At 44.6% G+C, this 60,422-nt stretch overlaps 4 protein-coding genes across 5 annotated transcripts; 3 read left to right on the forward strand and 1 right to left on the reverse strand.

The window, feature by feature from the left end:
- Window positions 1–3,491: 3,491 nt before the first annotated feature.
- On the forward strand, window positions 3,492–20,149 carry slc4a5a (solute carrier family 4 member 5a). Its single transcript, XM_018762482.2, has 24 exons — window positions 3,492–3,544; window positions 6,949–7,078; window positions 7,580–7,740; window positions 8,071–8,224; window positions 8,631–8,725; window positions 9,701–9,756; window positions 10,703–10,860; window positions 10,956–11,043; window positions 11,130–11,284; window positions 11,395–11,523; window positions 11,877–12,051; window positions 12,233–12,366; window positions 12,684–12,955; window positions 13,579–13,643; window positions 14,044–14,235; window positions 15,240–15,353; window positions 15,451–15,612; window positions 15,738–15,916; window positions 16,062–16,134; window positions 16,960–17,028; window positions 17,831–18,004; window positions 18,127–18,288; window positions 19,072–19,127; window positions 19,911–20,149. Coding segments are annotated over exons 1-24 (3,120 nt in total). The 5' UTR covers window positions 3,492–3,543; the 3' UTR covers window positions 20,077–20,149.
- Window positions 20,150–21,858: 1,709 nt separating this feature from the next.
- Window positions 21,859–25,603, reverse strand: ogfod2 (2-oxoglutarate and iron-dependent oxygenase domain containing 2). Of its 2 annotated transcripts, none has more exons than XM_018762435.2 (7): window positions 25,419–25,603; window positions 24,174–24,230; window positions 23,977–24,087; window positions 23,803–23,902; window positions 23,525–23,649; window positions 23,181–23,369; window positions 21,859–22,711 (listed from the first exon to the last, which is right to left on the reverse strand). In XM_018762435.2, exons 1-7 carry the CDS (start codon window positions 25,554–25,556, stop codon window positions 22,439–22,441), a joined length of 993 nt encoding a protein of 330 aa, XP_018617951.1. In that variant the 5' UTR covers window positions 25,557–25,603; the 3' UTR covers window positions 21,859–22,438. The 2 variants fall into 2 exon arrangements, with proteins under 2 accessions (XP_018617951.1, XP_018617950.1); XM_018762434.2 differs by having other exon boundaries at window positions 23,112–23,369.
- Window positions 25,604–33,071: 7,468 nt separating this feature from the next.
- On the forward strand, window positions 33,072–43,414 carry abcb9 (ATP-binding cassette, sub-family B (MDR/TAP), member 9). The gene is made up of 11 exons (XM_018762396.2): window positions 33,072–34,442; window positions 35,205–35,319; window positions 35,601–35,731; window positions 36,274–36,479; window positions 36,797–36,994; window positions 37,236–37,364; window positions 38,203–38,391; window positions 40,417–40,590; window positions 41,110–41,269; window positions 41,718–41,854; window positions 42,939–43,414. Exons 1-11 carry the CDS (start codon window positions 33,785–33,787, stop codon window positions 43,245–43,247), a joined length of 2,406 nt encoding a protein of 801 aa, XP_018617912.1. The 5' UTR covers window positions 33,072–33,784; the 3' UTR covers window positions 43,248–43,414.
- A 1,074-nt stretch (window positions 43,415–44,488) lies between these two features.
- vps37ba (VPS37B subunit of ESCRT-I a) lies at window positions 44,489–59,370 on the forward strand. The gene is made up of 4 exons (XM_018762450.2): window positions 44,489–44,676; window positions 50,894–51,065; window positions 54,953–55,035; window positions 55,987–59,370. The coding sequence occupies exons 1-4, from the start codon at window positions 44,572–44,574 to the stop codon at window positions 56,455–56,457; spliced, it is 831 nt and encodes a 276-aa protein (XP_018617966.1). The 5' UTR covers window positions 44,489–44,571; the 3' UTR covers window positions 56,458–59,370.
- The last annotated feature ends 1,052 nt before the right edge of the window (window positions 59,371–60,422 follow it).

Consider the following 60,422-nt stretch of genomic DNA (forward strand, 5'->3'; position numbering starts at 1 on the left):
AGTTAGTTTCTGAATGATGAACCGGTGGAGACGCGTTCTCCGGTCCCAGGCCGTTTTGGGTCTGGACATCCCAGCCACGGGCCGATAAAACGGCACAAGAATGATGGAGCCCCGCGGTCACAGCTGTGGGAAAGACCTGCTCGTCGTTGCCGGGCCTCTGTGTCCCCTTTGGTGAAGAGACATGGCTGTGTGAGGTGGGTCATCACGTTTCGCCCAACTACACCCCCCCTCCCCTGCACCTCTGCCAAACCGAGTCCCTGTGTCCAATGACTGAGTCGCTCACAGATTCGATACCCAGTGCACAGCGAGGTGGGACTGGACTGGGCTGGGCTGCTCACTGAGAGCCCGGTGACTCGGCTCTCGCCCATCCTGGAGTCAGGGTGGCTCCGGTGTTGGTCGACGAGCGCTCGCAGACAGCCGAGTGCCTCTCTCCTACCGGGGTCAGCTAGCGTGGGGCTCTGAAAAGGTAAGGTTGACGCTCATCCCAGAATTCCCCCTCTCCGCATCGCCTCCTCATCTCAGGTTTCTGCTCCGCTCCCGCCTCACCGACTGGGATGTGGGCTTCGCATTTTTGGAAAGTGTCCTACTGAGCTCTTTAAACATGTATTTTGAATGGGTGGCAGCGGAAAAGGGTCCCGCAGAGCTTCTTTTATAGAGCATCTTTGAGTTGATTTACGGACGCAGACAATGTACAGGGCCTGTTAAATAAACAGTCTTAAAATTACACATCTGTTTTATGTACATCATCATCATTATTCTATTATTTCTCTCTGTTATTTCGGCTGTTTCTAAGTATTTTTATCGATTTGGGTTTGATAATCCAATTGTTTAAAGCCAACTCAAGTGAAATATGAACCCACTCTCATTGGCGGAAACATTTGTGACGTACTGTATATTAAAATAATAATTAACAAGAGCAGTCATTTTCAAAGATGTGTGATCTGTGGGTTTATGTTGTTTTATATTTCCTTTTAACTTTCATTCTTCTTGTGGCACAGAGGGGTGGAGAGTGTCAATTGCTGTGTGATGGAGGGAAATCTGCTCTTCGTTCGTGTGTCTGAGTCTCATTTGAAATGGATGGGGGAAAATGTGTGTGTGTGTGTGTGTGTGTGTGTGTGTGTGTGTGTGTGTTTTGGGGGGTGTATACTCTCATCAGCAGGCTTGCTGTCAGTCAAAGTGCCTGTACAAGTCCATCGATCTGACTGCGGTTCACGATGGCCCGCAGCTCCCCACACACACTGCCCACTGGGTGTGAAGGACACCAATGTGACAGGAGTAATTACACACAGGAAACGCGCTAATAAAAGTAAGAGCAGCTCAGAACATGTCACGCTGTCCTCAGTACAACACGCAGCAAACTCTTCTCTCAGGTGTCACTGGTCGGCAATCTGTGACTCACACCCCGGTCTGTCGCCGCCTGCGGCGGAACAGAGCAGATAGAAGAGCAGCTTTGATCGGCAGCGGCCACTGCTCATAGGCTCTGAATCAGAATCCACAGAGAAGATCTCGATCTGATGGCAGTTTCCATAATGACATAATGGAGCGACAGTGAAAGGACAGCTGCCGACCTCCACGACTTGCGTGTTTTCATGATGCGCTGCTGTAACACAGTAAATGACGTGCTTTACAATGTATGCCTCTCAGGGTGTGCGTACGGTGTGCCTGTACTCTGCGTTGGCCATGTAAAGGAAGAGACCCGAGATGCCCTTCAGCACTATGGTTGCTGGGAGCTGGTCGTGGGGAGAGGTGGCGGGTGGGTAACGGATCAGCTGGGGTGCGTCATGCAGCATAACCAACATCCCCTGCTGTTTCAGCGATGCTTATTTCCACTGAGGCCATTTCTGTCTAATTATCTTACTATTGACCCATGGCAGGAGCCATGTGTGTGGTTCTCCCCGCACATCATACCGGAGTCACGTGGCTTTCAGGTTCACGGTCAACATGGCAGCATCGTCATGGTGTCGGGCTCAATAACGGTGACCGTCCTTATTCCGGCACATGCATCACCCCCAAGAGAGATGTGAAAAAGCCATAGAGGGTCTTCTCAGTGTGGGCCAAGAGGTCGGAAGGAGTAGATGAGTACCTGCTACTTTGTGAGCGGGGTGGAAAGAAGATGAAAAGCTGACCGAAAGAGCACATCCTCACCAGAGACTGGCCTGCTTGTTCACAAAGGGATTGTCAACTACTGCCTGTTCTTCTTCTCCTCCTCTCTGTCCAGGATGGACCATGATGAGCTGGGAGACAGGGGGGTGGGGAGTGGCCGCCAGCGCTATGAGGACGATGAGGGTGAGTAAGAGTCTCAAGTTCAGCAGGGCTGTTGGGTTCTCAGGAGGGGGTGGCCAGGGATGTGCTTCAGACTGTGGAACCGGTCGTGGTGGTGATCACGTGTTCGACTAAGTTCTTGTCCTGAATGAGCTTATGGTGCCTAATTGATTTCCCACTAGGGGATGGGGGGGGGTCACACAGGCAGAGTCTCCATTATCTATTCGTAGGCAGCGAGATGGGTTTCCAGCAAATTCTTTCTGATCCATTATGAGCAGATGAGGAAACAGATGACTGCTCGTTGAATCCAGTAGAAGTTCATGGTCTGCACAAGCCCATGACGTGCAATGACAGCTCATACCTTTATGTCCATCATCAGCGCTTATGTTTGTCCCACCCAACTGTAGAGACTTTAAAATCTTTAACATAACTTGCGCACTCAAGATGACCAATGACATATTATAACACAGGCTGTTTTTGTCTCAAAATGATTTCACATTTCCAGCTTTTTAATTGCTCTTATTGAATTAGTGTTTTCCTAATACAGCATGCGGCACGTAATTGTTTTGTCAGCAAGCTGAGAAAAAGAGCTGTGTTAAAATGTAAGCGCAAATGTTCAGAGATGCCTTGAGTCTCCAGCGATGACTATGAAGCGACGTGCCGGTTGGAGACGCACAGATTCACAACGAACGCTCCTGTGAATATGGGTTCAGTCTGGGGAAAAAGAAGTATAATTATGGGAATTATTACAGTGGAAATTAACATTGTCAGCAATGACTGTAGAAAATGAGCAGTCAAGAGAAGTCAAAGATTCAAGACTCAAACTCAACATTCAAGAGGACCAAACTGCCTGAGGCTGTTGGGTCCATTAGGACGTCAGATCACGCTGGAGCTGTGTTTAGTAAAAAAGTTGGGAATAAAAGTTAGGTTTGGAGGGAATTGTATTATGACATTAAAGTAAATCTTTGCGGTAAGGCCTGGTGATGCAGTGTGCGTCTGTGTGTTGGATCTCCTCCCAAAGAGCACCAGTCCATCTACATCGGTGTCCCTGTGCCACGGGGGTACAGGCGCAAGCGGAGACGCCGGCGCTCCACGTCCAGCAGAGACGTGGGGGACCGAGACCACAGAGACCGCGAACGAGATCGCGACCGGGACCGGGCCCGAGAGATCCGCCACGATCATCACCGGCATGACCACAGGGATGAGAGGGACCGGTTCGACTTGGAGGAGGGCAGTTTGGATCTGCAGGAGCACAGCTTCCCTCCAGATGTCAGCCGTACGAGTGAGCCCCCTCTTCACGCTCTCGCACACGTACAAATGCGCACGGGCATCACACGTTTTCCCGCACGCCACTTCCTTTCCTGGCGCAGGACCGCACCCCGTGCAACGCGCATCCACTGAATCTTTCCTCCTACTCTTCTTACAAACACATACAACATCACCGATGCTGAAGACTCACGTGCTTGTGGAGGTCTGCTCATCACTCACAGTGCTGTCGGGTGATAGGTGGCCCCTGCCTCCTCTGCAGCTCCTTTCCCTCTCTCAGCCATTGATAGACTGGAGCAGCAGGTAACCCGTATCTCTGTCATTGCGCACCTGAGCGTTCCCTTTTCCAACCACCGCTGTGTGCGCTTTCACGCACTCGGGAGGCAGCGATCGGTGTGTGGAAGTGTAAAAATGCTCAGTGGTTCAGATTCAGCGGTAGGTGACAATAAAACTTTTTTGGAAAAGTAAACTATGTGTTCATTACATTAGGAGAAAAAGACACTTAGATGTAGGGGCATGATTCTAAAGTGCAGTTAATTTCTTTCCGCTATATGAACCAATGTTCATCAGGTGAGTAACTGCATAAAGCTCAGAATATCCATGATTCCTGATCACGTTCCTACGATTTTTTTTTTTTTGAGATACACAAACATTTACCTTACGTTACAGGGGTAGCTGTGCAAAGGTTTATCCGGGCATGATCTGAAAGTTATGGCGCATGAACATTTACGCATTACATGAGCTTAAGAGATCATGGGCGAAGTGAGTCTGGAAGAGGTGAGTTTTCGGACCCTTTTTAAATGTGGACAGAGATTCAGCAGTTCTGAGTGAGAGGGGGAGGTCCTTCCACCACAGCGGAGCCAGAACCGAGAACCTCCGTGCTTTACCTTTCGTACGTGGGACCACCAAGCGGGCAGATGTGGAAGAGTGTAGCAGTCTGGGTGGTGTCTAGCAAATGATCAAGTCTTGTAGATAGCTGGGAGCAGTTCTATTGATGCATTTCTAGGCCATAACCAGGGTCTTAAATTTGATCTGGACAGACAGGGCAATAATCACTTTTGTTAAGGACATGTTTCTCTCCAAGCTGTTTTTGTGCTGTGGTACTCTGGATATGTCCCCTTCTTTTCATAGCTCCCTAAAGTCTTCATCGCTCCCCATTGTGTAAAAGCACCTTGTAAAAAGACGGAGAACAAGTTAAAAATTATCTTGAGGCTTAACCTGAAACATTATTGCAGACACTTCTTGACTAATCTCCATATTTTAAATCACTGGAGTTTTTAATTGGGGGGTGCGATGGCGCAGGGGGTTGAACCAGGTTCCGCTCTCCAGTGGGTCTGGGGTTCGAGTCCTGCTTTGGGTGCCTTGCAACAGACTGGCGTCCCGTCCTGGGTGTGTCCAATCTCCCTCCAGCCTCGTGCCCTCTATTACCGGGATAGGCTCCGGCTCCCCGCGACCCCGTATGGGACAAGCGGTTTCAGATGATGTGAATTCTTAATGGCAACAGCATTCAGCTGTGAACACAAAGTGGAGGAAAGTCAAGGGGAAATACTTGGGACCGTTGTAACTTTTTGTGAGTTACCGCATCTCCCCCCCACGTTAATGCTGAGAGCCTACATTACATAAACTCCTGTTCATAAGCGCTGCTCTCATTTATGAATTCAGCTGCCAGCTTATATTCACCCAGCCTTTCATAGACAATGAATACAAACTCCACCCTGTTGTTCCAAACTGATGTTGAAGATCGATGGCATTGATCACTCATGCCCTTTCTGATCGACGCAGGGGGACGGCGGTGGCTCCGTGACCCACTGTTCGGTTCCTCTGTGGACGGCGGAAAAGCGAGAGCGGTCATGAATGAAACAGCATTTCATCGTCGTTAACTGAGTCGAGGGATGAATCTTCATGCGAGAAAGACATTTTGATATGGTGCCAAGTTGAAATCATATTGTGGCGCGCAGTGCCGTGGGTTTGGATGGGGCGAAGAAGGATGCGGAGGCGAATCGTTCATGATGAACGATTTAGTGAAACACCGACACAAGGGAAATGATGCTCTCGGTCCGAGGACCCCGTTTCCTCTCGGACCTGCGCTCACAGCCAGCCTTCCCAGCCTGCCTAGCACCCCCAGACTTTCTTCCAACTTACTTGGAGACACGGTCACCCCATAATTCTCCCCCAGTGGTTACACTCGTATTTAACATTATTTCCCATAATGCAACAATTTACATTAAACCAGTAATGTGGGTCATTACAATATTATTTGCATGGAGGCATCGATCAGCCACTTCTGAGTGCCAAATTGTGTTGTACCTTGCTGGGGCGCATGGCAAAAAGGGCTAAACGACTTTCGGCGGTCTGTCACCCACCAATAAACACACACTTTTACTGGCACGCTCCCACTTACAGCACACTGTGTGGTTTGTACCAGTAAGGTGAAGTCCACTGGTTTAGCGAGTGCGTGTGACCCAGGTGTGCTTGTAGTTCTGCGCAATTTCTGCCACCAGAGGTGTTTGGGATCTCAGAAAAACAACATGTTCTTTTCGCTCCCTCGCCGGTACAGGGAAGGCTAATAAAGCAAATTTCACAAATAACCAGGGAGCAAATGCACCCGTCGTAGAGGTTTGTCGGCGATATTTTCTCGTGTTTTTTTTTTTCCAAAATAGACCAATTTGTATTCATGGTGGCAAGATGGGAGAAAACACAAATTTTCCATCTTATCCTCGAATCTGTTACGTTTTCTAAGCACCCTCTGCCCGTCTTGTTCGGTGCCGTACCTGCTGCGCATTAATAAGAAGGCGGTGCTGGACCCACATAGTACCACAGCCGCTATAAACTTGGGCGAGAGCAAGGGACGGTAGGAGGGAAACCTGTACAAATATTTAATGTGCACACAGGGAGCCGGCAGGGTAAGAACACAGTACAAGTCCCAAGAGTCCCTGTTGTTGTACCTTTGTGAAAGGTACTTTAACCTCAGTTGCAATGGTAAAACATCCAGCTCCAATAATGTAGGCTCCTCCAAATAAGCCAAAATAACACATTGTCTAATCCGCTTGTCCCATACGGGGGTCGCGGGGAGCCGGAGCCTGAGCCGGAGCCTGAGCCTGAGCCGGAGCCTGAGCCGGAGCCTAACCCGGCAACACAGGGCGTAAGGCCGGAGGGGGAGGGGACACACCCAGGACGTGACGCCAGTCCATCACAAGGCACCCCAAGCGGGACTCGAACCCCAGACCCACCGGAGAGCAGGCCCTGGCCAAACCTGCTGCACCACCACGCCCCCCACACTGTCAATCTAATTCTTGTGTAAAACATAGCACATCATTCTGATTATGTAATAGTACAGTTGCAGTGTGTGCTTGATCCCACACACCTTTGTGCTGAAGGTGTTCTGAGTAACGGTCCTGGGTTTGTGTCTCTGTACCCCAGTGTCCCCGGCGGCAGAAAGACTGCGCTACATCTTGGGCGAGGAAGACGATATTCCCACTCCCACCCTCTTCACCGAGATGGACACACTGCAGCACGAGGGTGATGAGTTGGAATGGAAGGAGTCTGCCAGGTATCTACCTCCCACCCAGTAAAACGATATTTCCACATTTACATGACTTCATTTCGCAGCTGTTTTTATCCAAAATCACTTACAATGATAATTGATGAGTGTTTATGTATAGGCGGTGGGTGGCCAATATAACAGAAACACCACATGAAAAAGGAGTTTAACTTAACAGACACACACACACACACACATTGTCTGAAACCGCTTGTCCCAAGTGGGGTCGTGGCGAACCGGAGCCTAACCTGGCAACAGAGGGCGCAAGGCTGGAGGGGGAGGGGACACACCCAGGACGTGACGCCAGTCCATCACAAGGCACCCCAAGTGGGACTCGAACCCCAGACCCACCAGAGAGCGGGACCTGGCCGAACCCACTGCGCCACCGCCCCCCCTTTTTAATTAAGATATGAATTAGTTTTTATTGAATTTATTTTAAATTATAAATTCAATATGCTCAGCGCACAGTCCCTCATCTCTTGCATCATGCTCTCGGTGTTCTCGCTGCAGGTGGGTGAAGTTTGAGGAGAAGGTGGAGGAGGGTGGGGAGAGGTGGAGCAAGCCCCACGTGTCCACGCTGTCCCTGCACAGCCTGTTCGAGCTGCGCACGTGTCTGCAGGCAGGCACCGTGCTGCTGGACCTGGACGGATACTCCCTGCCCCAGATTGTGGGTGAGTCCACGGAGCGGGACGTTGTGGGGTCCGATATCGGCAGGGAGGATGGCAGTGTGATGTCAGTAACAGGCAGGCAAAGAACTGTGGTATTTATTGCTGCTTGTCCATACAAAAAACTGTGTTTTACTTTGGCCAATATGCATAATGATGTGGGTAGAAACTTGTGATGAATTGTCTACCTAAGAGTTGTATGAGTTAGATCTTACATGGTGTTGGACACCCCATGGCGAGTCATCACTGAGCAATACGCTGACCCCAAGCTCCACCCAACACCATGCACATGGGCCAATGCCAAACTCTCCACTCACAACCCTGTCCCCCCACAAGACGACATCATCGAGCGGCAGTTGGAAGAGGGCCTGATAAGCCCTGAACTGAGAGAGAGGATCGCCTTTGTTCTGCTCAGAAAGCACCGGCACCAGACCAAGAAGCCCATCCACCGTTCCCTGGCCGATATCGGCAAGACGACCTCCACGAGTGAGTCCGCCGCGATCCCCCTTCCGCTGCCGGCCTCCCGTCGGCCGCAGACGACACTGAACGCTGGGGACTCAGCCAGCTGATTCCTGCACATGTTTTTTTGTCAATGCTGATATATTTTTAACTTTGCAAATGACATTTTCAAGCATCTCACATTTTTCTCTTTTCCACATTTATCCGGAGACACCTCCTCGCCACCCGTCTGCGCAGTTGTGCTACTTGCCTGGAAAAAGCAGATCTCATGTTAAACTCCTTTCTGTGTCCCTCCCTCTGCCTTTCCTTCCTGCTCATGTCTTCTTCACCTTCTCGGCTTCCTACTCTTTGTCCGCATCCCCATGCTGCATGTTGTCTTCTTCTGATGCTTTCACTCGTAATCCTTTGGCGCCCCCCCACCCAGCCCGCAGTCCGAGCCGCAGCCCGAGCCGCAGCCCCAGCGCAGGGCCTGCCTACAATCGCTCCACTGAGGACCTGCGTATGAAGCAGGGGAGCAGCTACGGGCGTCTGCGTGAGTCAGCGTCTCTCCGGCTTTCTTTTTCTCATTCCCAGGTGCGAACCAGGATACCTGTGTGTTCAGAGCCAAAGCATCATAGGACAGCATAAAACCCCCAGAACTTCTTCAAGGATCTCAGACCTTTACAGGGTTGTCTCCCATTATATCGCTGTCATTTCCATTTATTTATTTAGCTGAATCTTTTCTCCAAAGCAACTTCCAAAGAACTCTGTGTAGTGTCATCAGCCCACACACCTTATTCACCAGGGTGATTTACACTGGGTCACTCATCCATACATCAGTGGAATGCACACACTCTCTCTATCCGTCACTCATACATTATGGGTGAACCTGAACAGCATGTCTTTGGAGTGTGGGAGGAAACCAGAGCACCTGGAGGAAACCCATGCAGACACAGGCAGAACATACAAACTCCACACAGACGGGGATCGAACCCAAATCCTCTCGCACCACCCAGGTGCAGTGAGACAGCAACGCTACTCGCTGTGCCACCGTGCTGCGTTTCAAAGCCTCGTGTGATGTGGCATTATGCAAAGTACGAAGCTGTGCTCTACCCATGCGCCTGTGTGCTTTGAGCGCCTATGTGCATGCGAGCTTCTCCGGCACGTTTTCTCTTCACACAGATCACACAAAATAATCACCCTGAACCAAAACAGCAGAGTGTAACAACAGAGTCCGTATGGCTGGGGTTATTAATCAGGAGCAACTGTCAGTTCCCTTGCAGGTTAAATACTAAGAAAAGTTGTGTTGCCTTTGGAATCATTTGAATCTTCAGTTGCGCATCCTAACTCTCACGTGGCGGGTGATGAGTAAATCCATACACAGACACATAGGTGCAGTAGAGGAACCGTGTCAAGAGTCTTGAACGAAGGGACTGAAACAAACCCCGCAGCGGTGGTGCTACTGCCGCCCACATAGGCTACGCAGTGTGTTTTGCTGTAGTGTACAGTGTACGGTGTTGTGTTTCAGGTCACGCTCAGAGTCGCAGCATGAATGACATCGCAGACACACCCAGCACTGACCAGGTAACCCGCTTACGCTGTACCCCGTGCCTTGCTGATCAGGAATGTTTTACATCAGCCGTGAAAGCCCATAACCTAATCGGCTACAGCACGTGTTGTGGGGACACATGGATCGAGCACAGAGATATATACACACTCCCACAATCACACACACCATAGTGCAGACACAAGGAAACTGCCCTGTTATAATCAGATGTGCTTCACTTATTATTATGTTAATAGAGATCTTACATAGGTTGAGGCTGAAAACTCTTTCTCCACCTCTCTTTCCTCCATGCACATGTAGACCAGTGACGAATAGCTCTTATTTCTCGTTACGATATAGGTATGGGTATGGGGGGGGCGTAGTCTTCAACTGCAGGTAAAGACAGCCCACGAAACAGTTTAAAAGAGATTGACACTCATAACGGAGCGTGGAAAGAGAATGCGTTCGAGGAAGCCAGGAGGAAAGCACGACTGCTGGGTAAGGCAGGAGCGCAGCGTTAATTGGGTTACGTATTGCCTTCGAAAGCACGCAGTTGTTTGATGCTGCGCTCCATCGCTGCAGTGCGGATGAGACGGGAGCGGTGCGGGAAAATTGCTGGCTCTAGCTTCAGGTCGGAATGAAGCGCCACGTCTCAGTTCTCATTTGTTAGAGAGAGCGTAATCGATCACGTGCTGGTCGGAAGCTCGATATGCGGCGTCATTTGTTCACGTCTGTTTTTCCTGTTCTCTGTTAAATAGGCATTAACTGCATTACTTTCCCCAGGGTGTCCACCTTTCTACCTTCATCGATGCAATTACATGATTGTTGGGTCTTCTCCTCTTGGCTGTAGTTGAATGTTGCTGAATGGTGAAGGGCAGCGTGGAGGGACTTGCTTTACTAAATGTGTTTTTTATTCCCTTCCTTCCTCCATGTGCCTACTGTACTTCTGCCCCATTGTACAATTCTGATCCATCGACTGCTCAGCTCAAGAATAAGTTCATGAAGAAGATCCCGCGGGATGCGGAAGCCTCCAACGTGCTGGTGGGGGAGGTGGACTTCCTGGAGAAGCCCTTTGTGGCCTTTGTGCGCCTAGCTCAGGCCACTACGCTGGGGGGCCTGACTGAGGTCCCCGTTCCCACCAGGTCAGGGCTGTCTCCTGCTGTCTCAGCGGCAATGTTTTTAAAACATGTGCTTTGTTCATATCTCTAAAGAACAGACTCTTCTGCCTCCACTTTAGGTTCTTGTTTATACTACTAGGCCCTCCTGGCAAAGCCAAGTCTTACAACGAGATCGGCCGTGCCATCGCCACTCTCATGGTGGATGACGTGAGTGTTTCTGTAGACCTTGTTGTCCGTTGGTATTGTCTTCCAGAGCTTGTTTTTTTTAAACGGTTTCTCCTCCATCCCCCCAGCTCTTCAGCGATGTGGCCTACAAGGCCCGGGATCGCGAGGATCTGATTGCTGGTATTGACGAGTTCCTGGATGAGGTTATTGTGTTACCCCCTGGAGAGTGGGACCCCAAAATCCGCATCGAGCCCCCCAAAAAACTGCCCTCAGCAGACAAGAGGTAACAGGGAGACTGTGGCAGGTATCTGATGGCTCAAGGCCTGTTTATGGACAGATGGCGTCTACGGTTGAGTGAAACATTGTCCCCACTTTCCCTTGGTTTCCTTGAAGGAAGTCAGTGTACTCTTTAAATGAGCTGGGCCAGATGAATGGGACAGTAGGAGGAGCCAGTGCTGTCAGTGAGGATGAAGAAATGCCTGCTGCACATGAACTGGGAGAGGAGCTGATGTTTACTGGGAGGTGGGTTGCTGGAGCAGATAAGAAAACTTATCGTTGAGTGGAATACGGTGCAAAGGCTTTGTGTCTACAAAGGTATTGCAGGAATTGATTGCACATCTCCTGCTTTGCTTTCTAAAAGGAGGTCCTTGTAATGTTTCCGTATTGGATCGCTTTAAGGAATTGGAGCTGACCTCAGGCAAGTGACGTCAGATAATTTAAAGAGCAATAGACATAAGTGAGAAATTCACAGGGCAACAGAAGAATGCAGGAGTTTATTTGCCATAAAAGCCACAAATTTCAGAGGCCACTGTCTCTGATGTAGGACAGCTAGGTGGAAAACCCTCTCCCATGATGTGCTGTACTTTGGGTGTCAGATTTTGTGGTGGTCTTCTGCTGGACATCAAGCGAAAGCTGCCCTGGCTGGCCAGTGACTTCTATGAGGGCTTCCACATCCAGTCAATTTCAGCAGTTCTCTTCATCTATCTGGGTTGTATCACCAATGCCATCACCTTTGGCGGCTTGCTGGGGGATGCCACTGACAACTACCAGGTGATCCTACCCCATACATCATCTCATATCCCAACTGCGTTTAGACGGTTTTCTCATCTCCTGTGTTTTCTCGAGTGTTTAAAGTGAATTGCAAGAAAAAAATTAAAGTGCTCTGCATAGTTTCCTTATTTACAAGAAGGTCCCGTATGAATGAAGACCTTTGTCAACTCTCTTTCATCAGGGTGTGATGGAGAGCTTTCTTGGAACGTCCCTGGCTGGGACAGTGTTCTGCCTCTTTAGTGGCCAGCCACTCATCATTCTCAGCTCTACAGGACCCATCCTCATCTTTGAGAAACTCCTTTTTGAATTCAGCAAGTGAGCTACCTGGACCGAGGGGCACACACGCATTGAGCTGTGAGGCCACCCTGGCAGTCATCTAGAGGCACATATCTGCAGTTTCAAAACCACCAGTACACAATCACAGATGTATTGATACACGCTTGTAGGATCATAGATGCACAATGTAAGAACAATAGTAGAAGACATAGCCAGTTGTGGTCATGGAAAAGGAATAAGGTTGGATACTGAACTGCTAGAGTGAAATCTTGGATTGTGAAGTTCTACACTTCGAGAGTCAGTAAGGGTCTTTGATGTGTGTTCTCCTCACACATCTCTCTTTCTACCTTTCTCAGGAGCAACAGCATTGATTACATGGAACTGCGTTTGTGGATTGGGATCCACTCCTGTCTCCAGTGCTTTCTGCTGGTCGCCACGGACGCCAGCTACATCATCAAGTACATCACCCGTTTCACCGAGGAAGGCTTCTCTAGCCTCATCTCCTTCATCTTCATCTCTGACGCCATCAAGAAGATGGTGGGCTCCTTCAAATACTACCCCATAAACACAGACTTCAAACCTGACTATGTCACCACGTACAGATGCGAATGCCTGGCCCCTGACCAAGGTGAGCCCATCCAACAATGGGCAGGGCAGACTGGATGGCTTCAAAGTGATGTTGGGATTGATTTCTTAGCCCACCTAAGAAGGACACCACTAGGCTGTGTCAACACACATCTTTAAATAAGCTGTGGGCTGACTGGGCGGGTGGGGCAGGTGCTAGATCACATAAGATGTTCTGCTTAGTTCATAGTGGAGAGTAGTGGGATGTGTTAAACATGACCGCTGTCCATTCCATGGTGGATAAGCCTTCAAACGTAGCTGGCTTGCCCAATAAATGCCTTTTTGAGGCTTAAGGAGCTAGTTTAAGAATCTCAAAGGGAAAACGGAATATGTTTGGGATGGGGAATGCAGTTATTTGACTATTGTAACTGATTTGTATTATGTTTGTTTTTGCTCCACAAACACCAATGGGCTGCTGACTGGTCTGAGTGAGTATCCTTTACCGTGCCTGCATGACATCTACCGACTTCTTTTCATTCTCTCTTTAACGTTACTTACTATACCTGGTGTCAAATTAGACACTCGATGTTTTGCAGAGATGCTGAAATTGATTTGAAATTATTTTTTTCTCTCTCTTCTTCCTCGTCCTGCTTGTCCTTTCTTCTTCCGGGCTCCTTGTGCGGACAGTGGCATGGATGATGTTCAATGTTTTAGCGCTGCTAGCCCCAGACAACAGCACTAATCTCTCTTTGGTAAGTAATGGCTCTGTGAGGGTTTGCAAGGCTCCCCAAAATAGTTTCTCAACAAGTGGCAAATGACACACTTGCAAATCACTGCATCGTCATTACTTATGTTCATTTGCAGCAGAGATGTCAGTCCTCAGCACCACGTGCATCAGATAAACACTTGAAATGTGCTTCAATAGGTGTTGAGAGGGTTCCCTATTTTGTGTCTCAATCAGCGTCTGATGTTTTAGGCTCAATTATGCTGTTTGCTCCCATTCTCTCTCTTTCTCTCTCTCTCTGTCTTTTTTCTCTCTCTATTTTTTCTCTCCCTTTTTTCTCTTTTTCTCTTTCAATACCTTCCCCCCGGTCATCTTTCCGCCATGTCTCTTTCTGCCTTCCCCATTCGACCCCCTTCCCCACCCCTTAGCTCAATATGACAGCACTGGACTGGAGTCAACTGAGCAAGAAGGAGTGCCTCAAGTACGGGGGTACCCTGGTGGGCAAGTCCTGCAAGTTTGTCCCTGACCTGGCACTCATGTCCTTCATACTCTTCTTTGGCACCTACTCCATGACAGTCTCACTGAAGAAGTTCAAGTTCAGCCGTTACTTCCCCACAAAGGTAAAAAAAAAAAAAAGAAAAAAAAAGTAATTGGATGTGCTTTTCTAAATTGAAACACATCGCATATGGACACCTGGGGTAAAACTACCCCTACGGTTTAGAATGACACACGGTGAAGTGGATATTCCTTGAACAACATTTACATCTACCTGATGCTTTCTTCCAAAGCAACTTACAATGTTAGCGCACCTACACTTATATACCCAATTATACAGATGGGTAATTTAGGGTAAGTACCTTGCTCAAAGGAACTACAGCTGGAGGTGGCATTCGAACCTGCGGCCTTCGAGTCCAAAGGCAGCGCTTTTAATCACTGTGTTACCAGCTGTCCCACACAGCAGAAAAGTAAACTATGAACACTGGAAAAAAAATTGCAATAAAAACTACACAAATGTTAGTACACTGTTAAAGGCACTGATAAAATAATAATAAAACTGAACGTTATGTTGTTATTAATGAGTAAAAATAGTCTTTCTTTAGCTATACATTACATCCTTCATAGCTCTTTTCCTATCGAAACCACTTCTTCCAGTCCATTTCTCCCCGATCCTAGATTCTGCCACTATTTCTGTCCTTGGCTGCTGAGTGTTTTGTTTTCCTACTGACCTCTGATACATCCAAGCTGTATGGTCCCATGGACATAAAGGTCATGGACACTCATTTTGATTTTCATGACCTGTTACTTGGTGTCATAGGTAACAGTATATGTAAGAACGTCTATATCAAAAGAATGTGGTGTTTCCGTTTCTAAACACAGCCTGGTTAAAGGGTTATTTTATTCTATTTCAGCTACCGTTATTGGGAATAAATGAAATTATTTGCTGTGTTTTCTTTTTTAATCTTTAGTTTTTTTCTTTCTCTGGTCTTTATTATTTGCTTGTGTTGGGCTTTGATCTCTCTGTTTACTTCTGCTGTCTCTCACTATATCTGCTTCCGCTTGTCAATTTTTCCATCGTTTCTGTGTGTTTGTTTTCATGCGATTCCCGTTATGCTTGTGTGCTCAGCTTCGGAAGCTCATCAGCGATTTTGCCATCTTCATGTCAATCCTGACATTTGTTGGCCTTGATATGCTGATGGGCCTCAAAACTCCAAAACTTATTGTTCCGACAGAGTTTAAGGTACTTTACCTGATTTGTTCGATTGTCACGTTCTGTTTATTCATGCATGAGCATCCGTCCATGCCACCGTCTCGCTGACCTCTCGCTCCGCTCTCAGCCAACCCGTCCTGATCGTGGCTGGATGGTGATGCCATTTGGGAAGAACCCCTGGTGGATGTATCTGGCCAGCTCTGTCCCTGCCCTTCTTGTCACTATTCTCATCTTCATGGACCAGCAGATAAGTGCTGTCATCGTCAACCGCAAGGAAAACAAGTTAAAGGTAGACCAGCTTTTACTTCAGACCTTAGATATATTAAGCATAACCTGTGAACAGTAGATGCATGTTTCATTATAGTATCATCCAGCTCAATGTTTGTCTGTGTGCATGTGTGTGTCTCGGAATAGAAAGGATGCGGGTACCACCTGGACCTCTTCTGGGTGGGCGTTCTGATGGCAGCCTGCTCCTTCGTGGGGCTGCCATGGTATGTGGCAGCCACTGTCATCTCCATCGCCCACATCGACTCTCTGAAGATGGAAAGCGAGAGCAGCGCACCTGGGGAGCAGCCACAGTTCCTGGGAGTACGGTGAGAGAGCACAGAGATTGCGAGGAAACAGCACAGATGGACAGAAGGGTGCGGAGAGGGCGGCACTGTGATTTAGACACAGACATGCTATGCTGTACCCACTCTCGTTTTCTCTTCGTGCGTACCTGCGTGTGCATGTGTGTAGGGAGCAGAGATTGACGGGGATCCTGGTATTTGTGCTCACTGGCGTCTCCATCTTCCTTGCTCCCGTACTGCAGGTAAGGTGTTGAAACAATGATGGGGTGATGGAAATGCAGCGATATTCCGAAAGCGCACTCTGTTAGGTACAAGAGCAAGTACTGGTGTGGCACTGCAAGTAATGCTCGTACTGTGAGGTGCCTGACCTGAGCATTCAGATGTACGTCTGTATGCATGCATGTATGTATGTCTGGATGTCTCACAGCCCTGGGTGGTGTGAGAGGATGTGGGTTCGATCCCCGCTCGGTCTGTGTGGAGTTAGCATGTTCTCCCTGTGTCTGTGTGGGTTTCCTCTGGGTGCTCTGGTTTCCTCCCACAGTCCAAAGACATGCTGTTCAGGTTCACCCATAGTGTGTGAGTGAGTGACAGAGAGAGTGTGTGTGTTCCACTGATGTATGGATGAGTGACCCAGTGTAAGTAGTGTATTTAGCAGTGTAAGTCACCCACTGTGGTGAATAAGGTGTGTGGGCTGATAACACTACACAGAGTTCATTGGAAGTCGCTTTGGAGAAAAGCATCTGCTAAATAAATAAATGCAAATGTAGAATCCAGCTCAGCGTGTGCAGAGATTGCATGTTTTCTCTGTGCTTTCAATACAAAGACCAGCATGAACAAATGAAATGATAAATCATACCCTCCCTTAGCATAAAAACCTTGTAACTGGCTGTGATGAGTTAAATTCACCTCTATGACGTGTTCGAGCACTGATGGTTATGCTGTATCCCTTAAATCAGCCAGGGTTCCATTATTTAGATCAGATACTCAAATAATGGCAATGGCAGTGATCTGTCCTGATGCGGTTTTCTGTGTTGTACGCTAACATGTTTCTCTCAATGTTTCCACAGTTCATCCCTATGCCAGTGCTGTACGGTGTATTTCTCTACATGGGTGTAGCTTCTCTCAGCGGCATCCAGGTGTGTGTCCGCATGCCATTGTCATAGATGCGTATCGCAGGTTAAAGGCTGAAGGAACTATGTGGCCTCATCTGGATATAAACTGAAATATTCGGGTATATTTTAAACAATGGCACCATTTCTATATAGCTGGATGTGTACGCTCACCACTCTGTATTTGTTCTATAAAATTACAAATTTTAACCTTTACAACACTTGGAAAAGGTAAGAAATGCAGGACAGGTTGGACAGGTCATCGGTCATATAGACGGGACATGCTAGTCATTCAATCTCTAGCAAAGGAGAAGCCTGAGAAGACCTTGAGTAATCCTGCCATTAAAATAATAGAATTATAAAAACTGAACCGTAACAGTCTATCAACATGAAGCACAGGAGCTATAAACATTGTTGCTCTGCAAGTTTTTCATGGTCCAGTGCGTACAGTAAACTAAAATATCATTGATTGTCAATAAGGATTTGCTGGGACGAAGAGACAGAATGGGGGCATTCCTGTGTAGCTCATTTGGTAGTGCGACGCAGTACAGCATTTCTGCCTAGAAACCATTAACCAGGCATTCGTGAGAGATTCATCAGGGATTGAAGTGTCTGGGAAACCTGCAGTTCCAGATTTAATTAGCTCATGAGCAGAACGGGCCATCGCCAAGGTCAGTATGCAGTTAGCACCATGTGATCAGGCAGCTGTTCCAGCTCATGACTGAGGAACCATCAGGTGCTTGCATTATATCGAATACTCAACACTGGTTTGATTCTTGAGTGAAAGAGTGGTGGAACAAACCTGAAGTTTTTCTGTCTGTTCCTCCAGTTCTGGGAAAGGATCAAGCTGTACCTGATGCCCCCCAAGCATCAACCTGACCTATCATTCCTACGCCATGTTCCCTTGCGTCGGGTACACCTCTTCACCTTGGTGCAGATAATCTGCCTGGCTGTGCTCTGGATCCTGAAGTCCACCGTGTTGGCCATAATTTTCCCAGTCATGGTATAGGCTGCTCCTACAGTCTCCACTAGGGTCACATAAAGACTACCAAGGGTAACTCTTGATGGTGAAGCATTTTCGTGTTTCTTTTCTATCCCTCTCTCTCTTTGCTCTCCCTTTCCAAGATTTTGGGGCTGATGGTGGTGCGGAAGATGCTGGATATGGTATTCTCTCAGCATGACCTAGCCTGGCTCGATGACCTTCTGCCTGAAAAGGAGAAGAAGGTGGATGAGAAGAAGAAGAAAGACAAGAAGAAACAAAGAGGAGAAGACGACAGTGAAGACGAAGTGAGAGATTAACTGACACGTAGAGGTCTTCGTACACTCATGGAGGCTGACTGGTGCTGCTCTCCCTAAGGGTCTCTTTAAGGCAATGTATTTCCAGCCCATGCTCTATGTAATCAAAAGCGTAACCTTATTTTTATACCAGGTCTGCTCCTTCTCAAGGTAACTCAGGTTAGTCCTGATTGCTGGGTCATTGAATCCAGCTACTCTTTTGTGTATATTAGCCTGGGATTTCACTCGCTGTTATGTTTTTTCATCAATATCTTCTGTTGCATTCATAACATGAGTGATATTGCAGTGTTATTGTACAAGTAAAGTCCATGTTTATTAGGGCACCATGGTATCGGTGTATGGATATCTCTGTCCTCTGCACCAGTATACCTCCCAGGAAAGGTTCCCATTGGACACACCGATTCCTCCACAGACAAAGATGAGCATATCTATATTCTTATAGCACAGACATTAATTTCACTTCAGTTACAGTGGACACTTTGCACCTTTGGTGAACTCTTGTACAGAGTCATTTATACCCAAAAGATATACTGCTTGGTTCTATGTGATGTTGCTGCAGACACAAGCTGAGTTTTTAAAAACTATTTTTGTTTTTCCTTCTGATTGTCTTCCATCACCCTGTCTTCCTGCATTCCTCTGCCTTATGCTATTTTAATTCCTCCTTTTACCCCTGTGCCTATCGTTTGTCCTCTCTCTTTTTGACACTTTCTTTACCATTCTCCCTCATGTATCCCAATGCTGACCCTCACGACTCTTGCAAACTCATGTGAACAGGAGAAGTACCATCCTTATTCCAACTGCTCCCCTTCTGGGTCAGATCTGGACCGCAGGTACTGTGTGAATCAGATACGTGGGCCTTCGGACTGTGGTAGAATTCATCAGCTCACCTACACCTTCTCCATACTTCCTTCATACACTCAGTAGAATAACTCTTAGATCCCATAGCTTCTATTCCACTTAAACTACATTTATTTGACAGGTACATTAGTCCAGGCTGACTTGTAGAATTTAGATATAACAACCCTAAATATACCACTATATATGTGTATATAATGTCAAGGTATGAAGGCATAAAAACTTTTTTTTAAAACTTTGTAGAGACAGTAGTAAATAATAAATGTGAGCATTATGGTTTATACGCAGTACAAGCAGATCCTCTTGTATTGTGTGGATGGATGGATGGATGGATGGATGGATAGATAGATAGATAGATAATGTGTACTCTATATATCTATATATGTACAGTATAGAGTACACAGTATCTATCTATAGACATAGATATCTATCTAGATAGATAGATGTAATGCATAAATTGTACTTTTGCTGAGATGTACATCACTTTGGACAAAAGCATCTGCTAAATGAATGTAAATGCTAAATGAATAAAAGTAAATGTAAATAGATAGATAGATAGATAGATAACACTGTGTGAGTACATTGCAATGACTTGCTGTTGATGTGAACTGCCTTGTGTTTCCTGAGATTGGTCCCAGATGCTTACCTAACTGGATCAGCTGTAATGAAACATTTTGGTGTATCTCCTTTGACATATCTATTTTATGTCTCTTGCACCACGTTTGATCTCTCCCTTGTTCACTGCATGCGCCCCACAGCATTACCCTGCACCTGAAGATCTCGTGCCCTCCATCACCCGCTGGGCCCCTGGCTCGAGGCATGACCTGCGCCGTCCCCCAGGTCAAGATTGAGATGGAATCGGACTACGAAGACACTGACGCCGACCACCGCCATCGGGACATGAGCAGTGAGACCACACTGTAGATGATGGCCACTGTGAGGAAGTGCTGGAGAGAAAACATACGTGCGCATAGTGTGGGTGCTAACAGAGCTCCCACTCGGAGACTGTGACCCTTACAGGAAATGTCCTTGACTGCTTTGTGAGTGACAAGAAACCCTTTTTCCGGAACTTACAGACATTCGTGAAGAACTACAGGAAAGCACAGCCGTGCACACACTGAGACAATGAAACGCATTCCCAGTCTAGGACTTCATTCATTTGCTCTTTCACATTCACATTTCCTTTTATCTCCTGTTTCAGCCTTGCTAGAGTTTATATTAATATTCCAGGAAAACAAACACACACACACACACACACACACACACACACACACACACACACACACATTTTCTGAACCGCTCATCCCATACGGGGTCGCGGGGAACCGGAGCCTACCCAGCAACACAGGGCGTAAGGCCGGAGGGGGAGGGGACACACCCAGGACGGGATGCCAGTCCGTCGCAAGGCACCCCAAGCAGGACTGGAACCCCAGACCCACTAGAGAGCAGGACCCGGTCCAACCCACTGCACCACTGCACCCCCTATATACAATAGTATTGACAGATAAATGGTCCTCCTTTCAAATTTGTGTACACACACACACACTGTGCTTCCTGAAAGTATGTGAACACTACAGGGATCGTTTGTTATTTCTCTATAAAATACGAAAGGAAACATAAAATCTAAATCTTAGTCTTATAAAATTAGTAAATGACTATGATTTACACAAGTGATTCTTTTTACCTACTTGGTTTAACCAATGCAACATGGGGTTCACTTATTTTTTCACCTGCACTACTTTCATGTTTCTACAACACACACACACTTTCCGCTAGAGAAACATATGGAACTAGTCATTACACACATGTAATGTCACACGAGAAAGACTGTTTCTTATTAAATGATCATTTTGTGGTCAAACCAAGGAGACACATGGGTTCACCTACTTTCACGCATGGTGTGTGTATATATGTACATATATTCCTTCCTGTGTACATTTTATGTACAAATATAAATACAGACAATTATTGACTTTATTAGCAGTCTGTTTGAAAGATAATGGAACAGTATAAATGACCTCTGACATTCAATTAACCAAAACATTCAAAAATTCCATCCTGGGGATTATTAAAAATACGCATTATTTGTTTGAGTGTTAAGACAGTCATTACCTTTATTGAATGGCTGTATCAGGTTGGCTGCTCCATTGTTGCAAACTCTTCTTACCAGCAAGCGGATCACAGCACCTTCACCTCCTGTTCACTACATCTCACTCCAAATGGAAGTCATTAATGAGAGCAGGTTAAGAACAATTGGGGTTCAGGCCCTAGTTTTTTGTTTATTGCACTTAAAGTGGAAAATGATATTATTACCGTTCATTCAGATCTGTTTATTTTTACTATGCTTTATTATTCTTGGATGTATGAGTGAAATGTGTGCTTCTGAGAGACCTTCTTGAAGGACAGTCAGTAACAGATTTGTTACTATAACTACGATTGAATGGGATTGTTAAAGACAACTGATCTGTGAAGAGTTTGGTCTGTATATACAATATAAATAAAATGCAGTATAAATATACGTTTGTGCAGCTGCTATACTACAATGCATAATTTGTAGGAGTCTATAGATCTGGCAATTTCAAGTTCTTTTTATCAATAAAACAGTTGCATGAGTCAGTTCTGTTTTTTTATCTGACTTTCCATGTTCCAAAATAGTAACAGAGATGCAGCCATTAATTACTTCACTGACCAGTGTAAAAACACCCTTTATTATTTTTTATTCCTTTTTTCAGAGAGCCAGTTCAAAAATACCACACCAGATGTATATAATACAAAACATCGCTTCTTCTATAAGTCCTTATTTAACTCAACATAGTTTTCAAACATCAGCTTTCCAAATATCTGTTTCGGGTAGCGACTGGGTGTTGAAAGAGATGTTAAGATTCTGTGAACCAATAGCTTCTTGCTTCAAAAACTGGGTACAGTCAACATTGCCCAACATATTTTACAGGTGTCACTTTTAATCCAACTGAAAATTTCTTACACAAGCTATAATGATGCGTTCAGTAAAGACATGAATTTGTAACACAGTAATGTTCCTATGAAATATTTGCCAAAGAAACAGCTTTTCTGGCTCTGAAGAAGAAAGCAGACACTTCAAAACAAGAAGATCCAGTATTAGAGCACACACATTTCATATTATAATGAACTACTCCTGGCAGCCTCCACCAAATCTTCTGCTCTATGGCATTAGGAGGCTTTTCCAAGCACTCTGTGCTGTATTTAGATTAAAAGTGTCATTTTTTCTTTCTTGTTGGTGAAGCATGTTCAGTTAATTTCTCCAGAACTAATGTAAAACACAAGAGGCTTTTTGAGCATCATCAGTTGATGAGCTATCAGTGAAGCCATCTGCAAAACCCTCTGCGTGGACAAGACGTGGTCTCTGTCCGCACATGGGGCACAGCTTGTTGCGCTCCTGAGACGCCCGCATCCACATTATGAGGTTCCAGCGCTGGCCAGAGGAGATGCGCAGGGCACCGTGCATCTGTTGACCTCGGTGCAGCAGTCCTTCCGCCACATGGTGCTCCACTTCCACGCATTCTGACTCACTCAGAGGAACCTGCAGGGTCCAGGGGGTTGCGGAACACATATTTTAATCCATGCATCATAATTTTTTGTTATAATGGCAGGATAGTGGTTAAGTAAGTGGACCAACGGACTGAACTGTAAATTTGCAACAGAGGAGTTTTTAATACCTGAACAAGATACTAATGATAACAGCTAATAGCTCTCATTTTAAATGAAATTTCTATTTTCCAGGTCTTGAGAAATAAACGTTGTGTTTCAGGAATGCCGTCAAGGAATTAGATTCAATCATTTACTAAGACATTTTATGCTAAAGAAAATGTGCTCATTATGCAAGCATAAGATGAACTGCAGTCACTAGAGTGATGGGACAAGTATAATCTCTGACTGATCAAAGAAGAAGGCATTGGGTCATTGTCTTATTCTTCAGGTACCTCTCTCATGTCTCCAAAGTAAAGATTTCCTTCAGTGAATTCTTTGCCCAAAGAGACGTTGAGTGTCACCTCAGCATTGTCATAGTGGTAGCTGAGGTCCAGGTCCTCTTGCATGGCATACTTCACCACAAAAGCCTTGTGACTATCCAGACAATGTCCTCCGCAATCAGGAAAAAGGAGCTGTGAGATAGGCTGGAGGTACTTTTCACGGAGAGGAGTCAAGAATTGCTCATCAAATCCAAGTTCATTCAGTAGGACCTTTCCATGGAAAAGAACAAAATGTAACAAACAGAACAGATAACCATGAGTGAACAGTGGATATATTTAGTCCTCTTCAGGAAATGCTCGAATTTAGACATGCTCCACCATGCCAGTAGTATTCCTTCCATGATAAAGGTGCCCAGTTTTCATACCCCATAGTTGTTCATAGTGTTGGGTCTGCCTTTGGGTGCCTCAGACTGCTCGAAATGCTCCAATTCTTCAATCAGTTCTCTGCAGAATTCCTTACGGAATACCGGGAAGCGATACACTCTTTGTGCTCCAAATAATAAAAGAAACCATTATTTTTATATACACAAAGGCACATAAAATGTCAAAAACATTATCAGCATTTCATACAATTTCATGGGTGTTATTGACTTAACGACACTAATGAATGCATATGCAAATTCACTACTTTGATGAAACTTACCTGCAAGTGGCTCAATGTAATCAAAGAGGCCCTCTTTGGTAGCCCCATCTGAACAAGAGTATTTCACAATTTCCAGAAATTCAGGGGCCAAGAAAGATTCCTAAAGATAAGGCAAAGTTTAAAACCTCCTCTTATTTTCAAGAGAATTCTCTGTGATGAAGTTGTTAGGTTTACCTGTAAGGAGTACACATGACTGTGAAGCGGTTTATAAAGTTCCTTTATCCAGGCAGCTCTTTCAGCCGATTTCACGCAAAGTTGTCGACGCCTTCCGACTTCTGCTTCAATCTGAAAAAGTGCTGCTGAATTAGACGGGCAACGAATCCACCGATGAACCACAGCATGCACCACAAGCTTGAAATGCTCTAGCCAACCTTGTTCAGTACATTCCCAAGTTGCACATCAGTTGTACAGCCAAGTGTTCTCAGTATCTGAAATTATTCAAAGTTGATAATGTTAAAAATACATTGTCAGCACAGTCATTTCACATATATAGTTTTATACATTGGATTGATGTACAGTATACAGATAAACAAACTTACATATATAGTAGGTCCTTAAGTTACAAACACATTTATTTAATAATAAAACATCTCTCGATAGGTTAGCTTCTGTAAAAACCTCTGAAAAACTATAATAACATAACATTTTCATTTTTTATTCCATTTTAATTGACCTCTCACCTTATGCAATGTTACTGTGCTCTAAAGCCCATGCTGAAAACTTAACATACGAGGCAACAAAAACGGGATGGGGCACCAGGCCACGGCAGAACTTTACTTTTATTATCTTTTATTAAGTAATAGTAAGTGCTATAAAGGTCTTGGTTGTAGCTATAATTTAAAAATACTGTAAGGCTTTTAATAGGTTTATTAACTTCAAGCTAAAAAAACATTCAAAATGATTGAAAATAAAAACAGGCTGTCGCCATAAACTCCTATTCGGTGCAGACTGTTGACCGATTGATCCTAAAAACATGTTCAACATCCATCATCTTGGTACTGCTCACCACTCCAGGACATCATCCAGCAATGGAAAAGCTGTGGAAAGAAGCTGTACAAATTCGGTCCCGCATTCATACGCAGTTTGGCTGCTTTTCACTGCCAGTTATCTAAAGTTGATCCATTATATTTATTCATTTAGCTGATGCTTTTCTCCAAAGCAACTTACAGTGTTAAAGTTACACCTATTTAACCATTTATACAGCTTGGTAATCTTACTAGACCAATTTAGGGTAAGTACCTTGCTCAAGGATACTACAGCCAGAGGTGGGGATCAAACCTGCAACCTTTGGATCCAAAGGCAGTAGCGCTAACCACTACATTACCAGCTGTCCCTGCACTACACTACAAGCTGCTCCACCACAAAGACATGAGCGAAAACTGGAGGCTGGAGAGCAAGGAAACACAAGAAACTGAAAAATAATCCTATTTGAAAATTCATAACATGAACACCTAACCAAAGGCTGCAGGTTCGATTCCCACCTCCAGATGTACTACCCTGCTCTAGATTTGCACCAGCAGTAAAATCACCCAGCAGCTAAGGGTAAACAATTGTAAGTGCCTAGATGGAAAAAAGGAGTCACCTAATGCAGTTGTACAGTACGGCCAGCTACTAACCGATTGATAATCTTGCCTGAACTGAATCTCTGAAGTGAATCGGACGTGCAGCTTGTATTCTTCCAGGAAAATATTGTCTGTGTAAAAGCAACCGCAGGTGTAAAATGTCCTCCTCTTGCGCTCCTCGTTACTCTGCATGTCCAGCAGGTTAAGTGATAGTATGTCGTGAAAAAGAGCGGATTTCGCAGTTTGTGTCGCTCCAGCTCAAAAATCAATCAAGGCAAGTCGAGTTTGTATTTTCACATTTCATTTGCGTCCTCTGCACTGTGGCTCAATCAATTCAAACCATTACAGCGAAAATTCTTTCCTTTTACGTATTTTCCAGAATAACTCATGTGTACTCAGCTATAACAGCCCGTTCCCAGCTCTTAACCACGACAGACTGAACGTTAAGGCTGTTCTCGACCCAGCTACTCCTGTACCCACGCTGCTTTGTTTTGGTCCGACCGTAAACGTGCCCGAAGGGAACACTTCCTCCCATCGCACAAATAAGTCTATTTTGTGCGCGTCGCCTCAGTGCTACTAGCAAAGTAAAGTACCAATTTAAAATTTAGACAAACTTGATCCTTCCAAAGTTTATATGCCAAGATTGGGTGAACATCCACGACATATATATTCGCATGTCATTAAAGGTTGTAAATAAAGTTTAGATTTTCGACTTATCAGGTATACAACACCATCTTTTACGGAAATAATGGGGGAAATGCCCATGCTGTAGGTAATAACAAAACCACTGGACCATTCTTAGTGGAAAGTTTAATGTTTCAAGTGTAAATCTCTACTACTTCCTGGTCCGTCGACAAATGCCTTCCGGCCGCCTCATTGGTTCACACCGGACGTCCAGATATTTACTCTATTTAGCCCTTCACCGTTTCTGCTAGCATTTGTACATGCATATTTATGCAGATCGTTAAGTGTTTCGGAGGTTTTTGATTACTAATTTAAAACAAATTCAGCCTGTGTCAGTGGGTCGCCGGCGCCTGCACCGATGCGATGTTGAGCATGGACTCCCTGCAAGTTGCTGAGGAGGAGGTGGTGGAGTCCACATCGAGCCGCCTGGAGGACATCTACACCTTCCTGGCCGAGGGATGTTACCCGCAGAGCATGAGCCCGATACGGAGGAAGAACCTGAAGCGATACGCCCTCAAGTTTATCATTGAAGGTAATGGCTCCGTCGGGGGAGTCGCGCGCCGCAGCCGCCAGTCACTCAGCACTGGTTCTGGGCGCGCGCGCGCGACAAGCCGTGCGCGGGAAACAGACGGAGATCCGTTGAAAAAAAAAGGAAGAAAACCAGCAAAACTGTGGCGTTTTCCCCTCTCACTTAGTTTCACACATAACCTTTCGCTGCTCAAGAAATGTGCAGGAAAAAGTACCTGCTCTGAAACGCTTCGTTAAAGCATGATTTATTATAAAAACTATTCGTCGTTGGTGTAAACAAAACTCTTAAGTTTAGAATCAGGTACATGTCATGTTTATTGTGTCAGTCAAAATTATGCTGCATACCAGTCGAAATGGAAATATTTTCACCTGTACATATGAATGTTCTTTCCTTTTTCAGGGGGTTTTACTCACTGTGTCACATCAATAATCCCATAGCATTCTCATTTACATTTTTCAGAGCAGCTATTTATTTATGTTTGCACCTTTACATTTATTTGTAAAGTCCAAAGAGACTTACAGTTTTAAGCAACTTAAAATAATTGTACAATGTATTGCTCATTTATGCAGCTAGGTGATCTTTTTTTTTTTTTTTTTTACTGGAGCAGTTCAGAGTAAGTACCTTGTTCAAGGATACTACTGGTGGAGGTGGGATTTGAACCTGGGTCCTTCTGGTCTAAAGGTGGCTCTAACCACTACGCCACCTGCTGTGTGTAGGACGTTTACCAACGAGGTTCTTTGCCTTATCAGAGGAGCGCCTGTACTACGTGGGGCCAAAGAAGGAGGAGAAAAGAGAAGTTGTGATTGACGCCGAGCGCAAAAGGCAGATCTTCCTCGAGTGCCATTTCAATGACATTGGGCATCACCTGGGCCAAAAGAAGACAGTGAGCAGGATCCAGAACAAGTACTACTGGCTGGGCATTGTGAAGGATGTTGTGGACTGGGTATGCCTGTTTGCCAGCTTTCTTCTGATGTGTCTCTGTGGGTTTCTTTAAAGTTTCTATCCGCAGTGCGAAAATGTGCAAACCTCGCATCTCGGTCGATGAATGCCATGTGTGCTTTTTTTTTTTTTCTTTTTAAAGATTAAAGTGTGTGAAACCTGTCAGCACGCGGAGCGGAGTAAAAATATGAGTAGGACAGGCCGACCGATCAAGGTTGAGTCTCCATGGGAAGTTTTGAGCATCGAGGTTTTTGGTAACGTTGAATGACTGATAGAGTTTACCTTCATTATATTTTACTTTTAATTATTATAATAATAATAATAATAATAATAATAATAATAATAATAATATCACCTGTATGTAGATTTGGAATGCAATGATCTGCATTTTTGATATATCATTGTTGTGTAGAATGTATATAGTAAAGCAGGATATATTTTGAATTTGGGAGCTGGTAGCATAGTGTCTAGAGATGATGCCTTTGGACCCAAAGGTTGAAGGTTTGAGCTCCACCTCTAGCTGTACCCTTGAGCAAGGTACTTTTCCTAAATTGCTCCAGTAAAATGACCCAGCTGTATAAATATGTAAATAATTGTAAATAGCTCAACATTTTGTTGCTCTGGATAAAAGTATCAGCTAAATGAATAAATGTAAAATTTGGTGTTTTCACTGTACATGTTTCACAATTTTTTTTTTAATTATCAAAGTATTCTAGGCCAATTATTTGGATGTATATTCATTTTGTGCTGTCTTTGTGCCAAGGTCCCTTCCCTGAGACCAAACAGGGAAACACCAATGTGGTCATAATTACTGATTACTTGAGTAAGTGGGTGGAAGCTTCACCTGTACAGAAGGGAGACTCTCTGTCTGTTGCAAGATGTATTTCTACAGCTATATACAGGTAAGGTAGAAGATGGACTTTATGATAATGACGTTTAATTAATTAACAAAAATGTTTAACAAAACAAAATTCATATACACCCTAGAGGAAGGGTGAATCAGGAAGAATTTTGTAATACATATACATGGTACTGTATCCATGACAATAAACTTGAAACTTGAGAATTTTTAGTTCTTCATTGACTGTTAGTGAGCCACAGTGATATATTGGGTCTAGCAGTTCTATTTTCAGTTAGGGAAGCTTTAAAACTATGGTGTGTTTGATTAAGTTTGAGATGTTATATCAAGATCAAAATAACAGGAAGCATTAATCCTGTCATTAATTTCATGTACAGTGTCAGTGTAAATTCCATTTGTCATTTTTGCATCACAACATACTACCTTGTTTTGAAGGTTTGGCTCAGTGAAAACAGTGTTATGTTCAGAAAGTGCAGACTTTTGTGATGAGGTAAGACATCAGTGTATGTTTTTCATATACGTTAGTACAAATCTTATTTAGACTTTTTTGGCATATGATAGGGGGTGTTTTGTTGAAATGCATGTTTTCTGCCCTATTTCCTCTCAGGTGTCAAAGCACCTGCATGACAGGTGGACCATTGTGCAGAAGGTCTCTCCAGTGGAGCAGTCCCAGGTTAACACTCTGTACGACCACAGCAGCAGCCTGTTGAAGGAGGCCATCAGGCAGGTGGTGACAGAGAAACAGGCTGAATGGGACGATTATGTGGACTCTGTGCTCTTTGTGTTCCGCACTTCTGCCAACCCCACCACCAAGTTCACACCATACTACTTGATGTTTAACAGGGAAGCCACTCTGCCTAGTGAGGTGAGAGAGGTGTCATTTGGGGTCATTCTTCACAAAATGGAAAGTTGTTTCTGTATTACAGCGTAGACTAATATAAATAAAAACTGTTTAGACACCATTTAGGTTACTGGTTAGGGCTATTGCCTTGCAATCTGAAGCCAACAAGTTTGAATCTGACTCCTGCTTTACTACCATTGATCAAGGTATTTGTCAGTTTGACAGGGTATGAATATGCTGCTGTGTACATGGCTATGTTATTGTGAAGTTGCTTATCTAAGTTTAAAACAAAGGTGTCAGCTAAATAAAGGTCAGTAATTGGCGGCACGGTGGCACAGCGAGTACTGCTGCTGTCTCACAGTGCCTGGGTGGTGTGAGAGAACATAGGTTCAATCCCTGCTCATTCTGTGTGGAGTTTGCATGTTCTCCCCATGTCTGCATGGGTGTGCTCCAGTTTCTGCCCACAGTCTAAAGACATGCTGTTCAGATTCCCTCGTAGTGTGTGAGTGACAGTGAGAGTATGTTCCACTGATGTATGGATGAGTGACCCATTCTAAGTTGTGTAACTCGCAGTGTAAGTCCCCTTGGTGAATAAGGTATGTGGGCTGATAACACTATGTAGAGTTCATTGGAAATTGCTTTGGAGAAAAGCATCTGCTAAATAAATGTAATTGTATAGTTATTTTCAACTTTGCTTCTGTTGTTTGTATAACAAATTTACCCAGTTTCTAAAATCAAAAATAAAGGTTTTGAAGTAAATGCGTAGTATTTTATTGTTACTTTATATAGAATACTGTTGCTCTGTTTCCTCTGTAAGCTCATGTAGTGTTTCTAGAATACTTACTGTTTATCCTTTTTAACCTTTTCATGGTGCCCAAAAAGATGGAAGCTGACCTCCTCAAGTATCACCTGGGACAGGAGGTATACCCAGCAAAAGAAGAGATTGTCACCAGCTTCATGAGAGCTATGCAAGATCAACAAAACACAGTCAAACAGCTGGTGGGTCTGGAGATTTGTTTTCACTCCATCATCCAAGGAGGCTCCAGATCTAATCATTACTAAAACAGATACATAATGTCTGTAGCCATGAAAAATATTGGAACAAAATCTTACTGGGTATCTTTGATACCTTATACTAATTAAAAAGGTCTTAGCTTCCAGTCAGATGTGGATTGTGTAAAAAATAGTGTACCAGATTGGCAACAGTGTTTGCTGGCAACCCAGAATGGATATGAATTACTGAGTACAGAAGTTTATAATAAGATGGAATGTTTTATTTCATAACATGATTAAGAAATTAAGATTAACCTGTAATGTGTTGCTTGATTTTTTTTTTTTTTTTAATTATTTTTTAAGAACTATAAATAGCATAAGGTACTTAAAAATGCATTGCTGTAGGTGCTTAAGATGTTACATCTAAGGGAATATAATTATATATTGGACTATAACTGCACTTTGAAACATTCTGTTTCCTTGCAGGTTATAGCAAACATGAATGCGGCTTATAAACAGGAGAAAAAGAACGCTAAGCGGAGAGTGCGCAACATCCCCTCAATAACATTTAAGGTGGAGGACCCTTTGTTTGGCACCAGAGAGTCACCGCCACTGAAGAAGCTGAAAGAGAGCCTCCTGCTCCCTTTCCCTGTGGAAGCAGTCTTGGACTCAGAGCAGAGCGGTTCCGATGACAAGAAAAGTGACTTGGAGTACCCCTTGCCTGTTTCTGGTGTCCCGTGATGCCCAGTAAACACAGAAGAGTTTAAAAATGGAGTCACAAAGTGCACCAGCACATTGTGTTTGTGTGTGACTTTGATGTGCCTACTAGCTCTGAGACTGGTGTAAAGCTCCAGATCTAGAGTCTGCTCACACAGAAATGCTCCTGAGTGCACAACAGTCGCAGTCTATGCGGAAGCAGGACTTTGTCACCCAGATTTTAGCGCTGGCCACTGAAACGGGGAAAACCATAAAGCAGAAAGTTGTCTCCAGGTAGTTTGTCTCTGGGTTTTGCTTTACCAAGAGGTTGTCACAGGACTATATGCAATGACAGTTTCAGATCTCATTATCCATTTTATTTGAAAATGAGGCTGGGAGTCAACAAAACCTTGTGTTACCTGTAAGAAATGTATAGTGCAGTCTTGTAACATTTCCCACTCCCAACCTCTTCCAACCACTGGTACTGTGTCACAAGATAATTTTAAATCTGTAAACATTTTTATTTACAGATAAATGTCAATTGTCTATTTATGTACAGAAAATGACCTTTGTGAGTAATATTATTTTTATCATTTCTTTTTAAGGAGGTACACCTTTAATACAGGGTCTTTATATTAGAATTTTGATAGTGATTTTAATATCTCATTGAGACTTGGTTTGTGTTGGATACTGTAACAGTATTTATAATTTAAGTTCCAGGAACACGTTACCCAAAGAATTGCAAATGTTTTTTTTTTTTTCCCCCCATTAAGTTTTGTGATGATGAAGAAGGGTTGCAGAGTGCTTCTTCTGCCCTGTTGGGACTGGGGCATACTGATGGATATGAACTTGTGCATCAAACTCACCATCAGCAGCTCATTTTTTTGGTTGTGTGGTTTCTTAGCACAGGATTGTCACAATAAATTCTAACCCTGAGTAACCGCTGTCCATTTAACTTCAACAGATATTTTCTGTAACTTACCCAGAAAAGATTATCAGTGTTGATAGGTACCACTGAATTCACTGCAAAAAAATACATAGCACAGAAGAGTCTGCAAGCAAACGTGAGGCTTTGATTTCACAAGAACTACATCAAATCGCTTTAACAGAAAGGGTGGTTAATGGTTCATATTGCGATGCAGTGGTGCAATCTGAAGTCAGCCAAGTCATCCTGAACTTCGCATTTCTCATGTTCTAACCAGCTTTAACCAACATGTGTCCCCTTCAATATTTGTGTATTGCTCCACTGGGTGCGTTTGCTAATAATTTTTGGTCCCCTCAGTGTTTGTATATTGAAGCATCCCCATGGGGCTACTGCAGACAGGTTCAGGAGACAGGGTCCTGGAAAAGTGCTTTTAATTGAATGCACACTACAAATCAGAATGGATCACCAGAACACTAAAAGCATCTTGTATCACACACTATTTAACTCAACAGGTAAAAAGTCTTCATGCATCTGTTTAATAACAATTTTGACATCACAGACAGTCCGAGATGATCACCTGAACCGTTGAGTTCCCCCAGGTCACTCTGAGCCCCCCCTACTCCACACAATGGTTAGAGGGTGACCCCTTGAACACCCCCCCCCCCAGAATCCTCCACTGGCAGACTGAGCATCAGTAAAGTGACACAGCCAATCAGGAAGGAGCACAGGACTATGTACAGGAAGAGACACTAACACCAACTGTTCACATTAATCGACACCAGCCATCCTCAGCACCCTTACAATATTAATCCATTGAGTAGCACTGCTTAGAATTTTTGGTCCCCCAATATTTGTCTGTCAGTCCCTTGGGTGCTTTTTTTAATCATTTTTTGGATTGTTCACACACACCGAATGAATTGACCAGGACTAGGACAACATACTTCGAATATATTTTAATTTACATATTGTGTATTTTTTAATATTAACATAATAACTCTGTTAAACGCCTCTTAAATATTCAATGATGCACGATGTAAATAAAAATGCCATGGCAGAAATAATAAAGCCCAGGAAAGACACTGGCTGCGAATGTACTCCTCATATGTAAGCGATGTAAACCACCATAACGTCCACACGGAAGAAAGAAAAGTGAACACAAACTGCGGACGGTTTTTTTCATCATATTAACGCCGGTTCGTTTCGTAACCTTCGCCCGTATTGCGTCAAACGGCTGTCGGGTGCGCGCCGCGCGTGCCGGGTGTCCGGCCGGCGTTCCGAAGGAGGAGCTTCCGAGTCACGTTTAAAAGCACAGGCCGCCCTACGGCGCAGGCCGCGACGTGACGCACCGAGCGCCGGCTTACTGGGAGCAGCGCTGGACGCCGCGCGAGGAGAGGCAGCGCGCGCACGCAGCGAAAACGTAGAAAGGCGGCCGTGCGCCTGGACTTCGCGCGCTCGCTCGTCATGTACTCGAAATACAGGGCTTGTCGGCGGGGCCGCGTCGTTTTGGGAGTCGTGCGTTTGTGCACCAGAGTTACCTTCGTTTTCATTAATACCTCCTCTTTAACTCAGTTAATTTTGTCCTAGACCTTCTCGCATTTATTTGAATGACGTCAAGTGATATTTTAATTCTATTAATTCCAAGCCGAAGTGGAACATAAGGGTATTGAGGAGGGTATTTAATTAGTGAAGTAAGATACAGGAGCAAAGGTCACTATCTTGCTAATGTGTCAAGTTATGAATTAAGGAAATGGCTTAATACTTGTAATGGTGTATGAAGTCGTTGAATGAATGTTGAAAAGGAGCGACTCATTCCTCCTGTAAGCGTCCGCTGTAAACGTTGCCGTAGACGGGGTACGGGACGCACGGTAGTTGTGTCTCAAGGACCTTTAAAGGGCGCCGACTGCATAGGGCATCTTGGCCACAGGTGGTGTAACCGTACGCGGACTTCGGCGGCATGAGGTTTGCGGCAGCTCTGAGCTGTAACTTGCTCTTCGTTCTCACCGACATTGTGGTTTCCACCGTTCTTTACACTCGTGGATCCCAGCTGTATGTGTTCGCCCAGGATTTATGGCGTTTTGACATTTTGCATTCTGCCTTGGACCTGTGGGGCATCCTGCTGATCAGAGCGTCCCTGCTGCTGGGAGCCTGCATCGGGGTGCTGAAGAACAGGGAGGATGGGCCACGGAGGGTCTCGGACCTGGGAACGCTGAACTCGCTTCTGTGCCTGGTGATCATGGCCTACGCCTTGGTCAAGCTGCTGCTGTTCTCGGAACAGGGCACTCAGATGTACGACCCCTGGTTCCTGAGCCTGTTTTCTTGGACTTGCACCTCAGCCGTGGTAACGATGTGCGCGTGGAGTCTCCTGGCATCCAGCACTCTGGCTGCAAGTGAGCCCAGTGAGGAAACCGAGAGTCTGGTTAATCATGCTTCCGAAAACACCCAAGATGAAGAGGAGAAGAGTAACGGTAACAATAACAAAAAGGCGACCAGCAGGAAGGGCAAGAATGCAGAGTCAGCCTCCAGAGCGACTGTGGGCCGTCTGCTGTCATACTGCAAGAAAGATGGCGGTCTGCTGTCTGTGGCCTTCTTATTCCTTCTTCTTTCTGCTGTGTGTGAGTGCTACCTGGCTCCTCAACTATCCTGCATAAGCTTCCACTGAAGGATGACTGACACTTTGCCAGGGCTGTCTACAGGGTGGAAAGAGTGTTGTGCATAGGCCCACTTTCCTTTTTTTCAAAGCAGTTTTCAAACCCGCGTTTCATTCATCCCTCAGCAAGAGGTCAATATCGCCTTCTTCGAGATGTCTGTTACACTCCAGTCATCATGGCTGATAATCGACATTAATTAAGCACAAACAATTATTGACAACACCATTTCTGCCAAGTGCTGCATTCAGCAGGCTTTTCTAAAGAACAGGCGCTAGTTTAAATCTCTAGGTCAGGTGCTTCAGAAAAATAATGTGATTTTAGCTAAAAGTATCTCTGCATTTCACAGGTTTCTGCTCTCAAGAATATATTCTATCATATATAATGATGGAAGTTATGAAACGGTCTCACTTTGTGTGGAAGGAAACGTACCCCGTCTTGCAATTTCAGTGGGTTCACGCATCATTGTATCATCTGGATCCTGTTAGTTACACCACTGCAGTGTTGCTTTAACTGGCGCAATTCTGCATGTGTATTGTAACACGTTAATGAGAAGTGGGCTGGGTGTTAAAAAGCATTGCGCGAGTTTCCCGATGAGTGTACTCAAAACAGCGTGATCGCACCCAAAAAGTGCACGCACACATGCACTCGTCCTTTCACAGTCGAGTGGAGAGGAGAAATCGCGAGTAATAAATGCCGTAGTGTAATGCCTTTTCTTTATGCTTACAGGTGAGGCGTTTATCCCATACTACACCGGCCTGGCAATAGATGGCATTGTGATCCACAAAAGTATGCAGTACTTTAACAAGCCTTTGATTACCCTTACAGTGTTGGCCCTTGTCAGGTAATTCCAACTCTTCTCTTTAATATTAATCTCTTCCATTGTGTGTTTCACTGCACAAGAGGTCTTGCTCAAGATATGTAGGCACCTATTGTCCTGTTTAGCTCTTCTTGTCTTCCAGCCTTTATTATGTCCAGTTTAATTTTTTATGTTAGCCAATAGATATGGGTGTACTTCGATATCATTATAGTCAGTTTGCTATATCCTGCAAAAGGGTTCACTTCAGCAGACAAGTGTGATGTGTGTTCATGAGTCACATGTAATTGGCTTGCTTGTATTTCTAGCTCAGTCGCCATAGGAGTGCGAGGAGGTGTCTTCTCGCTCACCTTCGCCAGGTTAAACGTCCGCCTGCGAAATCTCCTCTTCAGATCACTGATGCGTCAGGAGATCGGCTTCTTCGATGCAAACCATACAGGTGCTTTCAAGTTGCCTAAATGTATTCTCCGACAATCAGTTCAAGACAGCTCATAATAAGTACCGCCGATAAAGCTTAAATGTAGATTAAAAAATAGCCCAGTGTTTTATTTCGCATAGGTGTCGTTTAGTGTCAGGTTGAATGTTAAATATTTAATATTAAAAATGTATTATATTTATTATGTGGACGCGGTGGTGCAGTGGGTTTGGCCAGGGCCTGTTCCGTGGTGGGTCTGGGGTTTGACTCCTGCTTGGTCCGCCTTGTGGCGGACTGGTGTCCTGTCCTGGGTATGTCCCCACCCTGCTTGGGACAAGCGATTGTAGACATTTTGTGTGTGTGTGTGTGTGTGTGTGTGTGTGTGTGTGTGTGTGTTTATTATAAATATTAATCAGAAAATCACTGTGGCAATGCTGAAGGTATAGATTTTGTAGCCAGTGAAGTTGTCCTGTAGATTTGCCCTAGTAAAAAGGTGAACAGTTTACTGACATTTCTCCTCGGTGCTCCGTATCGGTGGTTTCTCCCATCCATGAATCGGTTTCTAGGTGACATCACCTCACGGCTAACATCCGATACCACGCAAGTAAGTGACCTGATCTCGGAGAACGTCAACCTGTTCCTGCGAAGCCTCGTCAAAGCCCTTGGCTTCTGCTTCTTCATGTTTGGGATGTCCTGGAAGCTGTCGCTCGTCACTATCATGGGATTCCCTTTCATCGCTATCATCTCCAAGCTTTATGGGGAGTACTACAAGGCAAGCACTGGCACCAGCCTTCTGTCTCTCATTCTGACATAACTATGCGTATTGTGTCAAAGCAAATATTTAGACTATTGCATTTTCTTAACTGACACCAAGAAGGCAGCCGTGTTTGTAAAAAGGAATTAGAATGTGTGTTTCCCCAGTTATGAATCTGAAAACCCGTTTGAAGGTCTTATGTGGCATTCTGCAAAAAAAAAAAAGAGCATCTTTATCAGCAAACCCAGGACAAAAGCCTGGCTGGTTTCTTACTGAGATGTGACTGTCACTGGGTTTACGTGATTTCACTGACTGCATTCTGTTTGACCTTACAGAAGCTCACCAAAGCAGTGCAGGACTCCCTGGCTCAGGCCAACAAGGTGGCGGAGGAGACCATATCAGCCATGAAAACCGTTCGCAGCTTTGCGAATGAGGACCAGGAAGCTGACGCATACTACGGGAGGCTGCAGGAGATGTTTGAGCTCAATAAAAAACAAGCGATGGCCTATTCCTGCTTCATGTGGTCCAGCTGTGTACGAACCCCGCTCAGTCACTAGTTAGGACAACTAAAGGGGAATCTGGTATTAAAAATGGGGATCCCATGTGCATTTGTGCATGTCAGTCATAGTAATATGTGCTCACTTAATTTCACTGAAATCAGAGCATAGCAGTCATGTGGTGATGCTGTAAAACTGTCATTGTAAGTGTGTCCAGTATTCATTATATCACTGGTCCATGCAGATTTTTTTGCTGTTATTTCTCCTCTTGCCCCAGATTTCGGAACTTGCGCTGCAGGTGATCATCCTTTTCTACGGGGGCCATCTGGTGGTCACAGGACAGATGAGTGGAGGCACCCTCATCTCCTTCATCATCTACGAGCTGGAGCTGGGCGAATGTTTGGAGGCAGGTCCCATTTGTTCGTACTAGTGTTAAATGGACTACTTGCATCACTGTCACCATTTGTCACTGTACATTTCTCCATTTAGAAAAGATACTTTGTCATTGTATGCAATACAATGAAATTTCGTGTGACACCCCTCAGAACAACAGCAGCAGAAAGAGCACTTAAAATAAGTAAATAGCAGACACACACACACACACACACACACACACACACACACACACACACACACACACACTTTCGGAACTGCTTGTCCCATACGGGGTCGCAGGGAACCGGAGCCTACCCAGTAACGCAGGGCGTAAGGCCGGAGGGGGAGGGGACACACCCAGGACGGGACGCCAGTCCATCGCAAGGCACCCCAAGCGGGACTCGAACCCCAGACCCACTGGAGAGCAGGACTGTGGTCCAACTCACTGCGCCCCCCTCCTAAATAGCAGACACTTTTCTCCAAAGTGACATACATCTCAAGGAAAATACAGTGTGTTCATTACATTAGCAGAAAGAGAGACTTAGATGCAGATGCGTGATTCTAAAGTAGTGACTTTCCCCCATATGAACCACACACACATTTTCTGAACCGCTTGTCCCATACGGCGTCGCGGAGCCTAACCCGGCAACTCAGGGCGTAAGGCCGGAGGGGGAGGGGACACACCCAGGACGGGACACCAGTCCATCCCAAGGTACCCCAAGCAGGACTCGAACCCCAGACCCACCGGAGAGCAGGACCCGGTCCAACCTACTGCGCCACTGTGCCACCGCACCCCCCACCCATATGAACCAATGTACATCAAATAAGTAGCTGCATAACACTTTCTTTCTGTCTTAAATGTGTTTCAGAGCATCGCCTCAGTGTACACTGGACTCATGCAGGGCGTTGGGGCAGCAGAGAAGGTGTTTGAGTACATCGACCGGAAGCCCATTCACTCAGAGAATGGAAACGAGGCCCCCGACACCTGCAAGGGCCTGGTGGAGTTCAAAAATGTGACATTTGCTTACCCCACACACCCAGAAAAGCCTATACTAAAGGTATTAAATAGAACCTAGACTGAGCTGACAGTATAATAGTAACAGGGTCAAGGAGTTCTTTTGTTATGGCTGGTAGTCAATATTACTGCCTCCTTTGTCAACACAGGCTTCCCTCACATGAACAAGTGTAGTTAGTTCCTAACTATCTGTTGGTTAAGAGAAGTCCCATAAAAAGACTTCTCCATTACCATTACAGGTAGTCCCCAGGTTACGAACATCCGACTTATGTACAACCTGTAGTGACGAACCACTCCCTTACTGACCAGAAGTTGTTGTTGTTGGTTTTTTTTTTTTTTTGTTTTGATCACCATTAAATAACATTAAGAAAACGTCATAATTTAAGCCTATTAAAAATTTGAGTTATTGTACATACAATGGTTCATAATAACAAACAGGCGCTACTTTGCAACGCGCAGCAAAATACTGCACGTCTACAGCGGTTTGTCGGCGCCTGGGCCTGAGGTAGGACAAAGACTCTCTTCTTTTCAGTTGGACCACACTGCTGTTAACAGAGGCTTGTGTGTTACTGTATTTGGCTTTAATTTTTTTTGCTTTTACCCTCCTGACCATGGCACCAAAGTTGCGTAAATGCGATGCAAGTGATAGTGATGCATCCAAGAAAAGGGAAATGATCACAACTGAAACTAAAGTGGAAATATAAAGTGAAAGGTGAAACACCAACGAACACTGGAAAAGCAAACATTAAAGTTTCTTTAATGTTTTGCACAAGCGCGCACACAAACACTCCCTCTCTGAGAGTGCATTCTGCTATAAAAAAACCCTTCTCAACCTCTTCCCAGTTGCGGAATCTCACTCGACACAACCGTCCCCCGTGCTTTCTCAAACCTACCTTGCTTTGCTCTTCCCAGTCCTGTCCCTCATTGTTCCCCAGTCCTGAGTTCCACATCTCTTTGATGACGACCGCCCGCCTTGTCCCTCAACCATGGCTTTGGATCCTTGCCTTTGTTCAGTTTACCGATCGATCGGCCATTCGCCCGTCCTCGACCACGAGAACACGTCTAGTCATTTTGATTCTGAATAAATGATCCTACACTTGGGTCTAGCCTCCCTGTCCTCTGTTCATCATGACAGTAGTAACATTTATTATTGTCATTGCTTTCTATGTCTTTCTTTATAATAAATACTGTAGTTACATTTATTATTATTCCTGTATTGTTAGATGTTTTAGTGTATCCAGAAGTGTGTGTTAATGTTTTTTATGCATAGAAGGGTACACGATATACGATATACTAAGACAAACATTTGACAAACTGACGTTGGATACCCACTGTACCTAACTGTTCCGACTTACGTACAAATCTGACTTAAAGGCAGATTTAGGAACGGAACTCGTTTGTAATTTGGGGACTGCCTGTAATTTAAATGGGGAGAGATAATATGTTACCAAGGTAGAAAATGGGGACTCATTTTTATCAAAAATTCAAAATTCCTGCTTTATCTTTTAATCACAAAGAAAATCTGTCAAAAAAACCGAAGCCAAAATATCAGATATGCGCTGGATTCCTTTAAATTCAGACTTAAGACCCACATCTTGAAAATTGCTTATCCATAACAAACTTTCATTATTTTTTCCTGTCTACTTTTTCTCATAACTTACCTTAGTTTTATTTTCTCTTTTCAGTTTGTTGTTTTATTCTGATTCTGACACAGAAGTGCAGGAAGTATATCACACCCACATTGTGTGAGTGAATGAGCCTGTATGGGAGTAGGAGACTGGTGTTCATCCAGGATGCACCCTGCCTCATCTCCTATGCTTCTGAGATAAGCTTTGGACCACTGTGACACCACCATAAATAATGGATGGACTCAGTTATTCTTTTATTTTAGGTTTTTAAATACTGATTTTTTTTTTTTTTTTTTTTTTGTCTTTCAGAATTTGTTGTATCATATTTTACACTATTGTGAACCACTTATTCTGAGTTGTGCATGGAGCATATTTCACTAGAATGGTTATGAAGTGGTTTAGATAATCAGGATAATATTGTGTTTTGTTGGTTGTTTCAGGATATTTCCTTTATGGTTCGACCTGGTGAGGTGACGGCGCTTGTGGGCCCGTCAGGAAGTGGAAAGAGTTCTTGTGTGTGTCTCCTTGAGAACTTCTACAGCCCCCAGGAGGGTCAGGTGCTCCTGGATGGGCAGCCTGTGCATACCTATCAGCACAGCTACTTTCACTCCCAGGTCAGGACACCACAGGAGAGCCTGAAAAACCCCTAATAGCTTGTTGCTATTAGTATAATCTGTTAGTGAGACATCACTGGTTTAGAACCTCGACTAACTGATCTGTTCAGTGTTCATTAGAAGCAATATGGTTAAAGTCATGTAGAAGCCTGAGGTGTAAATGGGTAAATGCATACAGATACATAACTGCATATCTAGGTCAATATAAAGTGCTAAGCTGTAGAACATTTTAGTAAAACAGTCGTTTTAGACTATTCAGTTAAATTTAAAATTAAAACATTCCAAATCTACTGTTCTATCTAGGGATAAACAAATTAATTTAATAAAATACTGTGAAAAACTTAATTATAAAACAATCGGGATAAAACCAGTAAAACAGTAATGGTATTTTTTTGCAGAGAAGCTCTTCTCAGAGCCTATTTGATATACTATGAAAAGGCAGCTGTGTCAGTTTCACAGAGATTTTTGGATTGCTATTAATGAATATTCTGGAAGATTCATATGTCTCGATATTTGCAGGTAGCTCTGGTTGGGCAGGAGCCTGTCCTGTTTGCTCGTTCCGTCCACAAGAACATATCCTATGGGTTGACTGACTGCCCTATGGAGGCGGTTGTACAAGCTTCCAAAAAGGCGAATGTCCATGACTTTGTCTGCAGCCTCTCTAAAGGCTACGATACAGGTGACCTGACCACGAGCACTTGGACCATTACAGGCCATAAGACTAGAACCCTCACCAGGAGCAAACATTAATACACCACAGCACATTATGTTACTGTTTTGCAGGAATATTGTAAGGAAAATGAACTATGGCAACAAAACCAAAAGTTTATCTAAAAACAAGTATATGTATATTTTGTACACATACTAAATGACATTTCACAGATTAAACCAGAAACAGGTTAAGTAGATTAAAGGTCAAATTCGATTACCCCCTTGTTTTTCAGTACTTTAAATTACATTTACAGTTCATGAATACATTGTACGTGCAAGGACCTGCAGTGATTTGTGAAACTAGTCATTGTGGCTGTGTTGATTTGATGAATTTTGATGCATCTCTTTGGGTTTCTTTCATCAAATCTTTTCTCTTTTTTGGGTCCTCTGTTTCCCTGTCATTGTTTCTGAGACAGGGGTTGGCGAGAAAGGGGCCCAGCTGTCGGGGGGACAGAAGCAGAGGGTTGCTATCGCCCGTGCCCTCATACGAAACCCTCATGTGCTCATCCTGGATGAGGCCACCAGTGCCCTGGATGCTGAGAGTGAGCACGTTGTAAGTGGGGGAATGGGGGTCTGTCTGTGGCATTGAACACTCTCCTGTGTCTACTGTACTGAACAGCAGTTAGCACTTGTCATCCATAAGGACTACAATCCTGTGATGCTTCAGAAGGAGTTTCTAAAGTGAGGCGAACCAGATATGTAATTTCATCTGACCTTACTTGTGTTTTTTTTTTCAAGTTCAAAAGCTACTCCTGTTAATGTCACAGAGGTTGTTCAAAATTTTTGCAAGGAGCTGCAGAAGTGAACCACGCAGCAGTATTTTTTTTAATAACATTCCTTTATATGAGGTGACTATTAAAGCATTATTTGCATGGTGGCATTGCAGAGGCACTTTTGGAGTGGCTTGGTTATGCGATTAGTTCTCTCAGTATTTTTGCTTTAAAGGAGTTCAGTTGCCTCTCATGAGGTCTTTGCAGATTTTTTGTCATGGCAGAGTATGCAAAGTAATCCATAGGCCAAAGAATGCAAATTAGTGTAGGAACCCAGGAGATGAATTTGTGCTACTTTCAGAGGTATTCCAGCTTATGCAATGCACCACCCTTAAAGAGAAGTGAAGAGGATTAATGGTGTTAATCACTCAATGGTTAGAATTTAAATGTGAAATATTTATATCTAGCCCACCTTAGCACCACATCAGCGAAATTAGAGTTCGTCTGACTCTGACTGATAGCCTGGGTACAAGTTCTTGCTGTGCCTTCTATGGTTTTGGAGACCAAGGGAACATTAATTAATTTGCATTCCTTGAATCTGTAAGATAACTGGGGTCCTCTTTTCCTTTTTGCGTGCTGCTTTGCTTTGTCAGGTGGCAGCATGGCTGTGCTTGTGGTTGGGAAGCAACATTCTTCTTGAGTGTGTTTTGTCACATGATGAAGGCTAGGCTGTATAATGGAAAAAATGGGTAGCTCCCAGCAAACACTTTTGTGTTTGTCCCTCTGAAGCAGGTTTGTTTTTTGTACTTTGAGGTGTAGACATTGCAGTATAGGCTATGATCAAAATTTTAAAATGAAGACCACCTCCATTTCTCATCATATCTCTTGTGGATATATTTAACTATGGGGATCTGCTCTGCTCCCAAGGTTCAGCTGGCCCTGAATGATGTCATGAAGAACCGCACAGTGCTGGTGATTGCACATCGTCTAAGCACCGTGGAGAAGGCAAAGAACATCATTGTGTTGGACCAGGGTCATGTGGTAGAGCAGGGGACGCACAAGGAGCTCATGGTAAAAGGGGGTCTCTACTGCAAGCTGGTGCAGAGGCAGCTGTTGGGCATTGAGACCGGAGCTGAGGTGCTAAACCCACCCAACACCACAGGATGGCAGCAAGAACAGAGCGAGCAGAGAGTTCGGAGGGACAGCAGTGGGTCAGAGAGCAATCTACGTTACTAAGACCTAGGGCAACGTTGGGGCTAGCTCATGCTACTGATAGAGTGGTACATGGTACAATAAATACCATTCTTCATGTTATTTTAAAAAATTAGGTGAAAAGAGGTGGGACAGCTGTTAGCATAGTGGTTTGAGCTGCTGCCTTTGGACCCCAAGGGTGCAGGTTTAAATCCCCCCTCCAGCTGTAGTACCCTTGAGCAAGGTACTTACCCTAAATTACTCCAGTAAAATTACCCCGCTGTATAAATGGGTAAGTAACTGTAGGTAAATTAACACTGTAAGTTCCTTTGGAGAAAGGTATCAACTACAGTAGGTGAATAAATGTAAAGGTGTGATTTCAAGCAGATAATAAATATAAAATTTCTATAAAGGTTGTTCCTACCAGTGCATTCTTTACAAGTCTACTACAAAACTGACATCATGTGGTTAGTCCACAGTTATTTGAAATGACATAGTGCATCATATTACTTTATTCAAATAGTCTCTTTTTCTTATTTAAAAAAAAATACATATTTAAATAAAATCATATTTGAGATTAAAGTTACCAGAATAACAAAACAGCATTATAATACAGGCTTCCCTCGCACAACAGTCATACTGTGAGAATTCACAGTTAAGAACACGAAAAACACAAAAAAAGGTTTTTTAAAAAAGCTGAAAAGGCAAATGAGCTTTACGTTTAAAATCTGAAGTGATAAAACACTTAATCTTCCTTAAAAGCTGTATCATTCCAAATTACTTTTTCATTTCATTTATTGTTAATTTATTACAAATTATACTGTCTGAACAGGAGGGGTTATGAGCCTTAGGGGTGATAACAATCCACATATTGTATTACATTATATAATATATTATGAATTATGAACGGAATTGCCTCCTTAAGTAACGGACTAATAATAGTCTTTATTTTAGCGTAGCACCTGTGTAAAGGTAACTGCTCAAAGCGCTCTACAATAAGGAGAAGAGATTATGCGGGACAACTGTAAACTAAATAAATGTTAAGTAATTTTCAGTACTTAAAAATGACAAGAAGAGACTATTTGGAATATGTGAGCATAGCACATCAGACAGGACGCCAGGTATACAACGGCTGACTGACGCAGAGGCGCGTTTGTGTGCGCGCGCTCCTCTGCTTCTGTCTCTGTATCGCTCCGTTTATCACACTGTACGCGAGAGTCTGTGACGTCGGGTTCTCTCCGCCGTGGTCTGACGCCCGCGGACGCGGAGCGCGCGGGACTTCCGGTTTGGGAGCGCGAGCTGTCTGTCCGTTCCAGTGCTGTGCTTCGTCCGGAGGGGCGGGCGACTCTCTCCAGCGGCTCATACAGACATGTCGGACTTCGGGGACAAATTCAGCTCGTACTCCTTGACGCAGTTAAACAACTTGCTGGAGGACGACGACAAGCTCGACAAAATTGTCCAAGACATGGAGGAGGTGAGTGTTGTTGCGACTTGAAGCGCGGTTTTGCGATGGAGGGAAGGAAGGGGGGAGACGAGAGAGACGTGCGGTACCCGCCGCCGGTGCGCGGTACCGGTGCGGTCGGGCCTGCGCTCCGGCTTTTCTCCCGCTGCCCAGTCGCCAGGAGTCTAGTGGAGCCAGGTTGCCCTCTGAAAGTCAGTGTTAATGCTTTCATTCGCGGTGGTGGGTAGTAGTAGCCAAGAATTAGAATCGAGAATGTCAAAGTTTTCAGTTCTTTCGGTCTCACTCAGTCAATTGTGTTGTGTAAATCAATGGATTCAATCAATGTTGTCAAGGAAACAGTTTGTTGTGAGGATATCTGGTTATATTATAATATTTATACGCTAAAACAGTAGCAATACAACACATGAGAGCAGACTAACTAACCGTGTGTCTTGTCCTGCCATATGTTGACAGAATGGTTAGTCTGACAGACCTGCCGAAACCGCTCCCGTGTTCAATCTGTGATTGGAATCACTTATTTATATACATATATAATGAATGAAGTCAGTTTGGGGTTGATTAACTAAGACTTAAATTGTGAAGCTCTTATTGTGACTGAAGAGGTAGACCTGGAGTGGACAGACACACTGTGTCATTATGGTCTGCCTGCACACTATGTGATAGGGACATGCCATGGTGTCATAACAAAAACACACTGCTGTCTGTACAGGGACACACAGTAGAGGGACACGTTGTCTATACAGGGACATGTACGGGGACACACTGTCTATACAGAGACGCACTTAGAGTCGAGGGATGCAGTTGTTAACCGATTCTTCCCATAAGCTCGTGTAACATTCATCATCATCATCGCTCCGGTTTCTTCTTTCTTCATTCTCTCCACTTTGCTCTCAGCAGTAATGGTACACCTCTTCTTACATTCGCATTAGAATCAGTAGCACTGACGGAACACCACGTGTGAGCTGTGAACACTGTTGAAGAGTTGAACTAAGGAGGCACTGCAACAGTGCTGTTTGGTGCACTTTCTTGTTGTCGGCTCGACGGCAGAACTTGGGTTCAGTTTGCACACGAAAGACAGACACACACATACACACACACACACACAATTTTCGGAACCGCTTATCCCATACGGGGTCGCGGGGAACCGGAGCCTACCCGGCAACACAGGGCGTAAGGCCGGACAGGGGGGACACACCCAGGACGGGACGCCCGTCTGCCGCAAGGCACCCCAAGCGGGACTCGAACCCCAGACCCACTGGAGAGCAGGACCCAGTCCAACCCACTGCGCCACCGTGCCCCCATGAAAGACAGACATTTCAGAAAATTAGCAAATTATGGAAAAATAATTGTACAAATTAATCATGTCTGTGAAATGTCATAACTTGATCATTTGTAAAATGAGGAGCTAGGGAATGTCACTAATGTTGCCCCTTTCAGGTGAAAAAAAACCGTTGACCTGCCGCCTTTCGTGCCTTTTTTCAGTCCGTTCAGTGAAGTGTGAACGCCACTGAATGTGTTTTATCATCCAGTGTTTTTGCCTACTAACACAACAGTCATCAGCCATTGCCAAACTCCACTTTCTCTTAAAATAACAACGTTCAGGATCTTCTGCAGAGATCATGTGAAGTGATGACACTTTTGTTTTAAACCAGTTATGTTGCAGGCAGGTTATTTGTTTTGAAAGTCATTTTATGAAATGTATGTTTGATTAAAAGTATTTTTTTTTTCAGTAATCCGGTAGTCATAAAAAACCCTTCAACAAGAAATTAGTTTTCACATTAGTTTCTTTCCTTTGGAGTTGTTATGCTGTACATTTGTGGTTTTGCGCAAGTCTTATTTGCACCCGTGTTCATAATGTCTTGCTATATGAATAAATATTATTTTGTTCCCACAGTGTACTTCCTGATGAACTGAAATACCAGTGCAGAGTGTATCTCTCCAGTATTTTAGCTAGTTTTTCCTTGGTCCCACAGTTGCTGCTTGCAGCCACATTTGTCTGGTCATTTGTGGTCTGGTTTACAATAAAAGTTGCTCCTTCCCATGATTAAATATGTTTGACATTTCAAACATAGGAGTAGTATATCAGCTTCTTTGAATGTGAGCCAGTCCATACTCTATGATTTTATTTTTAAGATACAGAGAACATATGTAATTGAAACCATTTTAGTAAAAAGAAATCTTGAAATATTACTATTTGAATAAAGCTAACAAAGACTACCAAACTCAGCGTAACCTTGGTGTTTGATTGTGACTGTTAGTACCCTTCTCTTTTTATGAACAGCAAAATATATTTACATATACAGTGCATTTTTGGAAAGGTGTCGTTCTGTTAGTAAAATTCACTTTTGTTTACTCTAAATTGTATGTCACTTTGGAGAAACCCTCTGCAGATAAATAAATGTAAAAGTAATGTTCATGCTGAGATAAAACGATCTTCATTCAATTTATTCCCTTTAGTTTTGTATGATGAGCAATATTGGCCTACATCAGTATTTGGCTAAGGTCAAAGGTTTGTCGCAGTTTATTTGAGAAGCATTGATCACTGGCAGTAGGAGTGTGGGCAGTTTGGTGTGGCTCAGCAAGCCTGTCTGAGTCACTGCGGAGCACTGGACTGAGCACAGGACTCTGGCCTTCAGCAGCGACTCATCAGTACGTTGGAAAGTTACGTGTCGTGTATGACGTCTACTGGAACGGTTTGTTTGCTGGGGTAGCATATTACAGACCTAAAAGATGTGGAGAGTGTCAGCACAAGGTTGATAATTAAAAGATGGTTACATGCTCAGAATTATCTTACAATGATTACAATGAGGAAATGGTTTTTAGAGGAAAGGTTGTCTCTTGAAGGTTGACATTTTTGTATGTTCTTTGATTTATTAACCTGTAATTTGATTTTGTAAAGCTGCCTCCAGTTTGTGTCTGGACCACTAGCATCTACAACTCAAAGACACCATCAAGAAGCGTAGACAGAAGATGCAGTAGGAGTATTCGGTGGACTCATTATTGACTACCACTGTGACCGAGCCCGAGGATCCACATTATTTTAATGGAAACTGAAACTATCTCTGCTTTTTACAGCTTGTGAGTTACACCTGTCTCAGTGAGTCCTTTTCCAGAGGTCTGGACAGCAGTGGAGAAGGACAGGATATGTAAATACTTCTGTTTATGGTCAATCTCTTTTATATAACATATAGGGGGAAAACAAACCCTGTTGTGTCAGGATGTTTCATTTCCTTGCCCTTTTCTCTATGAGTTAGTGTAAGGAATAATGCAACTTGTGAAACCATTATCAATAACCACTTGTGCAATGCAGGATTGAATAGCCTATCCTAGAGGCATAGGACATGAAGCAGAGTATACTTGACCTAGTCTGTTGCAGGGCAGTTGGCACACTCAGCTACTCACAAATACGCACAAATGGCAATTAAAATTGACCAATTCGTCTGAAACGCGGGTCTTTGGGCCATGGGAGAAAACGCGTACAAACGTGGGAAGAACATGTAGACTCCATGGAGACCGAGTTGGATTCAAACTCGTGTCCGAAGCCATAGTCCAGAAGCTGTGGGGCACCAGTAGTTGCATGTTGCCCAGCAGCTTTCATAGTTAATATGTTTTACTTTATATCATGCTTACACAGCTGGACATCTTTCAGCAATATGATTTATTAGGGTGTGGACACTGTATAAGGCTATAAGGTAGCAAAGTCCTTTTACTCAACTAAACATGGCTGATTATTCATACTTTCTAAATCTCCTTTTATTTAAAAGTTTTTTTTCATAAGGGACTGATGGCAAGATCCTTCCAGGGACTTTAGCAGTCCTGATTCACTATTGTATGCATGAGCACATTGTCTTCCGTTTCTTTGCGTTAATCTCCTTTGTGTTACCTGTGGCTGCAGCTCTTAAACTGGTTTACGCTACTTGTGTGTCATTCTGTCTTACAGTAGTGACCCTTCAAAGAGAGACACCTTGGATGTATTCAATCGTTGAGCTGATGTTGTTACTACTCAGTCCAGTTTGCTCCTTTCACCCCACTTTCTCTTCACCAGCGTTTAACCCTATACAAGTTTTACTTTGTTAGTACTGTCACTTACTTTTGTATTTTTATTGGCATGTCCACTTCCACATAAGGAAATCAAACGGATAAACTTCGGTTCAATATTGAGGAACTTTGTTTTAGCAGTTTGTAAGCTGGAAGGCATAATGGCAAAGTGAGATGAAAAAAAGTTTCATCCCATTCTAGAACACTGAGTATGAAGACTCCCGGCAGATTTATATTGCATACACAGTAAAATATTAATTGTTACATGAACTCTGAGGCAGATCATTTGATCCATGTGATGCTTTAAAGCTACACAAGCTATATAGAGGAATGATAATAAAAACCACTTGAACTTTAACGAAAACTCAGTGTTACTGTTCATACAGTGTGAGGAGGTCAGGGGTACTCCGCCTCTGTCTTCCTCTATCTGTGTAACAAATTGCAACTGTTTACTAGACACTGGGGCTGACTAAGAATAGAATGGAAGGCGCTTTTATAGAAGCTCTTGAATGAAGGATTTGAGTTTCAGTGGCCTAGATTTTCAGTTCTACAGAATTGACGAAACTGATTGAAATGATTTACTTCACCAATCTGTCTTTTGTTTTCTAAAAGCAAGGTCAGATGCAAATACATACTCAGAGCTTCAGTGTCAGGTTTGTTGAGCTTGTGCCCTCAGCATATGTCCTCAAATGCTCATATCCATCCATCCAACCATCCATCGTCAACAACCGCTTGTCACGAGGCGAACCGGAGCCTTCCCTGACAACACAGGGCGCAAGGCTGAGGGGGGGAGGGGACACACCCAGAATGGGATGCCAATCCGTCGCAGGGCACCCCAAGCAGGGCTCGAGCCCCAGACTTACCACACAGCGGGCACCGGCTGAACCTGCCATGCCACCCCCCCCCCAATGCTCATATGTAAGCGATAATTTATTTCAGCCATTTATTCTGCTGCCTTTTATAAAAGTTAAAGAGCAGGTCACCGTCTGAGATTTGTTCATGTTATAAGTCTACATTATCTAAATTCTCAACACCTCTTCTAGTTTTTTGAAGCCTGTCTCAGTCATGGGGTAGTGAAGAGGAAAAGATGATTGTGGAGGATAAGACAGTGGTCTTGGCATGACATTGTTCCCTGTGAGCTTCATGAGAAGGTCTTGTCACATGCAGATCCACCACTGGCTCCTCAGGGGACACTGCAAGGAGCTGTGAGGTTTCCTCTCTGCAATAAGGCCCTTGTACAACATCCTCTTTGAACTGAGAAGCAGAGGGAAATCTGGACATTTTGGCAGTGGTTCATTGCTTGGCTATTTTGGTTCTACTTTAGGCTTCTGCTTTTTAAAATAGTGCTCAGTACAGGGCCAGCTGGTAGCCTGGCAGTTAGAGCGGCTGCATTTGGACCCAAAGGTCACAGGTTCAAATCCTACCTCTAGCTGTAGTACCCTGGAGCATGGTGCCATAAATTGCTCTGGTAAAATTCCCCAGCTGTATAAATGGGTAAATAATTGTTTTGGAGGAGACCGTCAGCTAAATGAATAAATGTACTGGTATCCTAATTTAAAAAACCGAGGGTGATGGGCTCAGACCACCAAACCTGCTCACCAAAGCTTTGTCAGCTGTGAGTGGGTACTTTGGCATGTCTCTGCCCAGCTGGTTTATGCTGACAAAACTCCACTGCAACAATGCACCAAGCCAGGACTGACCCAGTACACTTCTCTCTTTTATACTCCAACTAAACCATTATATGACTTGACTTTTGAGGGAAGCCAGTAATCAGCAGGAACCATTTTAGCTGTTATCAGGAAGTTCCCTCAATAACTCTTGAAAAAAAATGGCGAGGAAGAGATAATGAAAGCAGCGAGTGCCTCTCTCTGATAAAATAACAGCGATGTTCCACTGAAGCTTATTTGAGTCCCTTACTCTTGGAAGAAAGCACAGCCATCAGCATGTATTATAGACTGGGTTTCACTGGGAGGGCATATTCAGACCACCCTCCCTTCACAGTTTTAAAGTCGTCTTGGTGTTAAGTCTGATGAAACCCTTGTATGATACACCCTTTCTTTTACAACAAACTTCTTAAGTGTCTGATTCGATGAACAATACACAGGTTACCATTCCTTTTTACTTTTTTGAACATTTCCTTCCTATTGATGTGTTGTTCATGTACAGTAATTCCATGATGTTTGTGTTTCAGGTGCAGAAGGTGCAACAAACCAAACAGATGACCCTGGCCAGCAACAGGAGCCTGGCAGAGCAGAACCTCCTCCTCCAACCCAGACTGGACTCCCAGAAGAATGAGCTCACAAAGCGTTACCAGCATCTGCAAGACCTCTTTGAGGCCTTCCAGCTTCGCAAGTCCACTTTAGGTCTCATCTTTAACCTCTTTATCTAAGGATACATGAAGTGCAATTTCATGTGTATTTGTAGTTTTGTTCTTTATTTTTATGATGTAGAACCTGACTTAACACTCAGTCACTCATGCAGTGTTGATAACTGCTTATCCTATGGCAGGCTGGCAATGTTAAGGAGTCTGTCCCAGAAGCACATGGCACTGGGCAAGTCATGGTACACCTCAGACAGGACAGCAGTCCATTACAAGGTAGCCACGTACTTTCACCAACTACTTATAGATTAAAGTGACCAGTCCAACTGAAATACATGTCTCTGGCCTGAGAGAAGAAACCAGAGCAGCTGGAGGAAACCCATGCGATCATACGGAGAATATGTAAACTGAAACGTACTGAACGGGGATCGACCCTACACTCCGTCAGACCGTCCAGGCGCTGCAAGGCAGCAGTGCTACTAACCGCACCACTCTGCTGCTTCACTATGAATTTATTTTCCTTGTTGACTAGTCAGTGAGTAGCAGTGAATGATCTAGTGTTGTCCCAAGGTAGAGGGCAGCTGGTAGCATAGTGGTTAGAACTGCTGTCTTTTGATGCAAAGGTAGCAGGTTTGAGTCTCACCTCCAGCTGTAGTACCCTTGAGCAAGGTACTTACCCTAAGTTGCTCCAGTAAAATTACCCAGCTGTATAAATGGAAAAATAATTGTAAGCAGCTTAACATTGTAAGTCGCTTGGAGAAAAACATCAGCTAAATGAATAAATGTCAGTGTAAGTAGTTAAGTGTATATTGTGGTTTCACATTTTTAGTTACATTTGACTACTCCTGATCATTTTACAGTCATAACCAACACAGGACTATGTTGTTCTTGGAACAGCACATTGGTGTGTGTGTAAGTGGCAAAGATGATCCTTAGTGGCATGACCTGTTTAGCCAGTTCTCACCCTGCCTTTTCCCAGTATTCCATTGGCCCTTTTCCCATCTTCAGTACTTTGAGTGAGGATAGGTCAGCTGGCAGATCTAGAGAAATTCTACCACAGCTGGGTCAGGTGCTTCCTTCTGCTGTATGCACTGTGTCACTACTGTGTTTGTGTGCTCTCCTGTTCCACTGCCACACCCAAAGCCTGGTATACAGTAAGTCAAGAAAAGGTGTGATGTCAGCTGGTGTGACGCAGGTGTAACCAGGCAACTGGCTGTAAACAGAGAGCTAGCAGATCTCTCTAGGAACTCTGATCCTGCCACAGTGGCACTGTTGAAAAAAGTGCAAAAAGAGCAGTGCACAGCTTTGTGGGCAACTGGCTAGTCCAGTTTGATTGTTCGTCACACAGAATGAGGCTGTTGTTTTCTTTGTTTTTACCTTAATGATAATGCATTAGTCAGTGCCAATTACATCGGAATTCGGTCCATCTGCTTGTCAGGTAGCTCCACCAGTTAATAATTGCCTCTTTAGTCTCCATAGTTACAGAAACAGCCTAACAGTCCTGAAAAATGCATCCAGTATTTTTTAAAATGGCCCTCCTGTCTGAGTGTTTCACCCCTTTCATCTACTTCGATTTGTTAAGGAGACCCCCACACATCTGCTTATAGAGGAACTGTCTGCTATAACTCCCTTCAGCCTGTTCATGACTGTAGCTTTTCATGTTTTGTTCCCCCAGAGCAGCTAATAAAACCATTGGCCTACTGTTGATATGAAGATGAAGAGCAGGGCTATGTGTATGCATTGTGGGTAACCCAGATTCTCCCAGGCAGACTTTCCTTGGGTGGATTTTGGTATGCAATATGGTTGGTGGAGTTCAGTAAGGAGAGACGCCTCTGGTGTGACCCTACTGAGACGCCCGTCTGCTGGCAAAGAGAGCTTTGTTGGCTGAGTCATCTCCACTTCTCGCGACACCCAACCCACGACGCGAAATCCCCCGCCATGGCAACCATTGCTTGGTGAAAGGCCTGCAGTGTGGCAGGCGAAGGCACCCCCGCCCCACGTTTTTGTTCTGCGGGGCCAACAGCGTTCCTTTGTACCAAGAGAAGTTGCGGGCTGAAAACAAAGAGGGTGCAGGAACTCAGCCAGACTGAGACTTTCTGCGGCCAGCATGTAGCTCAGCTCCGCGCTGTCACCCACGATCCGTCACGCTGCCAACCTGGTTTGGTGGGCGATAAACCCACCAACACGGAGGTGTCTCAACACAGTGATTCACGAGCGAGGCCGGCGCGAGGCTTCCAGCTGGGACGGCGGCAGCCTACACGCAGCCCATTCCCTCAAACTGTCACGCAGTCTCTGTTCCCAAAGACATAGTCACACTGCAATGCAGAGCCTGCTGTTCCTTTCAGAGCAGTCAGCGCTCTTATCTCTGTCCCGTTCCTGATAGCTAACCTTGTTTGTTTAAAAAACAAGAGCTTGAGTTTTGATGTGATGAGTACCTTAAAGAAGCAAGCCGATAAAACGAAAACGTTGATTATACTGTGTCGAGTACTTTGCTGTCGTCTTCCTGCTTCGAGTGTCTCCTATCAGCGGGTTGGTTGGTGCGCTGGGTGTCGTGTTCGCCCTGTGTGCTCTGGGCCCCGGGCCAGCTGGGGGCTGCCCTTTGTCATGCCCTGGGAAAGCTGGTTAAATCGAACTCTTCATCCAGTTCCATGGGGGAGGCGGGCTTTGTGCAGAACTGGGGAACGTTCGCCTGGAGGGGCACATGGCAAAATGGCCTCCTTCTCCTCCTTTTTTTGGTTCATTATTGAGTTGAAAGCAGCGCAGACAAGGGACTTGTCTGCAGTAGAATAGAGAAACACAGTCATTCTGATGAGAGATGTGGTGGGATCGGGGAGCTCTCAGAACATTCCCCGTTCTACCGTACACATCTGCTCCTAATATGAATTATTTGCTTATACTCCCTTAAGTGTGTCCATAGTGGTGCCTCTTTGTTTTATCTTCCAAGAAGATGTAAAATGAAAGCAGGCTGTCTCTGTTGTAGTAATAAATCTTGGAGTTTTATGTTCTAAATATGTGCACTGTGGGTAGCACAGCTTTACCAGGGCTGACGACAGGGGAAGGCCAAACTCTTTGCTGGCTCTGGACAGATCCTGAAGCAGTCGATCCGATCTGTTGGTCATTTATATGTTATGCCTGTAATACTGCTCAGGCTCTCCACTGCAGTGTCCAGGGAGTGTGTGTCTCGCTGGATGTGTCTCCTCCTCCCCTACTCCCACCCTTCATGCTTGAGTTACACCCAGGCTCATGTGGATCCTCTGTGCTGAAAGGGGCTAAAAGCCTGAAGGCCGAGAGCTATTTGCAAGCCCACACAGAGTCAGGCACCTGTTGTACTCGGGACCAGCTGGTGCTTGGACACCCCAGCCCGCCTTCAGCATCTGCTTCTCTTTCGCATTCAACAGCCATTGCTATGGAGACCACATCAGAGAATATAAAGAAGTAAAAACTTGAAAAAGTAGTGACACCATTGCCTTTTACTGAGAGAATATTATTCTTGTTGACTCGCATTGGCAGAGGCATTGCCTGTATGTTTGTATGTAGAAAAGCACTTCTCAGGAATAGCCCTGGGGTATAACTTGTGTATAAGCAGCACCGTCTTGGGAAGCAGGACTTGCCCATTTATCTCTTGGCAGGGTTCTCTAGTAACCCAGAGAACCCAGCGCAGGCTTTCTGCTTCACTGCATATGGAACTGACGGCAGGATCTTGATTTCAGGCTGGTGGCACATGGGGTTAATGTAACATGTCCGGAGTGACCCAGGTAGGTCACTGAGAGGGCATGAGGGGAAACATGGCTTTCCTAGGTCAGACATCATGGGATCTGTGTGTGTGACAGCTGTCTGCTGACTTGAATACCCAGAGTTCATCTAATACTTTATTATAATGTATAATATGTCTTTCTCTCTCCGCTTCTGGTCCCTGTTGTTGGTTTGCAGACTACCATTCTGGTATCAACTCGCTGGACACCCTGCTTGCTCTGCTGCAAACAGAAGGAGCCAAGATTGAAGAGGAAACTGAGGTAAACATTTAGCTCCCATTGAGCTGCCTGGCTTCCAGAACCGGATCAAAATAAGGTTACATCCCACCCACAGCCTCCAGCTGAACCTCGCAATGCGTGGGGAACACCACGCGGGAGTGTGTGAGTCACTAGTTAGTGAGACTGCACCATCCACACGTCTGCGTGGGTCGTGCTGGGGCTGACGGCTTCGTCAGGCGTGAGCTGGAGGAGCCTTTCAAGCCCATTTCGGCATCACAGGCTTAATTCAGTACCGGTGTGGCGCCTTGCAATCTGGAGATACATCCCCCGCACCATTATTTCGCAAGCTGGCGCTTGTGTGCAAAGGTCTACTTCCGTAAGGCCATGTGCAATTCTCCGCCAACCATCTCTCCCTCCAGGAAATGTTTTCTCACAGCTGTTCAAGCCTTGTACTTTCTTTCTCATGGTGCTTACCAGGTTCCTCACACGTGATGGCATCTAATGTAAATACAGGACCAATTTTTGCATATGGATATTGGTGGTTGTGTGCAAACTGTGTTTGTAATAAAGAACACAAGAGTTCTGTGCTTACATTTATCAGACTCTTTTCTCCAAAGTGATTTCAAATGAACTCTCTGTAGCGTTATCAGCCCACACACCTTATTCATCAAGGTGACTTACACTGCTAGATACACTACTTACAATGGGTCACTCATCCATACTTCAGTGGAACACACTCTCTCTGTCACTCACACACTATGGTTGACTTTTAGAAGCACAAATCCACCTGAACATCCTAAATGTCTTTGGACTGTGGAGAAAAAACCAGAGCATCCGGGAGAAACGTGCAAACTCCACACAGACTGAGCAGGGATCGAACCCCTGTTCTCTTATCCAGCCCAGGCGCTGTGAGACAGCAACTCTCTTAGGTGTGCCACCACACCACCCACCATTTTGAAATGTTATTGTCTCTTCCTTTCTTTTCTTGAACAGAACATGGCAGACTCCTTTCTGGAGGGCAACGTATCCTTGGACACCTTTGTTGACGAGTACCACAGCAGGAGGAAACTGGCCCACCTGAGGCGGGTGAAGATCGACAAGCTGCATGAGGTGGTGCTCAAGGGCCACCGGCTGACCCAAGCACAGCTCGCAGCCCTTGCCACCCACCCCCAGGATCCAGCTGCTTCCGCCTCCTTCCTCCCGAACAGCGGCAGCTCCCCTGTGCCTCAGCTCAGGAAAGCCCCCACTCTCCAGCCTACACAGTTGGGTGCCTCCCAGCCAGCATCAGATGCCTACTCAGGCACACCTTACCCCTCGATTCCTCCCAGGGTGAGCTACCCGCAGCTTGGTTCCACCCCAAGCTTCCCATCACCCTCAGTGCCGTTTGTGCCCCAGTACCCCCCAGCACTGCCGCAGGGCCCACCCCCTCGCCCAGCTTTACAGCCGGGCTTTATCCTGCAGTGAGGCAGCTGCAGGCCTGTGAAAAGACAGCATGTGTGGTGGCGGAAGCACGTCTCCTCGAGGAGGTCTTGTCCTGTGTTCGCCTGGGTACCCCAGCCTTGGCTACAGCAAAACTATAACTCCTTGGTTTGCATTTCCTTCTAATCCTATCAAGGGGAAGGGGCTTGATCAGAGTTTTCCTTTCTAGCCAGATTACTTTTCCCATTATTCTATTTTAACAACAAAGAAAAAAACAATGCTTTATCAACAGGGTGTTTATACATATTCCTACTTTGGTATGGGACATTGAAACTTTGAAAATGTGATTTATTTATTTTTTTTTCCCCCCAGTTTTGGTGTCTGTGCTGCGTGGATAGAGAAGAATTTAAAATTGTATTTTTTACCGTAAATGTTCCGATTTTGTGATGGAAAAAGTTTGCATTGGTCTAAGCACACGAGGCCACAAATAGTTGTAGAGCGTCGCAGAGCCCGTGGCTAAAATATGCAAACATCACCACAGGCCTGCTGTGGTGAGTTACAGAATTCATTTTTAGGAGTTTAAATATTTTTGATCACAAAGTTAGTCATACAAGCCTGCAGCCAAAGATACTTTTATTTTACTGAACTGTTTTTGTTCTTTGAGTATTTTTTAACGTGATAAAGAAATATAGAACTTTGAACACTTTAAATCAGTTGAAAACTGGATTATAAATATGAAGGTTTCAATGGCAGAGTTACTTGGGATCCACGAGAGAAGTAGCTTGTTATTTGTATGCATAATAGAAGTCCGTATTATGCCAAATTACTCACTCTGGAGATGCCGAAGGGCATTTCTCAACGTATGGAAAACTGCATCTGAGATTCTCCTTCCTGCCCGCTGTCTTAACTAGTAAAGCTGCTTCAGGGACGCACAGCAAACAGCAGTTACTCCTGTCAATGAAGAGCATGTCCTGTGGTCCACGGCTCTAAGCCCTGGTCCCTGCTGGGGCTCCGGTGGAGACGACGAGAGAGAGGTGCTCTGTGTACTTGTGCTCCTTTGTGTGTGTTTCGGTGTGTATTTGCACTCTTCCTGGTGGGGTTGTCTGCAAAGCTGCAGCGGGACCACTCGGCATGTCCCAGGGGAAACAACCGCTGTACCTGTGGGGGGTCTTGGGCTCTGATATTTGCCAACTGACCGCAGTGGGCTGCGGGGGAGACTCGGTTCAACTATACACTCCAGGACTGAGATGTGTGAGGGCATGATTTGCCGATAACTGTCGCGCTGCAGTGACACTGAGCAGGCAATGCAGGTTTTAACTACCTATCGACATTTTGCCTTTGCTATTTATTATTTTAGGAATGTTTGAAGCAACATTTTAAACATTCATGTATGTTTATAGACTTCTAAATTTCAGAACTGCTAAACAGATCTGGAATCTTGGGAATAAACATCTTAGACAATTTCACTTCCTTTCTCAAATATTTTGCACAACCTTCTTCCTGTGAAAATTATTTTCTGTTTAGTACTATGATTTAGTGGATCACCTTTGATTATAGGACTGCTGGTCCTTGGTATGTAGCGCCAGTCAAAGTGTGAGACCCAATGCACATCTTGCACTGAGCTTTACATCTCTGAATTTCTCTGTCGCACTGACCACATACACAAGGCCAAAGGCCTTTATGAGATTTTCTCCATTTTCAGTTGGGACATTCTGTACTTCAAAAATGCTGTTTATTGTCATACCTCTCAACATAGAATTTTCAAATAATGCTTGATAAATTACTTATTTTTCTAAAGATATGTATTTGACAATTTCTGTGGGCTCAAACGTGATTCCGCAGCATGACTCTTCTCTCAGAGCTTACGTCCTGCCTTGAGAAAACGGTACAGTGGTGTTTCCCCAAGCTGCTATGCATCTTTATAGCTACGTCTGTTTCTTTGCTCCTAATCAAAAGGTGTGGTAAGTTAAACCTTGATGAGACATTTAAACAAGTGGCATCACTAAACAGGATTCCACTACCACTGTAACTGGCTTTCATGTTTCTCCCCCAGACTGATGTTTGGTTGCATTGACACTGTGCCTACATGGAGCAGGTTGACAGAGATGGGCCATCTGTTCCCTGTTGTTGCAGGTGGTTTCAACTAAAGATTGGAGTTGGCCAGAGGTGCTTTCTTATCAGCTTATACCAGTCTCCCTCACTCTGGGTCTTGGCAGCCCCCCTACATCAGCAGGGGCTGACTTACCATAGCACTGTGACTGCGATGCTGGCAGTGCCCCAGCTGCTCTGTTCTGACCCACAGCGGGGAGTTTGTGGAGCAGAACAGTATGGCTCTGCCTGCCAGCCAGTCCGTCAGTGCATCAGTCAGGAATCCACTCTCACAACCGGTGCTACTGAGACTGAATATGCTCATCAGGGTCTGGGTCTGCTGATTTCCACACAAGGGGCATACTGACATACCCCGGCTTGACCGTTCTCTTGGGGTCACCGGATCCTTGTGGTCAATCATAAGGTCGGATGCTGTTGCATTATGCTATGCACGGTGAATGCTCTGCAACACTGTCTATGTACAACACAGATAGGAAATTTAACTATAAGCGTTCAAGGCAAAGGCTGGGTTTTACTTAAGTGTGGACAGAAAAGAAAGCCATTTTTTTGAAGAACGAAACCTCATTTCAATGTTTGCCAAACTACTTGACTGAAACCAGCATGGTTCAAGTGTGGCTATTATCATCCTTGTATGTTTTTACTATAATTTACTCTGAGAAATGAGTCATGAAATGTCTGCTGTAGATATTTAGGGGAAATAACCTTCAGTGCTCTGCAAATAAAGAGCTTGGATGAAAATATTTGCCCTCAAAAACAACTGTTTTGTAATGTAAATTAATCTGGTACGCTCCTATGTGATATGTTGATTGTTATTGTAATAGTGCTGTACAACTAATGAAGATTGTAGTGCTGGAGATTTCAAGTTGTCTATTTTCAAGATTAATAAATCAGATTTTTTTTTTTTTCCATTCTGTCTGTTTGTTTAATGAAGGTGGGAGGGGGGAGTCTCAGAAAATGTCTGTCCTTTTGTTTCCCCTCATTTCGAAGCTAAGCATCAAGCTGTATGTGATTGACTTGTTAATCTCCTTGGGCCTTTCAGTCATTTGCTCCAAAACAGAAGGAAATGTTCCACTTGACATAAAGAGGCGGAAAGGAAAGAATCGATGATAAAGTGCTATTAGACGACCTGTTGTGCAGCAGATTCCGTTTGGGAAGCAGATCAGAGGAGACCATAACGCTCTCTTTTCTTTTCAGCTCGTTTCATTTCGACAACCAGTTTTGCCCAAAGAATAAATGGTAAGGTAATCGATAAAAACTTTTTGGTCGCAGTTCGACAGTTTCCCTGCAAGAATGAAATTCAGCTGAAAATGATTGTCTGGATGTGAAAGTAGCCATTCATCTCAGAGAAGAGTACTGCTCTGGATTTTTTTCTTCCAAGACACTTTAATGAGGAAGATTGAGTTGCAGCTTGAGTTTGAAGCTTGTGTGTTTAGAAGAGGAGCTCTTCTCGGCAGCCCGGGAAGAAATAGAACTTATTCTAACTGCACCTGCAGAAAGGCAAAGCCTAACTAAGATTGGAACAGGCTCTGTTCAACTGCTGCAACTATGCAAAGAGAACATTCTAGAAAGCGGTATATTAGCATACCCTGCAGTTTGCAGCGTCACTGTGGGAAATGTACTAAAGCAGGAATCTGGAAATGTTTCATGTAGTTTTTCTCAGCCCTGGGAATATCCAGCATCTGCCAAATCACTTATGATCTCGCATTTTCACAGACATTTCAATGCACCGGTGCACACGTAGAGCTGTGGTGGAGACGAGGAAAGGTAGAAAATGTTCCGTTAATTTGTGCATGAAGAAAACCTAGAAGTCTCCACTGCTGATCCTCTAGAAATGGCTCAGGAACATTAACTTAATTAAGTACCAAGATTTACCAATGTTTACTCATTACTCCGCTGAGCTT

Source organism: Scleropages formosus, chromosome 12 (assembly GCF_900964775.1).
Source record: "Scleropages formosus chromosome 12, fSclFor1.1, whole genome shotgun sequence".
Taxonomy (NCBI): Eukaryota; Metazoa; Chordata; class Actinopteri; order Osteoglossiformes; family Osteoglossidae; genus Scleropages; species Scleropages formosus.

Coding starts and splice junctions, on each gene's coding strand:
- slc4a5a (XM_018762482.2), top strand. Junction 12,052..12,232: donor ATGCCACTGACAACTACCAG/GTGATCCTACCC, acceptor CTCTTTCATCAG/GGTGTGATGGAGAGCTTTCT. Junction 15,613..15,737: donor GCAAGGAAAACAAGTTAAAG/GTAGACCAGCTT, acceptor GTCTCGGAATAG/AAAGGATGCGGGTACCACCT.
- abcb9 (XM_018762396.2), top strand. CDS start 33,785: ATGAGGTTTGCGGCAGCTCTGAGCTGTAACTTGCTCTTCGTTCTCACC. Junction 36,480..36,796: donor TTTATGGGGAGTACTACAAG/GCAAGCACTGGC, acceptor TTGACCTTACAG/AAGCTCACCAAAGCAGTGCA. Junction 36,995..37,235: donor GCTTCATGTGGTCCAGCTGT/GTACGAACCCCG, acceptor CTCTTGCCCCAG/ATTTCGGAACTTGCGCTGCA.
- ogfod2 (XM_018762434.2), bottom strand. CDS start 25,556: ATGCAGAGTAACGAGGAGCGCAAGAGGAGGACATTTTACACCTGCGGT. Junction 24,231..25,418: donor TCAGGCAAGATTATCAATCG/GTTAGTAGCTGG, acceptor GAATAATTTCAG/ATACTGAGAACACTTGGCTG. Junction 23,370..23,524: donor ACACTATGAACAACTATGGG/GTATGAAAACTG, acceptor TTCCATGGAAAG/GTCCTACTGAATGAACTTGG.
- vps37ba (XM_018762450.2), top strand. CDS start 44,572: ATGTCGGACTTCGGGGACAAATTCAGCTCGTACTCCTTGACGCAGTTA. Junction 51,066..54,952: donor GCTTCGCAAGTCCACTTTAG/GTCTCATCTTTA, acceptor GTTGGTTTGCAG/ACTACCATTCTGGTATCAAC. Junction 55,036..55,986: donor AGATTGAAGAGGAAACTGAG/GTAAACATTTAG, acceptor TTTCTTGAACAG/AACATGGCAGACTCCTTTCT.